General features: G+C 44.9%; 3 protein-coding genes, 1 long non-coding RNA gene and 2 pseudogenes across 4 annotated transcripts in view; all 6 read left to right on the forward strand.

Annotated features, from left to right (window-relative positions):
• LOC137097555 (zinc finger protein 420-like) overlaps nucleotides 1-580 on the forward strand; it is a 19847-nt gene extending 19267 nt beyond the window's left edge. Inside the window, exon 2 of the mRNA XM_067470945.1 lies at nucleotides 1-580. This exon is cut by the window's left edge and continues 1391 nt beyond it. Coding sequence (XP_067327046.1) covers nucleotides 1-486 — 486 coding nt within the window. The 3' untranslated portion in view covers nucleotides 487-580.
• A 13466-nt stretch (nucleotides 581-14046) lies between these two features.
• On the forward strand, nucleotides 14047-25595 carry LOC132782881 (zinc finger protein 850-like; annotated as a pseudogene).
• Nucleotides 25596-38505: 12910 nt separating this feature from the next.
• Nucleotides 38506-40393, forward strand: LOC137097556 (zinc finger protein 420-like). Its single transcript, XM_067470946.1, has one exon. The coding sequence runs from the start codon at nucleotides 38543-38545 to the stop codon at nucleotides 39929-39931; it is 1389 nt and encodes a 462-aa protein (XP_067327047.1). The 5' UTR covers nucleotides 38506-38542; the 3' UTR covers nucleotides 39932-40393.
• A 5107-nt stretch (nucleotides 40394-45500) lies between these two features.
• Nucleotides 45501-52119, forward strand: LOC137097558 (uncharacterized). Its single transcript, XR_010910263.1, has 2 exons — nucleotides 45501-45630; nucleotides 51518-52119. It is a non-coding gene; the product is annotated as an uncharacterized lncRNA (long non-coding RNA).
• LOC132782895 (zinc finger protein 229-like) lies at nucleotides 45629-47361 on the forward strand (annotated as a pseudogene).
• Nucleotides 52120-62791: 10672 nt separating the features above from the next.
• LOC137097554 (zinc finger protein 850-like) lies at nucleotides 62792-66258 on the forward strand. The gene has a single exon (XM_067470944.1). It carries the CDS (start codon nucleotides 64277-64279, stop codon nucleotides 66164-66166), a length of 1890 nt encoding a protein of 629 aa, XP_067327045.1. The 5' UTR covers nucleotides 62792-64276; the 3' UTR covers nucleotides 66167-66258.
• The last annotated feature ends 5831 nt before the right edge of the window (nucleotides 66259-72089 follow it).

Here is a 72089-nt window from a genome sequence, read left to right on the forward strand (position 1 = left end):
AAGAGCTTCACTCACAGTGGTAGTCTACGTTTACATCAAAGGATTCACACTGAGGAGAAACCCTATACATGCCTGGAGTGTGGGCAGAGCTTCTCTACGAGTGGAAAACTACGTTTACATCAAAGGAGTCACACTGGGGAAAAACCTTATACATGCCTGGAGTGTGGGCAGAGCTTTACTAAGAGTGGACATCTACGTTCACATCAAAGGATTCACACTGGAGAGAAACCCTATAAATGCCTGGAGTGTGGAAAGGGCTTTGCTCAGAGTTCAAATCTTGATTCACATCAAAGGACTCACTCTGGAGAGAAACCCTATAAATGCCTGGAGTGTGGAAAGAGCTTCACTCAGAGTTCAAATCTAGATTCACATCAAAGGACTCACACTGGAGAGAAACCTTATACATGTCTGGAGTGTGGAAAGAGCTTTGCTCAGAGTTCAAATCTACGTTCACATCAAAGGACTCACTGGGCAGAAACCCTGTAAACACACAGTGTGTGGGAAAAGCTTTTCTGAGAGTAGAAATCTACATAGACATAGAATCCACACTGGAGAGAACAGTGGTGTTTGACCCCAAAGAGAGTTTCCCAGATAGAGCTTTCCAGAGTTTTCATGTTGGTCAAACACTTTTTAGACATGGATCCTTTTGTGACACAGTAATTTAGTTTAAAAAGTAAACCAGAGTTTAAACAACCTCATATAAGATATCTATATATATAAATTTGTTAGGGGCATCCAACGAGGAAACAAAACTCAAAAACCCCCCAACGAAACTTAACCAAAATTCCCATGCCCATAACACAACCCACAAGGTACAAACATATCTACTCAAAATGAAAAACAACACACTCACAAAACGGCAAAACAACAAAACTCAAAAATCCCCCAACGAAACTTAACTAAAATCCCCGTGCCCATAACACAACCCACAAGGTACAAACATATCTACTCAAAATGAAAAACAACACAGCAACACACTCACAAAACGGCAAAAGAACAAAACTCAAAAAAAACCCAACGAAACTTAACCAAAATTCCCATGCCCATAACACAACCCACAAGGTACAAACATATCTACTCAAAATGAAAAACAACACAGCAACACACTCACAAAACGGCAAAAGAACAAAACTCAAAAAAACCCCAACGAAACTTAACCAAAATTCCCATGCCCATAACACAACCCACAAGGTACAAACATATCTACTCAAAATGAAAAACAACACAACAACACACTCACAAAATGGCAAAACTACTGAGCATGCGCATTGGCGCCCAGCTGCAAGTTCTCTGGCGCGTGCACATGGCCTTCCGGCCAACGTTCCCTCTGCGGAAACCATGCCCACTCCAAGCCCTGCCGCGCCGCTTCCCGCACACACACACCCCCTGCCGCACACACACACGCAACCCCACGCTCCATCACTCCCCCCGCCGCCGCATACACACGCAACCCCACTCCCCCCGCCGCCACACACACACACGCAACCCCACGCTCCATCACTCCCCCCACCGCCGCACACACACGCAACCCCACTCCCCCCGCCGCCGCACACACACACGCAACCCCACTCCCCCCGCTGCCACACACACACACGCAACCCCACGCTCCATCACTCCCCCCGCTGCCGCACACACACACGCAACCCCACGCTCCATCACTCCCCTGCCCCAATCTTACCTCCTTTTACTTCAGGCCACCTCCAAACCCCACCCTGCCCCTTCCCGCCCTGTCCAAATCTAGGAAAGACAGGAAGGAAGGAAAGAAGGAAGAAAGAGAAAGGGAGGTAAAGAAAAAGGGGGAAGGAAGGAAAGTTAGAGGAAGAAGAAAAGGAAAGAAAAGGAAAGATGGAAGGAAAGAAAAGAGAGACAGCAGAAGAGAAAGAAAAAGGGGGAAGGAAGGAAAGAGATAGAGAAAGAAGAGGAGAAGGAAAGATGGGAAGGAAGGAAGGAAGGAAGGAAGGAAGGAAGGAAGGAAGGAAGGAAGGAAGGAGGGGGGGAGGGAGGGAGGGAGGGAAAGAAGGAGAGAAAGAGGGAAGATTGGCCACAGCAACACGTGGCGGGTAAAGGTTGTTATTTCTATTATTATGATGATGATGCTATTCTTCCTCTGAGACCCTTTTAGGGGGAATGGGAGAGGAGTCAGGTCCCAGAGGCAATGCATTGCATTATTGTTATTGTTATGATGGTGGTGAAATAAAAGGAAATAAAAAGAGAAAGAAGGAAGCAAACGGAGGGAAGAAAGGCAAAGGAAGAAAGGGGGAGGGAATGGAGGAAAGAGAGAAGGATGAAACCAAGTAGTGAAAGAAGGACAGAAAGAAAGAGGTTGAGAAGGAAGAAAGGAGAGAAAGGGGGAGGAAAAGGGGGAAGGAATAGGTAGGTACCTCTCTTTCATAATAGTCCAGATATCTACCTCAATTTTGATAAGTTTTACTATAGGCCACAGCAACGCGTGGCAGGGCACAGCTAGTTCAATATAATAATATATTACATAATATTAGCAGTCCAGAGAGCTCTGGCGTGGGCTGGCAATGAGGTCACGAAGAGTCAGAGACGACTGAACGAATGAACAACAACAAATATTAGCTGTACCCAGCCACGTGTTGTTGTGGCCCATTTTGGAGCAATGGGAAAGAGAGAAAAGTGGAAGAGCTGGTTTCTAATCTAGAAGTGGCAAAGTATCAATATAAAATAGGCACATTTTAGTCTAGAGGCCAAAGAGTTATATGGATGTGTGGAAGAGCTCCGGGTTGGCTGAGTCCACACTGCCATATAACCCAGGTCAAAGATATTATATAGGTATTATTGTTGTTGTTATTATAGACATATAGATATTATTATAAGCATATAGATTTTTTTTATTATTATTGATATATAGATATTGTAGATATAGATATTATAGGCATATAGGTAATATTATAGATGTATAGATATTGTTGACAGACAGATATTATAAGTGGAGACATATGGATATTATAGACCTATAGATAGTATTATAGGCATATAGACATTATGATTACAGACATTATTATTATAGACATGTAAATATTGTTATAGACATACAGATTTTTTTTATTTCCTTCACTTTTATACCGCATTTTTCAGCCCTTAACAGGCGACTCAATGCGGTTTACAGTGCAATTAAACATAACAGTGCAACAACAAGATCAACACATCGATCCACAACAATTAACAATTAGACAGGACAAATCAACAAAACAACATATATAACGCCTCAGTTGAATCAGATCCGTTCTCATAGTCCTTGTGCCGTTCCTATGTTCCATTTACCGTCTTCCTTGATTGGTTGCATTGCTTAGCCAAACGCTTGTTCATAAAGCCAGGTCTTAACCATTCTCCGAAACGTCAGCAACGAAGGTGCCTGTCTGATGTCTGCCGGCAAGGCATTCCATAGCCGAGGGGCCACCACTGAGAAGGCCCTGTCTCTCGTCCCCGTCAAACGCGCCTGTGACGCAGGCGGGATCGAGAGCAGGGCCTCCCCAGACGATCTTAGTGTTCTAGTTGGTTCATAGGTGGAGATGCGTTCGGAGAGGTAAGCGGGGCCAGAACCGTTTAGGGCTTTATAGGCTAAAGCCAGCACCTTGAATTGTGCCCGGTAGCGGATTGGCAGCCAGTGGAGCTGGCTCAACAGAGGAGTGGTATGCTCCCTGAGTGCCGCTCCCGTTAGCAACCTGGCTGCCGAGCGCTGGACCATCTGAAGCTTCCGGGCAGTCTTCAAGGGCAACCCCACGTAGATATCATTATGATTGTAGATATATTATAGCCGAGGGTTGCTATAAAATAAAAAAATGGATGGCCATCTTTCGGGAGGGTTTTGATTGTGCCTTCCTGGGCAGCCTTTCCTAACTCACAGAGCGTGCGTTTTTGTTCTTCCTTTGAATACTGGACTTCATTCCCCAGAATTCCTTCCCATAACTCAATATGGATGAGCTTTCTGGGCACACACACATACACAATCCCTCCCGTGTGAGTTCCCAGCAGCCCAGCAGAGGCAACCAAGACCCGAGAGGGAAAGGAAAGGAAAGGAAAGGAAAGGAAAGGAAAGGAAAGGAAAGGAAAGGAAAGGAAAGGAAAGGAAAGGAAAGGAAGGGGGTAGATTTGGAGGAGGGTGTCCTCTCTCTCTCCCTCCTTCCCTCCCTCTCTCTGAATCCTTTGGGAAGAGAGAGGCAGGGGATAGGAAAGAGGGATGTATGGGCCACCTTTCCCTCTCTCTCTCAAGCTGCCTCTCTCTCAGCTCTTGTTTATTTCCCTTGGTGCAGGAGGGAGGGGCGGGGGAGGGTGTTCCTTTAAGGCATGCTTTGTATACTCATTTCATGATCAAGGGTCTGGAGAACAAGCCCTATGAGGAGCGGCTTAGGGAACTGGGCATGTTTAGCCTGAAGAAGAGAAGGCTGAGAGGGGATATGATAGCCATGTATAAATATGTGAGAGGAAGCCACAGGGAGGAGGGAGCAAGCTTGTGTTCTGCTTCCCTGGAGACTAGGACACAATGGAACAATGGCTTCAAACTACAAGAGAGGAGATTCCATCTGAACATTAGGAAGAACTTCCTGACTGTGAGAGCCGTTCAGCAGTGGAACTCTCTGCCCCGGAGTGTGGTGGAGGCTCCTTCTTTGGAAGCTTTTAAGCAGAGGCTGGATGGCCATTTGTCAGGGGTGATTTGAATGCAATATTCCTGCTTCTTGGCAGAATGGGGTTGGACTGGATGGCCCAGGAGGTCTCTTCCAACTCTTGGATTCTATGATTCTATGATTTAGGTTTGTGGGGGTTTCTTTCTTTCCGGTTAATTTTTTGGGTTGTTTTTTAGTGAAGGACATACATTGCTTTAGTTGGTGTCTTGTGTCCAAATTTCATGTCAATTCGTCCAGTGGTTTTTGAGTTCTGTTAATCCCACAAATGAACATTATATTTATATTTTTATATAGTTAATGATAATATAGAGAGAGATTTGACATGAGAGATAGCTTTTCTCCTAGAGCTGTGAGTATACAGAACTCTGTGGTTTTGCATTGATGTTGCATTGGGGGCTGTGTGGGGGTGGTTGGGGTGTGGAGGGACGGGTGTGTTGGTTTTGTGAAGTGTGCTGAGGAAAGCATTGAATTTGGTTTTGCCGTGTACAATGACAATAAAGTTACTCTATAATTCCATTCTGTATCATCTTTACTCTCTAAACCAGGGGTCCTCAAACTAAGTTTGTATTTGTTAAAACTGTTCTTCATTTCAATTGTATTGATTTAAAGTGTTTTTTGCACTACAAATAAGGTAAGTGCAGTGTGCAAAGGAATTAATTCATGCTTTTTTCAAATTATAATCCGGCCCTCCAACACGTTGAAGAACTGTGACCTGGCCCTCTGTTTAAAAAGTTTGAGGAGCCCTGCTCTAAACCAATTATTCGGCATTGCCAAAGGGTTTCATGGCCAGAATCACTGTGAAGCACTGTGAGGTTTTATGGCTGTATGGTCATGTTCTGGTAGCATTCTCTCCTGATGTTTCGCCTCTCCTGACATTTCTTCAGAGGTCTGTTGGAAGTGAGACAAATGGGGTGTGTATATATATCCCTGTGCAATAATGTCCAGGGTGGGGGGGGGGGGGGGGAGAAAGAACTCTTGCCTGTTGGAAGCAAGTGTGTGTGCAGAAGTCATTGATACTGTGTATATGTTTAACTGTTAGAATATATTCGTGTTGGTAACAGTAGCTGAAACTAGAGCTAACTGGTTTGAATGCACAGTGAGGTTGCCAAGGAGACCAGGCAGGAGAGTGAGAAGTGGGCGGAGCCAAGCAAGAAAATGTTTGGTGCGTCTTTGAAAAGAAGCAGTTCAGTTGAGTTTAGAGTTGGAGTGGGAAGTTAACAGTTGAGAGTGGAGAGTGGAGAAGCAGTGTGTGTGAATAGCCGGAGGTTTCTTCAGTCTAGGAAGGCTGAAGGGAGAAACATAAATAGTTTCTTTAGTCAGAGAGGACTAAAGGAAGCTCGTTTAGATCACTAGTCAGGGAAGGACTAGAGATCTGGGATTTGATCAAGAAGAGATCAAATTGGAAGGCTATCCACATTAGGAAACATTGTTTAGTAAAGTGCTCCACCTCAGTAAAAGTCAATCACAAGTTATGTCATCTAGAAGAGTGAACTGTATTGCAAACCAAGTTACATTCAAAGTTCTATAAGTTATTCCAAGTTATTTAACAGCCTTCAACCATACGCTTTGTACATAATAAACTTATTAACTTTTGTTGAAGACCGTGTCATCTCCATTAATCTGCTTCTGGGGAGCCAGATCTCATCGGCAATACCTCACGTTGGTGGCAGTTACCTTAATTTACAAGTAATAATTGGCCTCCCCTATAACAAATTCTTATCAACAATTGAGGCCTGAGATTAATTACATCCGTAATCATCCACACCTGTATAATTGGTGGCAGAATTTAAGAACAGTCTGTGCAATTGGTGACAGCGGGTGGGTTCTTTAAAGTTAAAAACCCTATACCCTGTCTGTTGTTGGAATAGCACCTTCGCAATTGGCACAATTGTACAACTGGTGCGTGCTGACTTCGCAGTGTGAATGTTGCAATTGGCAAGCTTGATGAACATTGAGTGGCCATGAAGCTGCCAAATCAGTCAGTGAGGGCATTTGCATAGAGGTGGCCTGGCTATTGCTGGCTGGGGCATGCTCTCATTGGGAGGTGTTAACTGGCCCTTGACAACTTGTTTTCTGGAGTGCTCCAAAACACATGGAGGGCCCAAGTCTTCCCATGCCTTCGCTATACTAACCACCACCAACTGCTAGGCATGCCACTCATTCATTCATTCATTCAGAGATGTACCACCCTGAGCTGAGGCTGTTCCTCTATCTGATTTTAGGAGAGCTGCCATTATTTCTTCCTATGTGTTGGGGTTCAGCTTGCGTGTGAACCTGAACCGGATTCTCTGATTGCTGAACCTGAACCTGATTCTCTGATTGTATGTCCTGATGTTACTGAACATGTATTTTTCCCTAATGGTAATGAAAGTGTTGATACTGAGGTCAGTGGCTTGGAAAGTGAAACTACACATTCTGATGAGAATGTTGCAGAGCCAGGCGGTGATAGCTCTCCAGAGGAGTTAGCACCTGGCTTCCTTAATGAGGATAGAAAAAGACAGATTTGGAAAAACAGGAGTGAATCGCAGAGTCTGCGAAGGTGAAGCAGATTAAGGCAAAGGGAAACACAGGCTTCAAAGCCTGGAGGCGTGTCACGAAACAGTTTCTTCAGTTTTAAGTGCCTCTCGCCGGGTTGTCTCGTTCGATCAGGCATCGTTTAGACTGAGGCATTACCTTGGCAGATTTCCCGTTTCTCGTGGCCTACATCCCAAGAGGCTTCTAGTACTCCAAGGACGGTTAGTGGATTGCTAACAGTTTCCAGGTTTTTACAGTGTGGCTTTTGGAATTTTGATCAAGTTCATGGATATTCTTGACTGCTGAATTTTACTGTGGCTTTTTGACTTTGCATTTTCTTCTATTTTGTAACCATTTTTCATCAATAAAAAGGGATTGTTTTTCCCACAGTCTAGTGTGGTGGTTTGTTACCTAATGGTCTCGTTCCCTGCTCTGGGTTGCAACACTATGTTTATGTTCCATTATATGTCGTATATTTCTGATTGGATGCCCAGTGTATCTGTCTTTGACAAATCCATATCAGTCAGTTTGTATTAATTTAAGGTAAAGGTAAAGGCTTTCCTCTTTTCCAGTCGTGTCCGCCTCTGGGACTCTGGTGCTCATCTCCATTTCTAAGCTTAAAAGCTGGTGTTGTCCGTAGACACCTCCAATGTCATGTGGCCACTGGCATGACTGCATGGAGCACCGTTACCTTCCCGCCGAAGCGGGATGTACCTGTTAGGCTAGGAAAAGCCTAGAAAAATAGGCCCAGAAAGTTCAGCAGCCATTTTGGAAAGGGTGCCCGAGGGGGGAGGGGCATTTAAGTTACTCATTTCCTGAAGGGGGCGTGTTTAGAAATAACAGCTTTGGAGGGAAATGAGGGACGACTGTAATTGGCTGAGTTAGAGTGGGCGGAGCCTAACTTGACAAAAGTTAAAAAAATGACTTTAAGGGAAGGTTTTGAAAACCCTGTCAGGAGATGGAACCTGGGTGTTGAAGGGAGATGGCGTTAGAGGAGTTTGGAGTGGTGTAGAGGGTAGTGAGAAAGGCTTGAGATTGGTCAGTTGGCTAGCAGAGATAGCTAGTGAGAAGATTACAGCTATTTGGGAAGGAGAGCTGGGGAGTGGAGAGACAGATCCCAAAAGACAAGGACGGTCTGTGTGGAGGAGTTTTGACATTCCTGTCAGAGAAGCAGTTCTGTCAGTATTTCTGTGGAGGGAGAGAGAAGTGTTTCCTGTGTAACTAAGTCTGAACTGCTTAACATAACCACACACTTTTAAGTCAGTTTGTTGAAACCAACTAAGCTTAATACCTAATTTGTTCAAGTTCTCTCAAATAAACCTCATTGTTTTGTTGTTCACAACAACTGCCTCACGTGTGCCTCTGTGGGTGAAGTTTTAAGAGCAGTTTCCTGCAGCAAACGGGAGACTAATGGCGGCAGCGTAGATTTTAAAGAACAATCTTTAATGTTACCTGAGAAACACAACCGATGGCAGAGAGACATCAACTGTGCTGCTAAAAAAAAGATCTACGCCAGGCAAAAGCTGAGGTCCAAAGAAGGACAAGAGAACTCAAGAATATCTGGTGGACAAAGAAGGCTGAAGAAATCCAACACCTGGCAGATACCCATGATGCTCAGGGGGTTTTCAAAGCCACAAAGCTCATCTATGGACCAAGAAACCTTGGCATACAGCCTCTCCGCTCGTCAGATGGAACCAAACTCCTGAAGGACCAAAACTCAATTGCACTACAATGGAAAAAACACTACCAAAGCCTCCTGAACTGCAGCTCCAACATGGCCCTCTCCCTCGTCCCCACCAATTGGAGAACAAGCCCTATGAGGAGCAGCTTAGGGAACTGGGCATGTTTAGCCTGAAGAAGAGAAGGCTGAGAGGAGATATGATAGCCATGTATAAATATGTGAGAGGAAGCCACAGGGAGGAGGGAGCAGATCAGGGGTCTGGAGAACAAGCCCTATGAGGAGCGGCTTAAAGAGCTGGGCATGTTTAGCCTGAAGAAGAGAAGGCTGAGAGGAGATATGATAGCCATGTATAAATATGTGAGAGGAAGCCACAGGGAGGAGGGAGGAAGCTTGTTTTCTGCTTCCCTGGAGAGTAGGACACAATGGAACAATGGCTTCAAACTACAAGAGAGGAGATTCCATCTGAACATGAGGAAGAACTTCCTGACTGTGAGAGCTGTTCAGCAGTGGAACTCTCTGCCCCGGAGGGTGGTGGAGGCTCCTTCTTTGGAAGCTTTTAAGCAGAGGCTGGATGGCCATCTGTCAGGGGTGATTTGAATGCAATATTCCTGCTTCTTCGCAGGGGGTTGGACTGGATGGCCCACGAGGTCTCTTCCAACTCTTTGATTCTATGATTCTATGATTCTAATTGAGCCTACGAATACGTCCAGGAAGCCAAGGGCTTATCAGCGCTTCTAAGTTGGTGGGTGCCAGAGGGCTTTCCAAAAGGGGTTTTCGGCCAGAAGAAAGTTCCAGCTTTCCTTACAGCTTTCGATTTGGGGCTTTTAATCACAGAAGCCTCATTCCAATCTTAGTGGCGTTCTGCTTTTGGGATTATTTTTATTCCCAAATAAAGCCTGCTGTGCCTGCTGTGAAACGTTTTGAAGTCTGTGCCTGAGATTACTCATGAAACCTTTCCAGTGTAACCATCAAGATTTGTGCCTCTTGAGAAGAAACAGTGAAACATGTTATACTCCTGTTAAAATTAACTTGTTACTAGGTTCTTGTGGGTTTTTTCGGGCTATAGAGCCATGTTCTAGAGGCATTTCTCCTGACGTTTCGCCTGCATCTATGGCAAGCATCCTCAGAGGTGTGAGGTCTGTTGGAATTAGGACAATGGGTTTATATATCTGTGGAATGGCTGGGGTGGGGCAAGGAGCTCTTCCCTGCTGCAGTTAGGTGTGAATGTTTAGCTGATCACCTTCATTAGCATTTGAAGGCCTGGCTGAGCCTGGGAAAATCTGTTGCTGAGAAGTGTTAATCTGTGCCTGGTTGTTTCCTCTCTGTTGTTTAGCTGTTATAATTTTAGAATTTTTTAATACTGGTAGCCAGATTGTGTTCATTTTCATCGTCTCTTCCTTTGTGTTGAAATTGTCCACATGCGTCTTGTGGATTTTAATGGCTTCTCTGTGTAGTCTGACATGGTGGTTGTTGGTGTGGTCCAGCCTTTCTGTGTTCTCCAATAATATGCTGTGTCCAGGCTGGTTTATCAGATGCTCTGCTATGGCTGACTTCTGCCATAGCAGAAACAACCAGGCACATCTTAACACCTCTCAACAGGAGATTTTCCCAGGCTCAGGCAGGCCTTCAAATGCTAATGAAGGTGGTCAGCTGAAACCTTCACACCTAGCTCCAGCAGAGAAGAGCTCTTTGCCCCACCCCAGCCATTCCACAGATATATAAACCCATTGTCATAGTTCCAACAGACCTCACAACCTCTGAGGATGCTTGCCATAGATGCAGGCGAAACGTCAGGAGAAATGCCTCTAGAACATGGCTCTATAGCCCGAAAAAACCCACAAGAACCTAGTGATTCCAGCCATGAAAGCCTTCGACAAAACTTGTTACTGTTTTCCTCAAGCCTTGCCTGATCCAGTTTCTTCTAAGCTGAACAGCCTGCAATAGTGAAGTCAGCCAGAGACAGTAAACGCTACGCTATCCACTGAATGAAACCTTCTGTCATTCACAGTCCCTTTCTAAAAGAGTTCCTGATAGGCTGATCTTGATCGTTGCCCGGCTTCCCTCACAGATGAGGTGGCCGTGGGTGTTTTACCACGCGCACCTTCACAATGGGTGGCAGCAGTTTCACCACTCCTTCACATTTGGTGGCATTAAAACGGTCTTCTTTACAAAACCATTAAAAACAATGATCACAATGAAAACAAACGAAGTAATCAATAAACACATCGTATAGAAACTAGTCGCGGGCTCAGCATTCGTATTTCCGGGTTCCAGATTCCATTCCATTAGACATTTCCTAAACGATATGTATGTATGTGTGTGTCTATATATATATATAATTGTGTGTGTGTGTGTGTGTGTGTATATATATATAAAATGAATATATGTATGTATGTGTGTGTATATATATAAAATGAATATATGTATGTATGTGTGTGTCTATATATATATATATATATATATATATATATATATATAATTATGTGTGTATTATTTATTTATTTATTTATTATTTATTTCTTGCATTTGTTAACCGCCGCTCTCAGCCCTAGGGCGACTCGCGGCGGTGTACAGTACAAAAAGACACTTTACAAAAGAATCAAACAACAATTAACATCACTAATACATACATCTAGCTTATACTAAAAATCCGCTCCGTCATATTTATGGAATCATAGTCAATCTCGTCGTCCTAGTTCGATCCGGTTGTCATTACCCGTAGCATAGCATTTAATTGAAAGCCTGCTCGAAGAGCCAAGTCTTCAGGCCCTTACGAAAGGCCATAAGGGAGGGGGCCTGTCTGACATCAGCAGGGAGGGAGTTCCACAGCCGGGGGGCCACCACCGAGAAGGCCCTCTCTCTCGTCCCCGCCAGCCGTGCCTGTGAGGCAGGCGGGACTGAGAGAAGGGCCTCCCCAGATGATCTCAAGGTCCTCGTGGGCTCATAGGCCGAGATGCGGTCCACCAGGTATTTTGGGCCGGAACCGTTTAGGGCTTTGTAGGTTAACACCAGCACCTTAAATTGGGCCCGGTAGCAAATCGGCAGCCAGTGGAGCTGGAACAGCAAGGGCGTTGTATGCTCCCTGCGTCCTGCTCCTGTTAACAACATGGCTGCCGCGCGCTGGACTAGCTGCAGCTTCCGGGCCGTCTTCAAGGGCAGCCCCACGTAGAGAGCGTTGCAGTAGTCAAGACGGGATGTGACCAGAGCATGTACCACCGTGGCCAAGTCAGACTTCCCAAGGTATATATATAAAATGAATATATGTATGTATGGGTGTGTCTATATATATATATATATATATATAATTGTGTGTGTGTGTGTGTGTGTGTGTGTGTGTGTGTATATATATATATAATGAATATATGTATGTATGTGTGTGTCTATATATATATATATTTATGTGTGTGTGTGTATATATATAAAATGAATATATGTATGTATGTGTGTATGTGTGTATATATATATAATTATGTGTGTGTATATATATAAAATGAATATATGTATGTATGTGTGTGTCTATATATAATTATGTGTGTGTATATATATATAAAATGAATATATGTATGTATGTGTGTGTCTATATATATATATATATATATATATATATATATAATGAATATATGTATGTGTGTGTGTGTATATATATATAATTATTTTTTTAAAATTTTTTTTGTCATGTCAGGAGTGACTCCTGGTGTGAGAGAATTGGCCGTCTGCAAGGACGTTGCCCAGGGGACGCCTGGATGATTTGATGTTTATCATCCTTGTGGGAGGCTTCTCTCATGTCCCCGCATGAGGAGCTGGAGCTGATAGAGGGAGCTCATCTGCCTCTCCCCGGATTCGAACCTGCAACCTGTCGGTCTTCAGTCCTGCCGGCACAAGGGTTTTACCCACTGCGCCACCGGGGACATATATAATTATGTGTGTGTGTGTATAAAATGAATAAATGTATGCATGTGTTTGTCTGTTGTTCATTCGTTCAGTCGTCTCCGACTCTTCGTGACCTCATGGACCAGCCCACACCAGAGCTCCCTGTCGGCCGTCACCACCCCCAGCTCCTTCAAGGTCAGTCCAGTCACTTCAAGGATGCCATCCATCCATCCATCTTGCCCTATATATATATAATTATTTGTATGTGTGTGTGTATATATATATATATATAACGAATATATGTATGTGTGTGTCTATATATAATGTGTGTGTATGTATGTATGTATATATATATATATATATATATATATAATGAATATGTGTGTGTGTGTATATGATAATTATGTGTGTGTGTGTATATATATATAATGAATATATGTATATGTGTGTATATATATATATATAATTGTGTGTGTATGTATATATATATATAATGAATATATGTATGTGTGTGTCTATATATATAATTATGTGTGTGTGTATATATATATAACGGATATATGTATGTGTGTGTCTATATATAATATGTATGTGTCTATATATATAAAATGAATATATGTATGTGTGTGTGTATATATATATGATAATTATGTGTGTGCGTATATAATGAATATATGTATGTGTGTGTCTATATATATATATATATATAATTGTGTGTGTATGTATATATATATATAATGAATATATGTATATGTGTGTGTGTATATATATGATAATTATGTGTGTGTGTATATATATAATGAATATATGTATGTGTGTGTCTATATATATATAATTGTGTGTGTATGTATATATATATATAATGAATATATGTATGTTTGTCTCTATATATATGTGTGTGTGTATGTATATATATATAGAATGAATATATGTATGTGTCTATATATATATATATATATAATTATGTGTTTGTGTGTGCGTATATATATATATATATATATGATAATTATGTGTGTGTGTGTGTGTGTGTGTGTGTGTGTGTATACATATATATAAATAAATATATATTAATGCGAATTGGTTTCCGAGCTGTGAAGAAAAAGCAAGGCAAGGGAAGGGAGGCTTGCCTGCGCCTGCGCAGAAAGTGGTGTCCATGGGAGTGAAATGGGGCGCTTCCCCTTTAAATATGTAAATGACCTCCGCGGGAGGGCGGGGCGCTGCTGAGACAGACAGCCGCCTGGGCGGCCAATCGGGAGCGCGGCTGCTCAGGGAGGGAGGGAGGGAGGGAGGGAGGTGGTGACGTCACCGCAGGCTCCGCCTCTTCCGGCACAGCCGCCATTTCCGGAAAGAAGGAAGAGAGGAGAAGCTGAGGTGATTTTTCCTTATTTCGCCACTCTCAATATTTATATATATATTAATATCGTATGTATATATAAAATATATATTAATAGGGGGAAAACTGTAATGATGATTAAAAAGATAAAGATAAATAATAAAAATATAAAAGATAATAAATAAATATATAATATAATAAATATCTAAATATATAAAAGATAAATATAATAAAAATTATATAATAAAATATATAATTAAATAAATATAATATATAATATGAATAATAAAAATATATAATAATAAAAATTATGATTAAAATATTATAAATACAAAAGAATATAGTAATATGGGAAACACTCTAATATTAAATGTAATGTTACACAATTCTTTAATTTATAATATAAATATTATAAATAAAAATATAACATTAACGTTAAAATATTATAAATAAAAATATATGAATATGAGAGACACTCTTTTGATGACTAAAATATAAATAAAAATACAATAATATGGCAGGCACTCTAAAACTAAATATAATATTATTTTTAATATTATGTTTCTCACCTTTGTAATTGTTTTTATAATTATATAAATGAATTTTTATAATTATATAAATTAAAAATAAGTAATAATTATCATATAGATATATATACACACACAATAAATGAAATGTTTATTATATTAAAAATATTAAAAACAAAAATATATTAATATGGCAGACACTAATGATTAAAATATTATAAATACAAATAAAATATATTAATATTGGAGGCACTATTAAATATGATCGTATTTAAAATAATATTTGTAATATATTGGAATGGGAGGCATTCTAAGAATGAATTTAAAAATAAAAATATATTAGTGTGGCAGGTACTCTTTGTATAATTTAAATATAAATTAAAAAACATGAATATGGGTGACACTCTAATATAATATTATTTAAAATATATTTTATTTATAACATTAACATTAAAATATTATTAATAAAAGTATATTAATATGAGAGACACTCTTATGATGACTGAAATATAAATAAAAATATAATAATAAGGCAGACACTCTAAACTTAAATATAATATTATTTTTAATATTATGTTTCCCACCATTGTAATTATTTTTATAATTATATTAAATAATGTTTATAATTATATAAATAAAAATAAGTAATAATTATCATATATATATATACACACACACACACACACAATAAATGAAATGTTTATTATGATGACTAAAATATAAATAAAAATATAATAATATGGCAGACACTATAATATTAAATATAACATTTTAATAATGTTTTATTTATTATATTTAAAATATTAAAAACAAAAATATATTAATATGGCAGGTACTATATAAATATAAATAAATATATTAATATTGGAGGCACTATTAAATATGATCTTATTTAAAATAATATTATATTTGTAATAATATATTGGAATGGGAGGCAATCTAAGAATGAATTAAAAAAATAAATACAGGTACTCTAAAATAATTTAAATATATAGATAAACAACAAAAAAACATGAATATGGGTATTTATTTATTTATCATGTCAGGGGTAACCAGTCCATTATATTACATTCCTAACAGAACAAAACAAACAGACAGACAAAACACAAAATTTGCAAGCTTGGTAGTTGATTAGATGTCCTTTGACCAGTCTCTGGCCCCTTGGAGTGCCTCTGGTGTCACTATGAGAAGGTCCTCCCTTGTGCATCATGTGGCAGGGCTCAGGGTGCATTGCAGCAGGTGGTCAGTGGTTTGCTCTTCTCCACACTCGCATGTTGTTGATTTCACTTTGTGGCCCCATTTCTTAAGGTTGGCTCTGCATCTCGTGGGGCCAGAGCGCAGTCTGTTCAGCGCCTTCCAAGTCGCCCAGTCCTCTGTGTGCCCAGCAGGGAGTATCTCACTTGGTATTCTGGGTTTGAGCCTGCCACTTTTGGACTCTCGCTTGCTGGGGTGTTTCAGCAAGTGTCTCTGTAGATCTTAGAAAACTATTTCCTGATTTAAGTCATTGGCGTGCTGGCTGATACCCAAACAGGGGATGAGCTGGAGATGTCACTGCCTTGGTCCTTTCACCATTGGCTGCTACTTCCCAGCGAATGTCAGGTGGTGCAATACCGGCTAGACCGTGTAATTTCTCCAGTGGTGTAGGGCGCAGACACCCCGTGATAATGCAGCATGTCTCATTAAGAGCCACATCCACTGTTTTAGCGTGGTGAGATGTGTTCCACACTGGGCATGCATACTCAGCAGCAAAGTAGCACAGCGCAAGGGCAGATGTCTTCACTGTGTCTGGTTGTGATCCCCAGGTTGTTCCAGTCAGCATTCGTATGATATTGTTTCTAGCACCCACTTTTTGCTTGATATTCAGGCAGTGCTATGATAGGTTGCATATTCCAGAGGAGGCAAACCAGACATTCTCCACATCAACACTGACAAAGAAACAACAAGAAGTACTGTTTACCCACAAGGAGAAAGACATTACATAGATTAGAAACCAACACCTTCTCATGACTTTATTTTCCAGATCACCAGACTGGGCCACAGCAACGCCTGGCAGGGGACAGCTAGTTATAAATAAAAACAATATGATGGTTAAAAATCTGATAATTAAAACATATATATTTTTTAATCTTTTTATTATAGTTTTTGACAGCAATACATCAATCGGGTGTTAATCGATAGCATACTGGTTATATGTTAAAAACGTAGCTGGGGGGGGTTATGGGTGGGATAGGGAAAGAGGGGTAGGTGGGGTACCTATCTACTAAGGATGGGGAGGGGGGGTGGGAAAAAACCTGGGAGGAGGGGGGGTGCATGTGGTTTGGAGTGTGGGGCGTTGAGTGTATTAGTATTATTAAGCCCTTTGATTACTCATCCCCCCCCCCCCATGATTGGTTAGTACAAGTGATGTCTTTTATGTTTATCTTCCATCTTCTTTTACTCCTTGCACCGTTTACGTCCTTAGTTTTCTTCTAAATATTTTCTGATTGGAGTCCAGTCTGTTTTATTTTCTCTTGCAGTTTGTTTTGTTCTTATATGTTGTGTCAACATATAATGTCCATTAGCTTTAGCCTCCAATCCTCTAGTTTTGGAATTTCCTCGTTTTTCCATTTGCTTGCTAATACTAATCTTGCTGCGGTAGCCATATGAAATAGGAGCCTGTCCTTATTCTTAGCGATTTCAAAGTCCAGGATTCCTAATAGGTAGCATTCTGCTTTCTTTTCTATTTGTAATTCCAATATTTTGGTTGTTATTCGATGTACCTCCGACTAGAACTTTTTGACCTTCTCACACGTCCACCAGAGGTGTAGAAATGTGCCCTTCTTCTTACACTTCCAACACTTCTCATTTACTTTTTTATAGAACTTGGCTAGTTTGTTAGGTGTTAGATACCATTGAAACATCATCTTTAACCAGTTCTCTCTCAGGCTGTAAGAGTTGGTCCATTTTAGTTTTATCGTCCATATTTTTTCCCATTCTGATGTGTTGATAGTGTGACCCAGGATGCCTGACCACTTTGCAGTGTAGCTGTCTATGCTGTTCCGTTCTATTTTCCAGCTTAGTAGAATTTTGTATAGTTTTGTGATTCCTTTTTTCTCCGTTGCCATAATTCTTTCCCATTGTTTCTCTCACTCCCGTTTGTAGTTTAGCAAGGCGCCAACACTCTTGGGCAGAAGAGGCGGAAGGGCTCGCAAAACTACAGCTCCAGGGTTGTTGTTTTTATTATTATTATTCTTACTATTATTACTACTACTCCTATTAATTGCCATGGCTCAATAATAGATCAATGATATTGCAGGTGAAGCAAGGAGGAAGGCAAGAAAGAACAATAAAGAAGGAAAAAAAGGGAAAGAAGGAAGGCATAATTAAGCCTTCAAGTGGTCTCCAAAAGGTCCCAAATGTTTCCTGATTCTGAAAGGCTTCTCTGACCAGCGGCAAAGTTACAATTTTTCACCCTTTAGCAGAACTTTAACTGGCCCCTGGGAGAGAAATATCTCTTAACGAGGCATGTTTTTAATAATGTTTTGTCAAAGGCTTTCATGGCCGGAATCACTGGGTTGCTGTACATTTTTGGCCATGTTCCAGCAGCATTCTTTCCTGAAGTTTTGCCTGCATCTGTGGCTAATGGCACCTTCAGAGCTTCTGTTCGCAATGAAGCAAGTGGAATAGTGTATATATTCCTGTGGAATAATATCCAGGGCGGGAGAAAGAACCCTTGTTTGTTTGAAGCTGTCAGAGAATTTGGGAGTATATGCGCAGCGGAAGAGGTTGCTAGATCAAAAGACCCAGGACTCCAAAAATCAGGACTGCCGTTTTACAGTTACAAAAAACACAAAGTTTACTAAGCACATCTACACACGTCCATTCTTAGCGTGCAATCATCAGGAACTACAAAGCGCAGCATAAACAGTTTCAGAACATGTGCTTATCAGACCTCTGGCTATAACCGGATACTCCTTCTTCTTCCCACAGCCAGAGAACATATTATCTCACTTCTGTCAAGGTTACTTTTCTCTCTGCTTCTCACAGTATTTCTAATACACAATTGAACATAATAGAATCCATCTTGAAACACATCTTAATCCATCTTGAATTACATAGAAACACATTGAAAAACACACATGCATACCTCAATAATCCTGACAGAAACAAGGGTGAACCTTGCAATGAACAAGCTTGAATTAGCATTGGAGTAGCCATGAAGTCTGCAGAGTCAATCAGTGAGGATATCTGCACAGAGGCGGCCTGGCCTCTGTTGCCTGGAGGAACCCTCTGTTTGGGTGGTGTTAGCTGGCACCTGATTGCTTGCTGTCTGGAGTTCTCCTGTTTCTGAGTGCTGGACACAGAATCTTATTTGAAAACGCAGAAATGTTGGGCCATTCACACCTGCTTCAAGCAGACAAGGGTTCTTCCTCCCACCCTGGACATTATTCCACAGGGATAGAGACACTCCACTTGCTTCATTGTCCAACAGAACCTCTGAAGACCCTGATGTTTGCATTTCTGGGTGTTTCCATTTTCAACATGACCCATAAAGGGAAAAGTTTCTTGCCTTCATCCTTGATCTTTTGCTTCTTTCTTAACCAGGGAAATGAGGATTCTATGGAGCCACCCCTTGGATGCAGCAATGAAATCAATAGTATAGGAAGAAGAACTTCTCTCTAGGTGATGGACTTGCTGAAATCTTGACCTCACATACAGATAAGGAAAGAAAAAAGGAGACTGAAACATCTGTATTGCAATTAAACACCTGTATCATGGCTGACATGAAGGAGAAAGCATTCATATGCCTGGAATGTGGGAAGAGTTTCACTCAGAGGGGTGATCTGAAGCGACATCAAAGGAGTCACACTGGGGAGAAACCCTATACATGCCCGGAGTGTGGGCAGAGCTTCACTCAGAGTGGAAATCTACGTTCACATCAAAGGAGTCACACTGGGGAAAAACCCTATACGTGCCTGGAGTGTGGGCAGAGCTTTACTAAGAGTGAAAATCTACATAAACACCAAAAGATTCACACTGGGGAGAAACCCTATACATGTCTGGAGTGTGGGCAGAGCTTCATTGAGAGTGGAACTCTACGTTCACATCAAAGGATTCACACTGGGGAGAAACCCTATAAATGCCTGGAGTGTGGAAAGAGCTTCACTGAGAGTGGAACTCTACGTTCACATCAAAGGATTCACACTGGGGAGAAACCCTATACATGCCTGGAGTGTGGAAAGAGCTTCACGGAGAGTGGAAAGCTACGTAGACATCGAAGGATTCATACTGGGGAGAAACCCTATACGTGCCTGGAGTGTGGGCAGAGCTTTACTACGAGTGAAAATCTACACGAACACCAAAAGATTCACACTGGGGAGAAACCCTATACATGTCTGGAGTGTGGGCAGAGCTTCACTCAAAGTGGACATCTACATAGACACAAAAGGATTCACACTGGGGACAAACCCTATACATGCCTGGAGTGTAGAAAGAGCTTTGTTCGGAGTTCAGATCTACATTCACATCAAAGGATTCACACTGGGGAGAAACCCTATACATGCCTGGAGTGTGGAAAGAGCTTTGCTCACAGTTCAGTTCTACATAAACACCAAAGGATTCACACTGGGGAGAAACCCTATACATGCCTGGAGTGTGGGCAGAGCTTCACTCAGAGTGGAAGTCTACGCTCACATCAAAGGATTCACACTGGATAGAAACCTTATACATGCCTGGAGCGTGGAAAGATCTTTGCTCAGAGTTCAAATCTATGTTCCCATCAAAGGATTCACACTGGGGAGAAACCCTATAAACACATAGTGTGTGGAAAAGTGTCTCTGAGAGTAGAAATCTACATAGACATAGAATCCACACTGGAGAGAACAGTGGTGTTTGACCCCCAAAGAGAGTTTCCCAGATAGAGCTTTCCAGACTTTTCGTGTTAGTGAAACACTTTCTAGACATGCATCCTTTTGTGACACAGTAATTTAGTTTAACAAACAAACCAGAGGTTAAACAACCTCATATAAGATATTCAATATAATACTATATTACATAATATTAGCTGTACCCAGCCATGTGTTGCTATGGCCCATTTTGGAGAAATGGGAAAGAGAGAAAAGTGGAAGAGCTGGCTTCTAAGCTATCAATACACAACTGAAGTGGCAAAGTGTCAACGTAACATAGGCGCATTTTAGTCTCGAGGCCAGAGAGTGATATGGATGTATGGAAGGGCTCCGAGTTTCCTGAGTCCACACTGCCATATAATCCAGTTCAAAGATATATATATAGGTATTGTTGTTGTTATTATAGACATATAGATATTATTATAGGCATATAGATTTTTTATTATTATTGATATATAGATATTATTATAGACATAGGCATATAGGTATTATTATTATAGATGTGTAGATATTATTGACAGATATTATAGTAATAGACATGGTGATTTGAATGCAATATTCCTGCTTCTTGGCAGAATGGGGTTGGACTGGATGGCCCATGAGGTCTCTTCCAACTCTTTGATTCTATGATTCTATGATATTATTACAGACATACAGATATTATTATAGACATGTAGATATTATTGTTATGGACTTATAGATATCATAGACACACACACACACACACATATAATAGACTTATAGATAGTATTATGATAGATATATAGATATTATTGTAGATATAGCTGAGTGTTGCTATAAAATAAAAATGGATGGCCATCTTTTGAGAATGTTTTGATTGTGCCTTCCTGGACAGCCTTTCCTAACTCACAGAGCATGTGTTTTTGTCCTTCCTTTGAATACTGGACTTCATTCCCCAGAATTCCTTCCCATAACTCAATATGGATGAGCTTTCTGGGCACACACACACACACAGAATCCCTCCCGTGTGAGTTCCCAGCAGCCCACCAGAGGCAACCAAGACCCGAGAGGGAAAGGAAAGGAAAGGAAAGGAAAGGAAAGGAAAGGAAAGGAAAGGAAAGGAGGGGAAGGGGAAGGGGAAGGGGAAGGGGAAGGGGGTGGATTTGGAGGTGGGTGTCCTCTCTCTCTCCTTCCCTCCCTCTCTCTGAATCCTTTGGGAAGAGAGAGGCAGGGGATAGGAAAGAGGGATATATGGGCCACCTTTCCCTCCTTCTCTCAATCTGTCTCTCTCTCAGCTCTTGTTTATTTCCCTTGGTGCAGGAGGGAGGGGCGGGGGAGGGTGTTCCTTTAACGCATGCTTTGTATAGTCACTTAGGTTTGTGGGGGTTTAAGTTCTTTCTCGTTAATTTTTTTGTTTTTTTGAGTGAAGAACATACATTGCTTTAGTTGGTGTCTTGTGCCCAAATTTGGTGTCAATTCATCCAGTGGTTTTGGAGTTCTGTTAATCCCACAAATGAACATTACATTTATATTTGTATATAGTTAATAATATAGAGAGACATTTGACTTGAGATATAGGTTTTCTGCTAGAGCTGTAAGTATACAGAACTCTGTGGTTTTGCATTGATGTTGCATTGGGGGCTGTGTGGTGATGGTTGGGGTGTGGAGGGACAGGTGTGTTGGTTTTGTGATGTGTGCTGAGGAAAGCATTGAATTTGGTTTTGCCATGTACAATGACAATAAAGTTACTCTATAATTCCATTCTGTATCATCTTTACCCTCTAAACCAGGGGTCCTCAAACTAAGAACAAAAATGTATGTATGTATATCTTATAAGACTCTCAAGAAAGTAATATACGGTAAATCAGGATTTTATGCTCTCTATTGGAATAAATTGTCTGAGACTTTATAGCATTTAACAAGAATGTTGTCAGCACATTATAAATAAATGTAGGTTATTATGTCAACATGAAGAAATAAACAACAGCCTAAAGATAATAGAGTCCATCCTTTCCTGGAGTCAGATTTCAGTGAAGGAATTCAAAAGTCTCTATCTTTATCTTCAAAAGAATTCTTCTTTTGGCAACACAGTCTCAAGGAATTCTTCTTAGGCAACAAAGTCTTTCTTAGGCAACAAAATCTCAACAAGGTCTCCCGGTATGTTATCCTTGTTTCGAATAATTATCTTCTTCAGGGTGTAGTCTGTTATCATATTATACTTAGTGCACTAAATAAGGAGTAGAAATAACATACACAATAGATACATGAAACTCCCAAAATAACATTGCTAGAGAAACATTTTATAATGACAGTAAAGAAACACGCTACTCTACTTACATACTCTTCAGTAGTACAGGCTCTGTTCCAGTAGGGGTTCTATAACGAGCAATGAGTCATAACTTGGCTGCCTCTTAAATAGAACTACATCTCACAAGAAACAAGTGTATTCAATTTTGTCATTTAGTCCTTGAGGAACCAATGTTCGTAGTTTAAAGATCCAAAAAGATTCCCTTTGCAGCAGGAGTTTTTTTACATCTGTATTTGGTCTGGGTAATATTTTTTCCAAAGGGCAAAATTTAAAGCTATGGTGTGTATGTGCTTTTTCATTAAAATGTACATATAGTGAAGAGTCAGTGGACCCATTCCTTATGCATGAACGATGTTCATTTATCCTAGTTTTAAGAGGTCTAGTGGTTATTCCAACATATAGTAGTTTACAGGGGCATTCTAATAGGTAAACTACATTATCAGTGGAACATGTTGTCAAATGTTGTAATGTGACATTAATGTTGAGTGTTGGATGAGAGTATATTTTACTCTTAAGTGATTGCTGATAACAAAGTATATATTCCTGTGGAACAATATCCAGGGCGAGAGAAAGAACCCTTGTATATTTGAAGCAAGGGTGAATGTTGCAATGAGCAAGCTTGAATTGGCATTGGAGTAGCCATGAAGTCTGCAGAGTCAATCAGTGAGGATATCTGCAGAGAGGTGGCCTGGCCTCTGTTGCCTGGAGGCACCCTCTGTTTGGGAGGTGTTAACTGGCACCTGATTGCTTGCTGTCTGGAGTTCTCCTGTTTCTGAGTGCTGGGCACAGAATCTTACTTGGAAACGCAGAAATGCTGGGCCATTCACACCTGCTTCAGGCAGACAAGGGTTCTTTCTCCCACCCTGGACATTATTCCACAGGGATAGAGACACTCCACTTGCTTCATTGTCCAACAGAACCTCTGAAGACCCTGATGTTTGTGTTTCTGGGTGTTTCCATTTTCAACATGACCCATAAAGGGAAAGGGGGAAATCGTGGAGGTAAAGGAAGTTTCTCGCCTTCATCCTTGATCTTTTGCTTCTTCCTTAACCAGGGAAATGAGGATTCTATGGAGCCACCCCTTGGATGCAGCAATGAAATCAATAATATAGGAAGAAGAACTTCTCTCTAGGTGATGGACTTGCTGAAATCTTGACCTCACGTACAGACAAGGAAGGAAAAAAGAAGACTGAAGCATCTGTATTGCAATCAAACAGCCATATCATGGCTGACATGAAGGAGAAAGCATTTATATGCCTGGAATGTGGGAAGAGTTTCACTTGGAGGAGTCATCTGAAACAACATCAAAGGACTCACACTGGGGAGAAACCCTATACATGCCTGGAGTGTGGAAAGAGCTTCTCTGAGAGTTCAGATCTATATAAACATCAAAGGATCCACACGGGGAAGAAACCCTACACATGCCTGGAGTGTGGAAAGAGCTTCTCTGAGAATTCATATCTACATAGACATCAAAGGATTCACACTGGGGAAAAACCCTATATATGCCTGGAGTGTGGAAAGAGCTTCCCTCAGAGTGGAAGTTTACGTTCACATCAAAGGATTCACACTGGAGAGAAACCCTATATATGCCTGGACTGTGGGCAGAGCTTCACTGAGAGTGGAAGTTTACGTTCACATCAAAGGATTCACACTGGCGAGAAACCCTATAAATGCCTGGAGTGTGGGCAGAGCTTCACTTATAGTTCAGATCTACGTTCACATCAAAGGATTCACACTGGGGAGAAACCCTATACATGCCTGGAGTGCGGAAAGAGCTTCACTATGAGTGGACATCTACGATCACATCAAAGGATTCACACTGGGGAGAAACCCTACAAATGCCAGGAGTGTCGAAAGAGCTTCACTGAGAGTTCAAGTCTACGATTACATCAAAGGATTCACACTGGGGAGAAACCCTATACATGCCTGGACTGTGGGCAGAGCTTTACTACGAGTGGAAGTCTACATACACATCAAAGGATTCACACTGGGGAGAAGCCCTATACATGCCTGGAGTGTGGGCAGAGCTTCACTGAGAGGGGAAGTCTACGTTCACATCAAAGGATTCACACTGGGGAGAAACCCTATACATGCCTGGAGTGTGGAAAGAGCTTTGCTCGTAATTCAGATCTACATAAACATCAAAGGACTCACACTGGAGAGAAACCCTGTAAATGCCTGGAGTGTGGAAAGAGCTTCACTCAGAGTGGAAGTCTACGTTCACATCAAAGGATTCACACTGGGGAGAAACCCTATACATGCCGGGAGTGTGGGCAGAGCTTCATCCATAGTTCAGGTCTACGTTCACATCAAAGGACTCACACTGGGGAGAAACCCTATTCATGCCTGGAGTGTGGGAAGAGCTTTGCTCAGAGTGGAAGTCTACGTTCACATCAAAGGACTCACACTGGGGGGAAATCCTATAAATGCCATGAGTGATGATAGAGCTTCACCCCTTGTTCAAGTTTACATTCACATCAAAGGACTTACTCTGGGGAGAAACCCTCTGAACGCATGTTGTGTGGGAAAAGCTTCTCTGAGAGTTGAAATCTTCATAGACACAGAATTCACATTGGAGAGAACAGCGGTGTTTGACTCCAAAGAGAATTTCCCAGATGGAGCTTTCTCGATTTTTATGTTGTTGAAACACTTTTTAGAAATGCATCCTTTTGAGACAAAGTAATTCAGTTTAACTCGCAAACCAGAGATTAGAACAACACCATATAAGACTTTCCATATATATAATATAATAATAGATAGATAGACATTTCACTAGAGAGATAACAGACTGAGAGATAGCTTCTATTCCAGAGCTGTAAGTATACAGAACTCAGTGGTTTTGCATTGATGTTGCATTGGGGGCTGTGGGGGGGGGGGTGGTTGGGGTGTGGGGGGGGGGGAGGCGTGTGTTGGTTTTGTGATGTGTGCTAAGGAAAGCATAGTGATAGTGAAAGGAATGTACTAATTGGCAAGCCGAGGAAAGACCAGACACTCTTTGATAGGAAAAGTCAAATCAATTAACATTTCCACCTGGAAGGGGGGAGAAGATGGTCTGAAAGATGAAGAGAAAAAAGGGGTCAGGGAGAGGTTTCCCAAGGGAAACAGAATGCTTTTGCTATGGTTTTCTAAATAAATATAGGGCCTGTCAATCTATACTCTTCAATGAGTTCAACGTTTGGTTTTCATGTGTAACCACGCCTTTTGTTTCCTGCCTGGTATCCATGCCTTCTTGTTCATGCTAAGATTCCTGTTTACTTCTGACCGGGATTCATGTTCATGCTGAGATTCTTGTATGTGGCTGGTCCGGGTTTCAAGCTCCTGCATTGGGATTTAATGGTTCAAGTTTGGTGATGTTTCTTCAAGGGACTTTGGTCTTTGCAACCTTTTGGAACTGAAAGACTCTAATTCCTGTGGACTTGTTGATTGGATTTTTGCAACCCTCCTGGTTCCTGACTGATAATTGACTGCCTTATTTTGCTTTGCTCAACTGACTGTTTGTGGACATTTCTTTATTACTTGTTTGAATGTTTTTTGCCTTTTTTGGCTGTTGCTATATTAATCCTCAATAAACTGCTTTGCTATAAAGAACATTGGTGTGAGTTGCCTCTGGCTGAGAAAGGCGGTATACAAATGCGGTAAATAAATAATTAAACAATTAAATACGGGTTCCAAGGTGCCAACCCCAGCCTTGGTGTGCAACTGTGGCTGTGGAGCCCTATTCTTGAACCGCATGTCCTCCCGCTTGACGCTGCTCCTTCCTCCTCTACGTCACAAATTCAAATGATGTGGAGTTTTTGACAACAGACTGCTGGGCATTCTCTTCCATCCATGCCGGGGAAGGAGGAAGATGCGTGTGTGATTTCTCCTGTATAAAGCTATATTTATTATTTTTCTGTAGCTTTTAGAATGTAACTAAATAAAAGTAGCACTTCAAGGATTTGAAGTTGACAAAGGACTGCGCACTTTATTTTCATTGCGTGCTTCATTGCAGTTGCACTGAGGCCGAACTTTATTGACAAGGGTTATGGGCACATAGCATTACCGAAATTCAAAGCATACAATGAAATTAAATAAATACAATACAGGGTACAATATACACATGCACACATTCCAAAGGCCCTTCTTCATAACTGGTTGGTTATTAAAAGTTGAAGTTTGACAAAGGACTACACACTTTGTTTTCATTGCGTGCCTCATCGCAGTTGCACTGAGGCCGAATTTTATTGACAATATATACAACCTTGAGAACAGTTGCATTGACTCACACAATATATTTTTAGAGAGATTCAAATGGTATTTAGGTGTCCACGTGGAGGATCCTCTTCCTGCAGCTCATGAAGCGAGAAATATCTCTCTGTAAGCTCCTGCACAGATAACGCCCAAGTATGTAACTGTTGCCAACACTTCCAGGCTCAGCTAGCTCCTTGGGTGTTGCCCAACCAATCAGATCCGTGCTTTGCATTTCCAGTTAACACAGTCACCAATTGATTTTTTCCATATCCTAACATGTTATAGACAGATCACTCTGACCTTTAGAACCAGGGGGGAGATTACCCCTTCCATACCTTTTGGCAGATTCACCTCCCTGCTAATCACGATCCTATATTACCCATCCCCAAACTGCCAGGCATTCTATAGACCAGGGGTCCCCAAACTACAGCCCGCGGGCCGCATGCGGCCCACCAAGGGCCTTTATCTGGCCCGCACGGCCTGTCCTGGCCTGTCCAAAGCCCCTCGCCGCCGCCAATGGCGTCCGCTCTGCTGCGCGTCTCCCTCCACAGGCTTCTCCTTCCATACGGGATGGAGAAGCCTGTGGAGGGAGAAGCACTCTCTGCTCTCCCACGGAGAACAGAGAGTGAAGCAGAGTGGACGCCATTGCTCTACCACAGAAGATCCCTGGTGGCGAGAATGGTGGAGGCGGCGCTGGGTGGGCGTGGCGAAGTGATGCTGGCTTCCCTGGCCCGGAAGCCTGGCCATGCCCACCCGGTGCCTCCTCCACCATTCTCGCCACCAGGGAATCTTCTGTGGTAGAGCAATGGCGTCCGCTCTGCTTCGCTCTCTTTTCTCCGTGGGAGAGCAGAGAGTGCTTCTCCCTCCACATGCTTCTCCATCCCGCGCTGCTCTGGAAAGGTTTGGCCCAATTCTATTTTTGATGAGGTTCAGAATGCTCTGTGATTGTAGGTGAACTACAAATCCCAGCAACTACAACTCGCAAATGTCAAGATTCTATTTCCCCCATACTCCACCAGTGTTCACATTTGGGCATATGGAATATTCGTGCCAAGTCTGGGCCAGATCTTTCATTGAATCCACAGTGATTTATGGAGGCAGGTGAACTACAACTCCAAAACTCAAGGTCAATGCCCACCAAACCCTTCCAGTATTTTCTGTTGTTCATGGGAGTTCTGTGTACCAAGACTGGTTCAGTTCCATCATTGGTGGAATTTAGAATGCTCTTTGATAGCAGGTGAACTATAAATCCCAGCAAATACAACCCCCAAACACCACCAGTGTTCACATTTGGGCATATTGAGTATCAGTGCCAAGTTTGGTCCAGATCCATCATTGTTTGAGTCTACAGTGATATCTGGATGTAGGTGAACTACAACTCTAAAACCAAAGGACACTGCGCACCAAACCCTTCCAGTATTTTCTGTTGATCAGGGGATTCCTGTGTGTCAATTTTGGTTCAATTCCATTGTTGGTGGGGTTCAGAATGTTCTTTGATTATAGGTAAACTATAAATCCCAGCAACTACAACTCCCAAATGACAAAATCAATTTTTTTTTTAGTGGAGGGTATACATTGGGTTGTTAGGTGTCCAGTGCTATTTGAGTTCTGTTAATCCCACAAACAAACATTACATTTTGAAAATAGATGTATTTCCTATATTGATACCCTGCCCTTCTCCCCCTGAAAGGGGACTCGTGCTTACATCTTCCAAAAACCACTTCCAAAAAGAATGTTTTCCTCATTTTAATTGGAACTATTTTATCTTCAGAAATGCTAAAACCATGCTTTATGTTCAGATTGTAACAATACAAATACATGATTTTTACATTGCATCTTTACATTCCAATTCATAACAGTTGCAAAATAGGACATGTGCAGTGTGCAGAGGAATTTGGTCATCCTTTTTTAAAGAAACTATAGTCCGGCCCTCCAACGGTCTGGGGGACAGAATCTGGCCCCCCGTTTGAAAAGTGTGAGGACCCCTGGTCTAGAGGCATTCTCTCCTGACGTTTCTCCTGCATCTATGGAAAGCATCCTCAGAGGTAGCGAGGTCTGTTGGAACTAGGAAAAAGGGTTTATATATCTGTGGAATGACCAGGGTGAGACAAATGGCACTGTCAGGTCATTATATGCTAATCAAGGTGGTCAGTTGAAACATTCCCACCTAGCTCCAGCACACAAGAGTCCTTTGTCCCACCCTGGTCATTCCACAGATATATAAACCCATTTTCCTAGTTCCATCAGACCTCACTACCTCTGAGGATGCTTGCCATAGATGCAGGCGAAACGTCAGGAGAGAATGCCTCTAGACCATGGCCATATAGCCCGAAAAAAACCTACAACAACCCTCTGTTGTTTTCTTGCTTTGAATTTCTGTTTTCTTTTTTCTGCTTTGGTTGTTTTTCTATTTTGTTCCTTTTTGTGTTGAAATTCATCTATTTTAATTATTGTTAAAATCTTATTTTTTTAAAAAACAAAACCTCAAATAGATGAATTGGTCAGAAACGAAAACGCAGAAGACGGGACACCCAGCGAAAGAGGAGGAGGAATGATTGGGGGGAAAGAGGAGGAAGAGATGCCCCTGAGTCCAAGGGAAGAACGACATTGTGGACCCTCTTTGTTTTGCGGGGAGGAAAGCACACGAGATCCTCTCCTTGGAGACAAAAAGGAAACAGGAAAGAGCACACCTGTGGGCCGTGAATCCATATTGATCGTGGGTCCCATTCATGAGCAAGTGGCTGTCATTGCTACAGCTTTGGAGAAGAAACTGAACTTTGAGGAACGGCTGAGAATATGGAGAAAGTATCGTGAGTTTGCACGTGTGGAGGGAACCATACCTCAAAAACCTGAGTGCTGCCCTCAACTCGCACTCAGTGTGGACGCCAAGGAAGAGAAAGCCTCCATCGGTGCTGCGAATGACGGGAAGAAGAAACCAAACTGGGCTCAGAAGATGAGCAACTGGTGGAAGAGCCTGAAGACCACAAGAACAACTGGCACTTCACCTTTCCAGTTTGACTTCCAAATTTTAGTTTGATTTAGTTTATAATTACAACTAGATTCCTAGAACATTAAATATAACATTAAAACTCTTGAGGAGTGTGGGTGTCCTTTGGTGATGGTATTTATCTGAAATGTATTGACTTGTATTAATTGCACTCAGGATGGATTCATTGGCTTTCATCATCATCATCATCATCATCATCATATTTAATTACTTATTAATCGCCCTCCATCCGAGAATGCTCTAGGCAATTTACAGCTAAATTGTAAAAGATAAAATACATACATACAGAAATTAAAAATGAACAGAGATGGAATGCTCTAGTCAAAAGCCAGGTCTGAAGTGGGAGAGTAAAAGGTCCTCAGTCACTCATGGCTCTCATGTCGGGCGGCAAGGAATGGAACATTTCCTCGGGCATCCGGACAACGTGGCTGGTCCAGCGGAGTTGATGGCGGAGGACCATTGCTTCAGTGCCGGTGGTCTTTGCTTCTTCCAGAACGCTGATGTTTGTCTGCCTGTCTTCCCAAGAGATTTACTGGATTTTCCGGAGGCAGCGCTGGTGGAATCCTTCCAGGAGTTGCATGTGACGCCTGTAGACAGTCCACGTTTCACAGGCATAGAGCAGGGTTGGGAGGACAACAGATTTATAAACAAGCCCCTTGGTCTCCCTACGAATGTCCCGGTCCTCAAACACTCTCTGCTTCATTTGGAAAAATGCTGCGCTCACAGAGTTCAGGCGGTTTTGTATTTCGGTGTCGATGTTGACTTTGGTGGAAAGGTGGCTGCCAAGGCAGCGGAAATGATCAACCTGTTCTAATGTTTCACCATTAAGCTGTATCTCTGGCATTGGGGAGGGGGTGGCTGGTGTCTGCTGGAAGAGCACTTGGGTTTTCTCGATGTTCAATGACAGGCCGAGCTCCTCGTATGCTTCTGCGAAGGTGTTTAGAGTGGCTTGTAGATCTTCTTCTGAATGCGCAGACAGACATGTCATCAGCATACTAGAGTTCTATAACAGATGTTGTTGTAACCTTGGTTTTGGCTTTCAGTCTGTTGAGGTTTAATAGCTTGCCATCTGTCCGAGAGATGATTTCCACTCCGGTGGGAAGCTTCCCATCAACAAGATGAAGTATCATAGCGATGAAGATGGAGAATAAAGTTGGGGCAATAACACATCATCCCTGTTTGACACCTGATTCCACCTTAAATGGGTCACTTTGGGAGCCATTGCTGTCCAGGACTGTTGCCATCATGTCATCATGGAGGAACCTCAGGATGAGCTGGTCCTAGGTCTGGGGGTTGTGGGCACGAACTCTAAGATCTTCTGGGGAGGCCCGCCTCTCAGTCCCACTTCCGTCACAAGCATGGTTGGTGAGGACAAGAGAGAGGGCTTTCTCGGTGGTGGCCCCCCACCGGCCTTCCAAGGGAAATAAGACAGGCCCCATCTCTCCCCTCCTTTCGTAAGAGCTTGAAGACCTGGTGGTTTCCAGAAGCCTTTGAGAATGACCAGTTCTAACTCAGTCTTACACATTCTCGAATATGGCCTTCTTCTTCCTACCAATGACCCAGATCACTTCCTCTTATCGGTCCCGGAATGAACAGCCACAGACCTGTTCCTCATCTTGTTCTTGCCTGCCGTAGCATTGCACTCCATTCCTGGGCCCCCTCGAAGTTTGGGGCTGGCACCAAGCTTGGCCCAGCCTTGAAAATTTTTCAATTGCCTTGAACAGGCAGGATGACTTTGAATGTATGTGTGTGAAGGCGACCATTTTTATGCTTCTATTGTTTCTTAATGTTATGGTGATGTTGTTTTTGACTTTGTATGTTTTGTGATGTTACCTGGGAACCGCTCTGAGTCCCCTCGTGGAAATAGAGCGGTATATAAATAAAGTATTATGATTATTATGAAAAGAGTGTGTTGTGTTTCAAGGACTTGAGACAGGTGAGTGTTGGCCTGGGAGGGATGGAACGGAGGAGGCCCTGAGAGAGGCCACCTGTGCCAGCTTGGAGGTCACATGCCATGGAGCAATCCAGGGGAGAAAAGGACATCCCACCTCAACATTAGCAAGAACTGGGTCGTTGTAGGTTTTCTCGGGCTATAGGGCCATGTTGTAGAGGCATTTCTCCTGACGTTTCGCCTGCATCTATGGCAAGTATCCTCAGAGGTAGGGAGGTCTGTTGGAACTAGGAAGAGGCGTTTATATATCTGTGGAATAATGACTAGGGTGGGACAAAGGACTCTTGTCTGCTGGAGCTAGGTGGGAATGTTTCAACTGACCACCTTGATTAGCATTTGATGGCCTGGCAGTGCCTGGAGCAAGCTTTTCCTGAGAGGTGATGAGATGTCCTTGTTTGTTTCCTCTCTGTTGTTGTGTTGTTGTAATTTCAGAGTTTTTGAATACTGGCAGCCAGATTGGGCTCATGTTCCTCCTTTCTGTTGGGATTGTCCCCCTGCTCCTGGTGTCTTTCCGTGGCTTCTCTGTGTCGCCTGACATGGTGGTGGTGGTGGTGGTGAGAGTGGCCCAGCCTGCCTGTCTCCTCAGATCCAATGCCGTGCCCAGGAGACTTCTTGTCCACAGCTGCCTCCTGGTCCAGGGGAGGAGACTCCTCCTGCAGAAGAAGAAGGGAGAGGAGGAGCCCTCTTGTCCTCGGCTGAACCTTAGCATGGGCTGGATGTCCTTGGTGGGAAGCCTGGAGAGAGTGTGTCTGTGGTGTCTCCTCAGCTTCTTCTCCTTCTTTTTCTTCTTCTCTCTGCTGTGGCGCTCAGGGCTTCCCTTCAGGTCTGGCAAGGACACTCTCCCTCTGGGTGGGGGGGGGGGGGGGGAGTGGGGAGACAATAGGATCATCATCATCATGATTCCCATTCCTAAAGATTCCTATTGATGGTTATATATTTATGATGAGGAGAACCCCGGAATCGAACCCTTGGGAGGCCTAGTTCAACAAGGGCCCAAACCAGACAGTGCTGGGTCCATGCTAAACTACACCTCCCAGGATCCCACTATGCAGGCAGGTCATATTATTATTATTATTCCCATTCCTAAAGATTCCTATTTACGGTTATGTCTCATTATTATGTCTGTCTGTCTGTCTGTCTGATGGGGAGAGCCCCCCCCCCCTCCTCCTCCTCCTGCTTCTTCTCCCAGTGAGGACAACCCTGGGTCTGTGGCGGAAGGAGAGAGAGAGGCCGGAAGTGGGCGGGGCATCCCTCCTGGCCCCGCCCTCCCTCCCTCCCTGGGGCGCCCTCTTCTGGCGGAGAAGGGAAGGCGCCCTCGCTCGCCTGGAGACGCCCCTCCCTCCTCCTTCCTGCCCTTTGCTGCCCCCCAGTGGCCAGGCCGGGAAGCGCACCCTCGGAGCGGCCGCTAAGGAAGGGAACAGGCCCAGGAGGAGGGAAGGCGGCCTGACTGCGCCTGCGCGGAACGGAGTCCCCGAGGGAGGGGAGAGGCCGACAGGGGGCGCCCCCTTCCGAGATGCAAATGAGCCCAGACAGAGGGCGGCCAATCGGGAGCGCGGGGGAGGGCGACGTCAATGCAGGCCCCGCCCCTTCCAGCCCGGCCGCCATTTTCCCGGAAGAGGTCTCCTTTCCCGCCCAGGGAAGAAGCCTTCTCTCTCTCTCTCTCTCTCTCTCTCTCCCCTTGGCTCCTTTGGATGGCGTCTCTCTTGAGAAGGTCTGTATGTGTCTCTAGATGTCTGTCTCTCTCTAATGTCTCTCTGGGCTTCTCTCCTGGCTGGGAGCCTGAGGAGGGCCTGGTGTGCGGAGGGGGTCTCCCTGAGGAGGAAGGAGCCTCTCTCTCTCTCTCTGGAGGAGGGAGAAGCCTGCCTTGGCGGAGGGAGGAAGGAAGGAAGGAGGCTTCGCCCAGGAGGAAAGGCAGGGCCAGGCGGGAGGGCGGACTACAACTCCCAGGAGCAAGCCAGGGCCAGGCCTCCCCCCCACGCCAGGCCTGGAGGCACAGCTGGTCAGGGTGGGCCATTCTCCAGGAGGAAGCCTCCTTTCTCGCCCAGGGAAGCCTCTCTTCTCCTTTGGTGTCTCTCCTGAGAAGGTCTGTCTGTCTCTATGTATATCTTATTTATTTATTTATTTATTTATTTGGTACACTTGTATACCGCTAATATCTCAGCCTATGCGGCGACTCATTGCGGTTTACAACATGTTAAAATATACAATTCACTTTAAGCATATAAGATTAAAATTAAGAATACATACAAAAACATACATAGTATTGGGCCACCAATACAAATCGGGACATCTCATAGTTAAAGTCGTAGTCCAATTCGTTATCCTTGATTGCTAGTCCATGGTCAAACAACATCACATCAAAAATCAATTGAAGACTTGCTCGAACATCCAGGTTTTTAGTTTTTTCCGAAATGCCATTAGCGAGGTGGCTGATCTTAGTTCAGTAGGGAGGGCATTCCAAAGCCGGGGGGCCACCACAGAAAAGGCCCTATCTCTCGTTCCCACAAGCCGCACTTGTGAAGCAGGCGGGATGGAGAGAAGGGCTTCTCCTGAAGATCTTAGGGTCCTGGTGGGCTGATAGGCCGAGATACGTTCGGATAGGTATGTAGGGCCAGAACCGTTTAGGGCTTTAAAGGTCAAAACCAGCACTTTGAATTGGGCTCGGTAGCTAATCGGTAGCCAATGGAGCTGGTACAGCAGAGGAGTTGTGTGCTCCCTGCGCCCAGCCCCTGTTAATACCATGGCTGCCGCCCGTTGGACTAATTGGAGCTTCCGGGCCGTCTTCAAAGGCAACCCCACGTAGGGGTTGCCTGAGGAGGGCCTGGTGTGCCTCTTTGTGGGCGGAGGGGGTCCCCCTGAGGGGTCTCTGAGGAGGGAGGAGCCTCTCTCTCTCTCTCTCTCTCTCTCTCTCTCTCTCTCTGGAGGAGGGAGAAGCCTGCCTTGGGGGAGGGAGGAAGGCTTCGCCCAGGAGGGAAGGCAGGGCCAGGCGGGCGGACTACAACTCCCAGGAGCCAGGGCCAGGCCTCCCCCCCACGCCAGGCCTGGAGGCACAGCTGGACAGGGTGGGAGGAAGGAGCAAGCTTGTTTTCTGCTTCCCTGGAGATGTAGAGTGGCACATGGGAGCTCTGTGTGCCAAGTTTAGTCTAGATTGGTCATTAGATGAGGGTTACAGCAGTCTTGGGAAGGGAGTGGAGGTACTTGAAGTCCCATCATCCATGGCCTGTCCTCCTCGAAAGTGCACCAGGATGTAGAGTGGGTCATGGGGACTCTGTGTGCCAACTTTGGTCTTGATCAATCATTGGCGAGGGTCTCGGTGGTCTCAGGAAGTGAGTGAAGTGACTGCAAGTCCCATCATCCATGGCCTGTCCTCCTCGAAAGTGCACCATGATGTAGAGTGGGTCATGGGGACTCTGTGTGCCAACTTTGGTCTTGATCAATCATTGGCGAGGGTCTCAGTGGTCTCAGGAAGTGAGTGAAGTGACTGCAAGTCCCATCATCCATTGACAAATTTTTCCAAACCGCACCAGGATGTAGAGTGGGTCATGCTGGGTCTCTGTGTAAATTGTGGTCCTGACCCATCATTGTTGGCAGTTGTAATGGTCGTAGGAAGGGAGTCCCATCGTCCATGGTGCATCCTCCTCCAATCTGCACCAAGATGTAGAGTGCATCATGGAGACTCAGTGTGCCAAGTTTGGTCTTTATCGCTAATTGGATGAGGGTTGCAGTGGTCTCAAGAATTGAGCAAAGGTACTGCAAGTCCCATAATCCATGGTCCATCCCCGGCCAAACCACACCAGGGCGTAAAGTGGGTCATGAGAGGTCTATGTGCCAAGTTTGGTCCTTAACAGTCATTGGATGAGGTTAACAGCGGTCTCAGAATGTGAGTGATGGTTCTGCAAGTCCCATCATCCATGGTTCATCCTCCTCCAAACTGCAGTAGGATGTAGAGTGGGTTTTGTGTGCTCTGTGTGCCAAGTGTGGTCTGTATTGGTAATTTTCTGACGCAGCCCCCTCTGGCCTTTCCTTTCCTCTCTTTGTCATCTCGGAATCTTGGAATTGAGGCTGGCCAATCAGAGACCATATGCAAATTTCCTTCTCATGTCCCCGTTTCTATCATGAACTCTTTTCTCCACCAGGGGCTCCTATTGAAGCTGCCCAATCAGAGACCCTATGCAAATAGCACCACAGCGGCAGCCAATCAGAACGCTGGCACATACTCCTCCCGCCACACTTTTGTCCTCCGCATACAAACTTTGACTTTTATTATATACATAGATAGATAGATAGATAGATAGATAGATATAGATTAGATACAAAGTCACGGCTTGGGGAAAGTAATAGAGGCTGAATGCAGTCCTAGTTTGAGCTGTCTGTTGGGGCACATTTCATCAGTTTATCCCAATGGTGGCTTCCAGGAACTGCGGAACTCTCTGCTGCAGTTCAACCCAACTTGGGGGCGGGGGCCCTCGATGTCAATTCTGCTTAATATTATTATTATTAGAATCCTAGAGTAGGGAGACCTCCAAGGGCCATCCAGTCCGACCTCCCTCTGCCATAAGGGAAAATTATTATTATTGAGTGGAGAACATAAATTGGACTGTTAGGTGTCTTGTGTCCAAATTTGGTGCCAATTGCCCCAGTGGTTTTTGAGTTCTGTGAATAGCACAAAACGAACATTACATTTTTATTTATATAGATTACATTATAATATTATAGATAGGATATGTATATACAGTATATTATATGACCTTATATTATAGTATTAGCAGAGCAGAGGAGACGAGGTGGGACTGTCCCCTGGCGCCCTCTCTCTTCAATCTGGGGGTGTGCGGGGGGGGGGGGGGCAACTGATGACCTAGGCAGGAGACAAGGAGGAGCGGACTTCCCTGGATCTAGACCAGTGGTTCTCAACCTGGGGTCCCCAGATGTTTTGCGCCTACAACTCCCAGAAATCCCAGTTAGTTTGTAATCTTTGATTACAGACAATTTGGTGGCTTCAGTTGAAGTGAGGATTCGTGAGAACAGGCGCTTCACAATAACAGGTCTCTCAAACGAATTTCCTGACATGTCTAGATCAGTGCTTTACAACATTGTTTCTGAACACCAACATTGTTTTTAGGAAACTGTGCTCCCGTTGGGTCCCGAAATTCCTAACAGAGGACCACAGAAACCAAAGATTTGAGTGTGCGATCAAATCAAATCATCTGTAATCAAAGAAGGGCGACCGGAGCGGTCCTCATCATGGACGTTGTCACGGCCATCTTTGAATTGTCGTACCCACTTACGCACTTTGCTTTCACTCATAACAGTATCACCGTACACTTCACAAATCTGTCGATGAATTTCTGAAGCAGGCAGGTTTCTTGCTGACCAAAAGCGTATCACTGAGCGAACCTCACATGCGGCGGGTGAGTTGATAGTGAGTTGATGTGGCGGGTGAGTTGAGTTTAAAGCACAGAACAGGACCGTACAGGTGAGCTACAGAGCGGAAACTGAGCACAGTTGTTCCCGAGGCATGCCGGTACACGACGCACGCGCTCGTTGCGGTATGCGCGCGAACTACTAGTGTCTACAACAAAACGGACCTTACTTAAAAAATACCCCTCGTATTTCCCCCTCCCAAAGGAAGAAGGCAAGAAAGAACAATAAAGAAGGGGGAAAAGGAAAGAAGGAAGGCAGGATGAAACCTCCAAGTGGTCTCCAAAAGGTCCCAAACGTTTCCTGCTTCGGAAAGGCTTCCCTGACCAGGGGCAAAGTTACAATTTTTCACCCTTTAGCAGACCTTTAACTGGCAGCTGGGGGAGAAATATCTCTGGACGAGGCATGTTTTTAATAATGTTTTGTCGGAGGCTTTCTTGGCCGGAATCACTGGGTTGCTGTACATTTTTTGGCCTGTCTGGCCTTCTGCCGGCAGCATTCTCTCCTGAAGTTTCCCCTGCATCTGTGACTAATGGCACCTTCAGGGGTTCTCTTGGCAGTATATATTTCTGTGGAATAATATCCAGGGCGAGAGAAAGAACCCTTGTCTATTTGAAGGAAGGGTGAATGTTGCAATGAGCAAGCTTGCATTAGCATTGGAGTAGCCATGAAGTCTGCAGAGTCAATCAGTGAGGATATCTGCAGAGAAGCAGCCTGGCCTCTGTTGCCTGGAGGAACCCTCTGTTTGGGAGGTGTTAATTGGCACCTGATTGCTTGCTGTCTGGAGTTCTCCTGTTTCTGAGTGCTGGCCACAGAATCTTATTTGAAAATGCAGGAATGCTGGGCCATTCACACCTGCTTCAAGCAGACAAGGGTTCTTTCTCCCACCCTGGACATTATTCCACAGGGATAGAGACACTCCACTTGCTTCATTGTCCAACAGAACCTCTGAAGACCCTGATGTTTGCATTTCTGGGTGTTTCCATTTTCAACATGACCCATGAAGGGAAAGGGGGAAATCGTGGAAGTAAAGCAAGATTCTTGTCTTCATTTTTAATCTTTTGTTTCTTTCTTAACCAGGGAAATGAGGATTCAATGGAGCTACCCCTTGGATGTAGCAAGGTGATGGACATGCTGAAATCTGGACCTCACATACAGATAAGGAACGAAAAAAGAAGACGGTATTGCAATCAAACACCGAGATCATGGCTGACATGAAGGAGAAAGCATTTATGTGCCTGGAATGTGGGAAGAGTTTCACTTGGAGGGATGATCTGAAGCGACATCAAAGGATTCACACTGGGGAGAAACCATATACATGCCTGGAGTGTGGAAAGAGTTTCACTGAGAGTACAAATCTACGTACACATCAAAGGACTCACACCGGGGAGAAACCCTATACATGCCTGGAGTGTGGGCAGAGCTTCACTCAAAGAGGAAATCTACGTACACATCAAAGGATTCACACTGGGGAGAAACCCTATAAATGCCTGGACTGTGGGCAGAGCTTCACTACGAATGGAAATCTACGTTCACATCAAATGACTCACACTGGGGAGAAACCCTATACATGCCTGGAGTGTGGGCAGAGCTTCACTGATAGTTCAAGACTACGTTCACATGAAAGGATTCACACTGGGGAGAAACCCTATACATGCCTGGAGTGTGGGCGGAGCTTCACTCAGAGTGGAAATCTACGTACACATCAAAAGATTCACACTGGGGAGAAACCCTATACATGCCTGGAGTGTGGGCAGAGCTTCACTCAGAGTGGAAATCTACGTTCACATCAAAGGATTCACACTGGGAAGAAACCCTATACATTCCTGGAGTGTGGGCAGAGCTTCACTCAGAGTGGAAATCTACGTTCACATCAAAGGACTCACACTGGGGAGAAACCCTATACATGCCTGGAGTGTGGGCAGAGCTTTGCTCATAGTTCATATCTACATAAACATCAAAGGATTCACACTGGGGAGAAGCCCTATACATGCCTGGAGTGTGGGAAGAGCTTCGGTCAGAGTGGAAGTCTACGTTCACATCAAAGGATTCACACTGGGGAAAAACCCTATACATGCCTGGAGTGTGGGAAGAGCTTCGGTCAGAGTGGAAGTCTACGTTCACATCAAAGGATTCACAATGGGGAGAAACCCTATAGATGCCTGGAGTGTGGGCAGAGCTTCACTATAAGTAGAAATCTACGTTCACATCAAAGGATTCATACTGGGGAGAAACCCTATAACTGCCTGGAGTGTGGAAAGCGTTTCACTGAGAGTGGAAGTCTATGTAGACATCGAAGGATTCACACTGGGGAGAAACCCTATACATGCCTGGAGTGTGGGCAGAGCTTCACTCAGAGTTCAGCTCTACATAAACATCGAAGGATTCACACTGGGGAGAAACCCTATACATGCCTGGAGTGTGGGCAGAGCTTCAGTAGGAGTGGATCTCTACGTTCTCATCAAAGGACTCACACTGGGGAGAAACCCTATAAATGCCTGGAGTGTGAGAAGAGCTTCACTCAGAGTGGAAATCTACGTTCACACCAAATCACTCACACTGGGAAGAAACCCTATAAATGCCTGGAGTGTTGAAAGAGCTTCGCTCAGAGTGGAAATCTATGTTCAAACCAAAGCACTCATAGAATTCACATTGGAGAGAACAGCAGTGTTTGACTCCAAAGAGAGTTTCCCAGATAGAGATTTCCAGACTTTTCATGTTGGTCAAACACTTTCTAGACATGCATCCTTTTGTGACACAGTAATTTAGTTTAACTAGCAAACCAGAGGTTAAACAACCTCATATAAGATATTCAATATAATACTATATCATATAATACTAGCTGTACTCAGCCAGGTGTTGCTGTGGCCCATTTTGTTGAAATGGGGAAAAAAGAAAAGAGGAAGATCTGGTTTCTAAACTATCAATACACAACTGAAGGGGCAAAGTGTCAACGTTATATAGGTGCATTGCAGTCTCCTCAAGGCCAACAGGTTATATGGATGTGTGGAAGGGCTCCATATAACCTAGTTCAAAGATATTATATAGGTATTATTATTGTTCTGGAACAGCTGTTCCAGGAGCTCCAGATGTATTTGCTGTGTTTAAATATTTGTGTGCAATCCCATGCTTGGGATTTTGCAGCAGGGGGTTTCCTGTTATAATTTGCATTTATAGGGTAAGCCACCTGCCAGTTATAGTTAGGTTCCCTGATCCCGCCCCTTGTTGAGTTTTGGAGGGAAAAAAGCCATTTTGAGTTAGTACTCACAGAGAAGCCTTTCACACAGGACATAGAACGAAGTGGCTCCTGTAGAAAAGCTTCGTCTTTTACAGCTTGGCCGGGGTTATACAGCCCTACGGCTTGGCCAGGAGACATACAGCCACAGCTTGGCTGAGGGACTCCAGCCGGCCATCACAGCAACCTGAACTCCTTCTTTTTCCCTGGAGGTCTACAAAGCTCTGTTGGGGCAAGGGTCGCTCGCGGAAGCCAGACGCAGTTGGTACCGGGTGCAGGGGCTCCACGTCAACAGAGGCAAGTACAGACTGCCCAGATTAGAAGCTAGGATTTCCCCTTTAGTTAATTATAGTTAAGAAGACAGTGCCTGTTCCCTGCGGACAAGTTTGAGAGAACTGATACTTTAAAGCTCTACAATACCTGTTTGTTCCTTAATAAAAGAACTTTGTTGGACTTACTTTAAGCATTCTAAAGACTCTGTTTGGGGGAATCTAAGGGCCTTTATTCTGAGGCAGCCCCGGCGTCCCGTTGGGCACACAGAATTTATGTCCTGTGTACGGTCTAATGTACAGGCCCAGCGTGCGACAGCACAATTATTGTTATTATTATAGACATATAGATATTATTATAGGCATGTAGATTTTTTATTATTGATATATAGATATTATAGATATAGATATAGGCAGATAGGTAATATTATTATAGATGTGTAGATATTATTGACAGATAAATATTATAGTAATAGACATGGTGATCTGAATACAATATTCCTGCTTCTTGGCAGAATGGGGTTGGACTGGATGGCCCATGAGGTCTCTTCCAACTCTTTGATTCTAGGATTCTATGAAATTATTACAGTCATACAGATATTATTATAGACATGTAAATATTATTGTTATGGACTTATAGATATCATAGACATACACACACATATATAATAGACTTATAGATAGTATTATGATAGATATATAGATAATATTGTAGATATATTATAGCCCAGGGTTGCTATAAAGTAAACATGGATGGCCATCTTTTGGGAGGGTTTTGATTGTGCCTTCCTGGACAGTCTTTCCTAACTCACAGAGCGTGCGTTTTTGTCCTTTCTTTGAATGTGGATTTAATTCCCCGGAATTCCTTCCCATAACTCAATATGGATGAGCTTTCTGGGCACACACAGACACACAGAATCCCTCCCGTGTGAGTTCCCAGCAGCCCAGCAGAGGCACCTCCATGCTGCCGACAGCCAAGACCCGAGAGGGAAAGGAAAGGAAAGGAAAGGAAAGGAAAGGAAAGGAAAGGAAAGGAAAGGAAAGGAAAGGAAAGGAAAGGAAGGGGGTGTATTTGGAGAAGGGTGTCCTCTCTCCCTCCCTCCTTCCCTCCCTCTCTCTGAATCCTTTGGGAAGAGAGAGGCAGGGGGTAGCAAGAGAGATATATGGGCCACCTTTCCCTCCCTCTCTCAATCTGCCTCTCTCTCCGCTGTTGTTTATCTCCCTTGGTGCAGGAGGGAGGGATCGGGGAGGGTGTTCCTTTAACGCATGCTTTGTATAGTCGTTTCGGTTTGTGGGGGTTTAAGTTCTTCCTCGTCATTTTTTTTGGTTTTTTTTTTGAGTGAAGGACATACATTGGTTTAGTTGGTGTCTTGTGTCCAAATTTGGTCTCAATTCGTCCAGTGGTTTTTGAGTTCTGTTAAACCCACAAATGAACATTACATTTATATTTTTATATATTTAATGATAATATAGAGAGACATTTGACATGATATGTAACTTTTCTCCTAGAGCTGTAAGTATATAGAACTCCGTGGTTTTGCATTGATGTTGCATTGGGGGCTGTGTGGTGGTGGTTGGGGTGTGGAGGGACGGGTGTGTTGGTTTTGTGATGTGTGCTGAGGAAAGCATTGAATTTGGTTTTGCCGTGTACACTGACAATAAAGTTACTCTATAATTCCATTCTATATCATCTTTACTCTCTAAACCAGGGGTCCTCAAACTAAGGCCCGCGGGCCGGATACGGCCCTCCAAGGTCATTTACCCGGCCCTTGCTCAGGGTCAAGCTAAGTCTGAAATGACTTGAAAACACACAACAACAACAACAACAACAACAACAACAATCCTACCTCATCAGCCAAAGGCAGGCCCACACTTCCCACTGAAATACTAATAAGTTTATATTGGTTAAAACTGTTCTTCATTTTAATTGTTGTATTGATTTGAAGTGTTTTTTGCACTACAAATAAGATAAGTGCAGTGTGTTGCGCAGAATCAGTTTGTTGCGCAGTAGCAATGTCCAACATGTCCAAAAATAAACCCAATGCCAAAGACACAGACCAGTCAGAAGAAATAAACCAGTAGAACTTTACTCTTGGATGCAGAGGTGAAAAGAAAACAGTTTGGCACACTCACAAAGTCACTGTAAGTAATACAGAATAAATCTTCTGTGTTATAAATCATAGAGCGTAACAAAATAAAACATGGTCACTTCACCATGGCATAAGTTTCTTGCATCTGCTCTCCAGCAAATCCAACTGCCAACTGCTAACCGTCTGCAAAAGCCTCAAAAAACTGTTACATTCCAAAGGCGTGGCCTAGCCTTGCTGAGCTGAGCGAGCATTCTGCAGCTGCAGTTAAATCATTAACATTTCACAAGGCTTTTCTGTTAGGCTTTCTTTAAGACACACACACACACACACTGGGCTTAAAGCAATATACCGTAATACAGTGTACTTTTTTCAAATTATAATCCTGCCCTCCAACAGGTGACCTGGCCCTCTGTTTAAAAAGTTTGAGGACCCCTGCTCTAAACCAATTATTCGGCATTGCTGAAGGCTTTCATGGCCAGAATCACTGGGTCGCTTGAGGTTTTTGGGCTGTATGGTCATGTTCCGGTAGCATTCTCTCCTGATGTCTTGCCTCTCCTGACATGTCTTCAGTGGTCTGTTGGAAGTGAGACAAGTGGGGTGTGTGTATATATCCCTGTGGAATAATGTCCAGGGCGGGAGAAAGAACTCTTGCCTGTTGGAAGCAAGTGTGAATGTTGCAATTAGCAAGCCTGATGAGCATTGAGTGGCCATGAAGCTGCCAAATCAGTCAGTGAGGGCATTTGCATCGAGGTGGCCTGGCTGTTGCTGCCTGAGGCATCCTCTCTTTGCGAGGTGTTACCTGGCCCTTGATTGCTTGTTGTCTGGAGTGCTCCAAAACACCCGGAGGGCCCAAGTCTTCCCATGCATGCTCTTAAGTAACCACCACCAGTTTCTCAAGTTGCTCCTGACACAACAAAACACAAACAAACAAAAAAACTAACCTCCACCAACTGCTAGGCATGCCACTCATGCATTCATCCAGAGACACACCATCCTGAGCTGAGGTTGTTTCTGTAGATCGGATTTTAGGAGAGCTTCCGTTATTTCTTCCTTTGTTTATGTTCCATTATATGTCGTATATTTCCGATGGGATGCCCAGTGTATCTGTCTTTGACAAATCCATATCAGTCTGTTTGTATTAATTGAAGGTAAAGGTTTTCCCCTTTTCCACTCGTGTCCGCCTCTGGGACTCTGGTGCTTATCTCCATTTCTAACCAAAGAGCTGGCGTTGTCCGTAGACACCTCCAAGGTCATGTTGTTGCGGCATATACGTTACCCAGAAGTTCATTCGAGTGCTTTAGAAGAAGGAAAATGATGGAGACCGCATGTCCGATTTCCAGGCCTTATTACTGTCTCTGCAGAGTATAGGGTGGACAGCAAGCAACGGGCTGTTGATGTCAGGCACCCCCCCCCCTCATAATTAAGGGATAAGGACTTATAGTTCTGCAAAGGTCAAGGGCACCATACTACACAACAAGGGTTAAGTCTTGGCCACATTGCCAAGGCACAGACAACAACAAGGACCCCACGAGGCTTTTTGGGAAATGGCTGGATCTTGGGACTTCTGCCTTTTTGTGAGAGTTATAGTTCCCCAAGGGCTGAGCGATGGATTCTGTTATTGATCAACTCAGCGCCCATCTGCTGGCTTCTGCCTGAAACCATGACTCTCTGCTGCGTGGACTGGACTGTTTGCCACAACCCTGGCCATGAACTTTCTATCAATGCTTGATTTGAACTGCTAGCAACCTCCGTTTCCGCACGCCCTTCCTAAGAGCTTGGGATTTCCAGTTTGGGTTATAATAAAGATCGAATATTGAAATAAACTTTATGGGGTGGGATGGGGTTCCCCTTATGAACTATGTATGGAATGTATCGTATGAAATGTAATGTGTTCCCTCCCCACCTTTCCTTTGACCTTCGCCCTACAAAAAGTGACCAGAAATTGTTGTGATGCCCGGGGGAAATCCTCTGCTTCCCCCAAAACTCTTCCCTGATTGACTTATCAGCATGGAACAATAACTGTTGATTCCCTCATCCCGCTTTCTGAGCCTGTCTAGTGGGAAGAGGAATTCAACAGAAACCTGGAAAAAAGGATTGATTAAATTCACAGTGGACAGCGTAGAACCCCTTTGAGGTCCACTGTCCAGCCCAGACCTTTCTCCCCCCAAAGCCATTTCAAACAGGAAGACTTTTGTTTACAGCGGTCACACCTTGCCAGCCAAGACAAAGCCTCACATTCCATTCTGGCTGGCAATCTGTAATCCCATCATTTCCCCATGGCCTGCGGTTGTCCTGCCTGGCCTGCTTCTGATTCGTAAGGAAAGCCTGCTGATTGGCTCTCCAGGGGCAGAGGGCGGGCAGGACATTTGAAATGCTTTCCTTTGTATTTGGTCTATAAATATGCTTGTAACTGCCCTAGCTGTTATGCTTGTGGTGGAATGATTCCTGCAATGCATCCGATATCAGCTGAATCGCAAATAAACGCCTCGGTCGCTTTTTAAAAACCTTCTTCCACTTGGGTGAGGTTTTATTATTTTTAATAATAAGGGAAACGGGGAAATTGTGGAGGTAAAGGAAGGTTCTCGCCTTCATCCTTGATCTTTTGCTTCTTTCTTAACCAGGGAAATGAGGATTCTATGGAGCCACCCCTTGGATGCAGCAATGAAATCAATAATATAGGAAGAAGAACTTCTCTCTAGGTGAGGGTCCTGCTGAAATCTTTACCTCACATACAGATAAGGAAGGAGAAAAGAAGACTGAAGCATCTGTATTGCAATTAAACACCCACATCATGGCTGACATGAAGGAGAAAGCATTTATATGCCTGGAATGCGGGAAGAGTTTCACTTGGAGGAGTCATCTGAAACAACATCAAAGGACTCACACGGGGGAGAAACCCTATTCATGCCTGGAGTGTGGGCAGAGCTTCTCTGAGAGTTCAGATCTACATAAACATCAAAGGATTCACACGGGGGAGAAACCCTATACATGCCTGGAGTGTGGAAAGAACTTTTCTGAGAGTTCACATCTACATAAACATCAAAGGATTCACACTGGGGAAAAACCCTATACATGCCTGGAGTGTGGGCAGAGCTTCACTAAGAGTGGAAGTTTACGTTCACATCAAAGGATTCACACTGGAGAGAAACCCTATACATGCCTGGATTGTGGGCAGAGCTTCACTGAGAGTGGAAGTTTACGTTCACATCAAAGGATTCACACTGGCGAGAAACCCTATAAATGCCTGGAGTGTGGGCAGAGCTTCACTTATAGTTCAGGTCTACGTTCACATCAAAGGATTCACACTGGGGAGAAACCCTATACATGCCTGGAATGCGGAAAGAGCTTCACTATGAGTGGACATCTACGATCACATCAAAGGATTCACACTGGGGAGAAACCCTACAAATGCCAGGACTGTCGAAAGAGCTTCACTGATAGTTCAAGTCTACGATTACATCAAAGGATTCACACTGGGGAGAAACCCTATACATGCCTGGACTGTGGGCAGAGCTTTACTACGAGTGGAAGTCTACATACACATCAAAGGATTCACACTGGGGAGAAACCCTATACATGCCTGGAGTGTGGAAAGAGCTTCACTCATACTACAGGTCTACGTTTGCATCTAAGGATTCACACTGCGGAGAAACCCTATACATGCCTGGAGTGTGGAAAGAGCTTTGCTCGTAATTCAGATCTACATAAACATCAAAGGACTCACACTGGAGAGAAACCCTGTAAATGCCTGGAGTGTGGAAAGAGCTTCACTCAGAGTGGAAGTCTACGTTCACATCAAAGGATTCACACTGGGGAGAAACCCTATACATGCCGGGAGTGTGGGCAGAGCTTCATCCATAGTTCAGGTCTACGTTCACATCAAAGGACTCACACTGGAGAGAAACCCTATTCATGCCTGGAGTGTGGGAAGAGCTTTGCTCAGAGTGGAAGTCTACGTTCACATGAAAGGACTCACACTGGGGGGAAATCCTATAAATGCCATGAGTGATGATAGAGCTTCACCCCTTGTTCAAGTTTACATTCACATCAAAGGACTTACACTGGGGAGAAACCCTCTGAACGCATGGTGTGTAGAAAAAGCTTCTCTGAGAATTGAAATCTTCATAGACACAGAATTCACATTGGGGAGAACAGCAGTGTTTGACCCCAAAGAGAGTTTCCCAGATAGAGCTTTCTCGATTTTTCATGTTGGTGAAACACTTTTTAGAAATGCATCCTTTTGAGACAAAGTAATTCAGTTTAACTAGCAAACCAGAGATTAGAACAACACCATATAAGACTTTCAATATATATAATATAATAATAGATAGAAAGACATTTCAGTAGAGAGATAGCAGACTGAGAGATAGCTTCTATTCCAGAGCTGTAAGTATACAGAACTCAGTGGTTTTGCATTGATGTTGCATTGGGGGCTGTGGGGGGGGGGTGGTTGGGGGGTGGGGGGGCGAGTGTGTTGGTTTTGTGATGTGTGCTAAGGAAAGCATAGTGATAGTGAAAGGAATGTACTAATTGGCAAGCTGAGGAAAGATCAGACACTCTTTGATAGGAAAAGTCAAATCAATCAATATTTCTACCTGGAAGTGGGGAGAAGATGGTTTGAAAGATTAAGAGAAAAAAGGGGTCAGGGAGAGGTTTCCCAAGGGAAACAGAATGCTTTTGCTATGATTTTCTAAATAAATATAGGGCCTGTGAATCTATACTCTTCAATGAGTTCAGCATTTGGTTTTCATGTGTAACCACGCCTTTTGTTTCATGCCTGGTATCCATGCCTTCTTGTTCATGCTAAGATTCCTGTTCACTTCTGCATGGGATTCATGTTCATGCTGAGATTCTTGTATATGGCTGGTCCGGGTTTCAAGCTCCTGCATTGGGATTTAATGGTTCAAGTTTGCTGCTGTTTCTTCAAGGGACTTTGGTCTTTGCAACCTTTTGGAACTGAAATACTCTTAACTCCTGTGAACTTGTTGATTGGATTTTAGCAACCCTCCTGGTTCCTGACTGATAATTGACTGCCTTATTTTGCTTTGCTCAACCGACTGTTTGTGGACATTTCTTTATTACTTGTTTGAATGTTTTTTGCCTTTTTTGGCTGTTGCTATATTAATCCTCAATAAACTGCTTTGCTATAAAGAACATTGGTGTGAGTTGCCTCTGGCTGAGAAAGGCGGTATACAAATGCGGTAAATAAATAATTAAACAATTAAATACGGGTTCCAAGGTGCCAACCCCAGCCTTGGTGTGCAACTGTGGCTGTGGAGCCCTATTCTTGAACCGCATGTCCTCCCGCTTGAGGCTGCTCCTTCCTCCTCTACGTCACAAATTCAAATGATGTGGAGTTTTTGACAACAGACTGCTGGGCATTCTCTTCCAGCCATGCCGGGGAAGGAGGAAGATGCGTGTGTGATTTCTCCTGTATAAAGCTATATTTATTATTTTTCTGTATCTTTTGCAATGTAACTAAATAAAAGTACCACTTCAAGGATTTGAAGTTGACAAAGGACTGCGCACTTTATTTTCATTGCGTGCTTCATTGCAGTTGCACTGAGGCCGAACTTTATTGACAAGGGTTATGGGCACATAGCATTACCGAAATTCAAAGCATACAATGAAATTAAATAAATACAATACAGGGTACAATATACACATGCACACATTCCAAAGGCCCTTCTTCATAACTGGTTGGTTATTAAAAGTTGAAGTTTGACAAAGGACTACACACTTTGTTTTCATTGCGTGCCTCATCGCAGTTGCACTGAGGCCGAATTTTATTGACAATATATACAACCTTGAGAACAGTTGCGTTGACTTACACAATATATTTTTAGAGAGGTTCAAATGGTATTTAGGTGTCCACATGGAGGATCCTCTTCCTGCAGCTCATGAAGCGAGAAATATCTCTCTCTGTAAGCTCCTACACAGATAACGCCCAAGTATGTAACTGTTGCCAACACTTCCAGGCTCAGCTAGCTCCTTAGGTGTTGCCCAACCAATCAGATCCGTGCTTTGCATTTCCAGTTAACACAGTCACCAATTGATTTCTTCCATGTCCTAACCTGTTATAGATGGATCACTCTGACCTTTAGAACCAGGGGGGAGATTACCCCTTCCATACCTTTTGGCAGCATCACCTCCCTGCTAATCACGATCCTATATTACCCATCCCCAAACTGCCAGGCATTTTATAGACCAGGGGTCCCCAAACTACGGCCCGCGGGCCGCATGCGACCCGCCAAGGGACTTTATCCAGCCCGCACTGCCTGTCCAAAGCCCCTCGCCGCGCGGCCCGTCCAAAGCCCCTCGCCACCGCCAATGGCGTCTGCTCTGCTGCGCTTCTCCCTCCACAGGCTTCTCCTTCCATACGGGATGGAGAAGCCTGTGGAGGGAGAAGCGCTCTCTGCTCTCCCACGGAGAACAGAGAGCGAAGCAGAGCGGACGCCATTGCTCTACCACAGAAGATCCCTGGTGGCGAGAATGGTGGAGGCGGCGCCAGGTGGGCGTGGCCAAGCGATGCTGACTTCCCTGGCCTGGAAGCCTGGCCATGCCCACCCGGCGCCGCCTCCACCATTTGCGCACGCCTTCCTTGCCACCAGGGATCGTCTGTTACAGGGGAATGGCGTCCGTTCTGCTTCACTCTCTGTTCTCTGCGGGAGAGCAGAGAGCGCTTCTCCCTCCACATGCTTCTCCATGCCGCGCTGCTCTGGAAAGGTTTGGCCCAATTCTATTTTTGATGAGGTTCAGAATGCTCTGTGATTGTAGGTGAACTACAAATCCCAGCAACTACAACTCGCAAATGTCAAGATTCTATTTCCCCCATACTCCACCAGTGTTCACATTTGGGCATATGGAATATTCGTGCCAAGTCTCGGCCAGATCTTTCATTGAATCCACAGTGATTTATGGAGGCAGGTGAACTACAACTCCAAAACTCAAGGTCAATGCCCACCAAACCCTTCCAGTATTTTCTGTTGTTCATGGGAGTTCTGTGTACCAAGACTGGTTCAATTCCATCACTGGTGGAGTTTAGAATGCTCTTTGATTACAGGTGAACTATAAATCCCAGCAAATACAACCCCTAAACGCCACCAGTGTTCACATTTGGGCATATTGAGTATCAGTGCAAAGTTTGGTCCAGATCCATCCTTGTTTGAGTCCACAGTGATCTCTGGATGTAGGTGAACTACAACTCCAAAACTCAAGGTCATTGCCCACCAGTATTTTCTCTTGTTCATGGGAGTTCTGTGTACCAAGACTGGTTCAGTTCCATCATTGGTGGAGTTTAGAATGCTCTTTGATAGCAGGTGAACTATAAATCCCAACAAATACAACCCCCAAACGCCACCAGTGTTCACATTTGGGCATATTGAGTATCAGTGCCAAGTTTGGTCCAGATCCATCATTGTTTGAGTCCACAGTGATATCTGGATGTAGGTGAACTACAACTCTAAAACCAAAGGACACTGCGCACCAAACCCTTCCAGTATTTTCTGTTGGTCATGGGAGAAATGTGTGCCAAGTTTGGTTCAATTCCATCGTGGGTGGGGTTCAGAATCCTCTGTGAGTGTAGGTGAACTATAAATCCCAGCAACTACAACTCCCAAATGACAAAATCAATTTTTTTTTTTGAGTGGAGGGTATACATTGGGTTGTTAGGTGTCCAGTGCTATTTGAGTTCTGTTAATCCCACAAACAAGCATTACATTTTTAATAGAGATGTATTTCCTATATTGATACCCTGCCCTTCTCCCCCTGAAAGGGGACTCGTGCTTAGATATTCCAAAAACCACTTCCAAAAAGACAGAAAATAGAATGTTTTCCTCATTTTAATTGGAACTATTTTATCTCCAGAAATGCTAAAACCATGCTTTATGTTCAGATTGTAACAACAAAAATACATGATTTTTACATTGCATCTTTACATTCCAATTCATAACAGTCGCAAAATAGGACATGTGCAGTGTGCATAGGAATTTGGTCATCCTTTTTTGAAAAAACGATAGTCCGGCCCTCCAACGGTCTGGGGGACAGGAATCCGGCCCCCCGTTTGAAAAGTTTGAGGACCCCTGGTCTAGAGGCATTCTCTCCTGACGTTTCTCCTGCATCTATGGAAAGTATCCTCAGAGGTAGCGAGGTCTGTTGGAACTAGGGAAAGGGGTTTATATATCTGTGGAATGACCAGGGTGAGACAAATGGCACTGTCAGGTCATTATATGCTAATCAAGGTGGTCAGTTGAAACATTCCCACATAGCTCCAGCACACAAGAGTCCTTTGTCCCACCCTGGTCATTCCACAGATATATAAACCCATTTTCCTACTTCCATCAGACCTCACTACCTCTGAGGATGCTTGCCATAGATGCAGGCGAAACGTCAGGAGAGAATGCCTCTAGACCATGGCCATATAGCCCGGAAAAACCTACAACAACCCTCTGTTGTTTTCTTGCTTTGAATTTCTGTTTTCTTTTTTCTGCTTTGGTTGTTTTTCTATTTTGTTCCTTTTTGTGTTTAAATTCATCTATTTTAATTATTGTTAAAATCTTATTTTTTTTCAAACAAAACCTCAAATAGATGAATTGGTCAGAAACGCAAACGCAGAAGACGGGACACCCAGCGAAAGAGGAGGAGGAATGATGGGGGGAAAAGAGGAGGAAGAGATGCCCCTGAGTCCAAGGGAAGAACGACATTGTGGACCCTCTTTGTTTTGCGGGGAGGAAAGCACACGAGATCATCTCCTTGGAGACAAAGAGGAAACAGGAAAGAGTACACCTGTGGGCCGTGAATCCATATTGATCGTGGGTCCCATTCATGAGCAAGTGGCTGTCATTGCTACAGCTTTGGAGAAGAAACTGAACTTTGAGGAACGGCTGAGAATATGGAGAAAGTATCGTGAGTTTGCACGTGTGGAGGGAACCATACCTCAAAAACCTGAGTGCTGCCCTCAACTCGCACTCAGTGTGGATGCCAAGGAAGAGAAAGCCTCCATCAGTGCTGCGAATGACGGGAAGAAGAAACCAAACTGTGCTCAGAAGATGAGCAACTGGTGGAAGAGCCTGAAGACCACAAGAACAACCGGCACTTCACCTTTCCAGTTTGACTTCCAAATTTTAGTTTGATTTAGTTTATAATTACAACTAGATTCATAGAACATTAAATATAACATTAAAACTCTTGAGGAGTGTGGGTGTCCTTTGGTGATGATATTTATCTGAAATGTATTGACTTGTATTAATTGCACTCAGGATGGATTCATTGGCTTTCATCATCATCATCATCATCATCATCATCATATTTAATTACTTATTAATCGCCCTCCATCCGAGAATGCTCTAGGCAATTTACAGCTAAATTGTAAAAGATAAAATACATACATACAGAAATTAAAAATCAACAGAGATCGAATGCTCTCGTCAAAAGCCAGGTCTGAAGTGCGAGAGTAAAGGGCCCTCAGTCACGCATGGCTCTCATGTCGGGCGGCAAGGAATGGAACATTTCGTCGGGCATCCGGACAACGTGGCTGGTCCAGCGGAGTTGATGGCGGAGGACCATTGCTTCAGTGCTGGTGGTCTTTGCTTCTTCCAGAACGCTGATGTTTGTCTGCCTGTCTTCCCAAGAGATTTACTGGATTTTCCAGAGGCAGCGCTGGTGGAATCCTTCCAGGAGTTGCATGTGACGCCTGTAGACAGTCCACCTTTCACAGGCATAGAGCAGGGTTGGGAGGACAATCGATTTATAAACAAGCCCCTTGGTCTCCCTACGAATGTCCCGGTCCTCAAACACTCTCTGCTTCATTTGGAAAAATGCTGCGCTCACAGAGCTCAGGCGGTTTTGTATTTCAGTGTCGATGTTGACTTTGGTGGAAAGGTGGCTGCCAAGGCAGCGGAAATGATCAACATGTTCTAATGTTTCACCATTAAGCTGTATCTCTGGCATTGGGGAGGGGGTGGCTGGTGTCTGCTGGAAGAGCACTTGGGTTTTCTCGATGTTCAATGACAGGCCGAGCTCCTCGTATGCTTCTGCGAAGGTGTTTAGAGTGGCTTGTAGATCTTCTTCTGAATGCGCAGACAGACATGTCATCAGCATACTAGAGTTCTATAACAGATGTTGTTGTAACCTTGGTTTTGGCTTTCAGTCTGTTGAGGTTTAATAGCTTGCCATCTGTCCGATAGATGATTTCCACTCCGGTGGGAAGCTTCCCATCAACAAGATGAAGTATCATAGCGATGAAGATGGAGAATAAAGTTGGGGCAATAACACATCATCCCTGTTTGACACCTGATTCCACCTTAAATGGGTCACTTTGGGAGCCATTGCTGTCCAGGACTGTTGCCATCATGTCATCATGGAGGAACCTCAGGATGAGCTGGTCCTAGGTCTGGGGGTTGTGGGCACGAACTCTAAGATCTTCTGGGGAGGCCCGCCTCTCAGTCCCACTTCTGTCACAAGCATGGTTGGTGAGGACAAGAGAGAGGGCTTTCTCGGTGGTGGCCCCCTGCCTCTGGAACGCCCTTCCAAGGGAAATAAGACAGGCCCCATCTCTCCCCTCCTTTCGTAAGAGCTTGAAGACCTGGTGGTTTCCAGAAGCCTTTGCGAATGACCAGTTCTAACTCAGCCCTACACATTCTCGAATACGGCCTTCTTCTTCCTACCAATGACCCAGATCACTTCCTCTCATCGGTCCCGGAATGAACAGTCACAGACACGTTCCTCATCTTGTTCTTGCCTGCCGTAGCATTGCACTCCATTCCTGGGCCCCCTCGAAGTTTGGGGCTGGCACCAAGCTTGGCCCGGCCTTGAAAATTTTTCAATTGCCTTGAACAGGCAGGATGACTTTGAATGTATGTGTGTGATGGCGACCATTTTTATGCTTCTATTGTTTCTTAATGTTATGGTGATGTTGTTTTTGACTTTGTATGTTTTGTGATGTTACCTGGGAACTGCTCTGAGTCCCCTCGTGGAAATAGAGCGGTATATAAATAAAGGATTATGATTATTCTTATGATTATTATGATTATGAAAAGAGTGTGTTGTGTTTCAAGGACTTGAGACCGGTGAGTGTTGGCCTGGGAGGGAAGGAACGGAGGAGGCCCTGAGAGAGGCCACCTGTGCCAGCTTGGAGGTCACATGCCATGGAGCAATCCAGGGGAGAAAAGGAGATCCCACCTCAACATTAGCAAGAACTGGGTCGTTGATGGTTTTCTCGGGCTATAGGGCCATGTTGTAGAGGCATTTCTCCTGACGTTTTGCCTGCATCTATGGCAAGTATCCTCAGAGGTAGGGAGGTCTGTTGGAACTAGGAAAAAGGGTTTATATATCTGTGGAATAATGACTAGGGCGGGACAAAGGACTCTTGTCTGCTGGAGCTAGGTGGGAATGTTTCAACTGGCCACCTTGATTAGCATATAATGTCCTGGCAGTGCCTGGAGCAAGCTTTTCCTGAGAGGTGATGATGAGATGTCCTTGTTTGTTTCCACTCTGTTGTTGTGCTGTTGTAATTTCAGAGTTTTTGAATACAGACCTAGGACCAGCTCATCCTGAGGCTCCTCCATGATGACATGATGGCAACGGTTTTGGACAACAATGGCTCCCAAAGTGACCCAAAGTGAATACTGGCAGCCAGATTGGGCTCATGTTCCTCCTTTCTGTTGGGATTGTCCCCCTGCTCCTTGTGTCTTTCCGTGGCTTCTCTGTGTGGCCTGACATGGTGGTGGTGGTGGTGGTGGTGAGCGTGGCCCAGCCTGCCTGTCTGCTCAGCTCCAATGCCGTGCCCAGGAGACTTCTTGTCCACAGCTGCCTCCTGGTCCAGGGGAGGAGACTCCTCCTGCAGAAGAAGAAGGGAGAGGAGGACCCCTCTTGTCCTTGGGCTGGATGTCCTTGGTGGGAAGCCTGGAGAGAGTGTGTCTGTGGTGTTTCCTCCTCCGCTTCTCCTTCTTCTTCTTCCCTCTGCTGTGGCACTCAGGGCTTCCCTTCAGGTCTGGCAAGGACACTCTCCCTCTGGGTGGGGAGACAATAGGATCATCATCATTATTATTCCCATTCCTAAAGATTCCTATTGATGGTTATATATTTATGAGGAGAACCCCGGAATCGAACCCTTGGGAGGCCTAGTTCAACAAGGGCCCAAACCAGACAGTGCTGGGTCCATGCTCAACTACACCTCCCAGGATCCCACAATGCAGGCAGGCCATATTATCATTATTATTACCATTCCTAAAGATTCCTATTGATGGTTATGTCTCATTATGTGTGTATGTCTGTCTGTCTGATGTTGAGCTCCCCTCCTCCTCCTCCTCCTGCTTCTCCCAGTGATGACTGACAACCCTGGGTCTGTGGCGGAAGGAGAGAGGCCGGAAGTGGGCGGGGCATCCCTCCTGGCCCCTCCCTCCCTGGGGCGCCCTCTTCTGGCGGAGAAGGGAAGGCGCCCTCGCTCGCCTGGAGGCGCCCCTCCCTCCTCCTTCCTGCCCTTTGCTGCCCCCCAGTGGCCAGGCCGGGAAGCGCACCCTCGGAGCGGCCGCTAAGGAAGGCAACAGGCCCAGGAGGAGGGAAGGCGGCCTGACTGCGCCTGCGCGGAACGGAGTCCCCGAGGGAGGGAGGGAGGGAGGGGAGAGGCCGGCAGGGGGCGCCCCCTTCCGAGATGCAAATGAGTCCCGGCAGAGCGCGGCCAATCAGGAGCGCGGCTGGGGAGGGCGACGTCACTGCAGGCCCCGCCCCTTCCAGCCCGGCCGCCATTTTCCAGGAAGAAGCCTCCTTCCTCGCCCAGGGAAGAAGCCTCTCTCTCTTCGCCTTGGGTGTCTCTCCTCAGAAGGTCTGTATCTGTGTCTATCTCTGGATGTCTCTCTCTCTCTCTCTCTCTCTCTCTCTCTGGCCTTCCTCTCTCCTGGCTGGGGAGCCTGAGGCGGGCCTCTTTGTTGACTAAGAGGGGGTCCCCCTGAGGAGGGGTCCCTGAGGAGGAAGGAAGGAAGGAGCCTCTCTCTCTCTCTCTCTCTGGAGGAGGGAGAAGCCTGCCTTGGCGGAAGAAGAAAGGAAGGCTTCGCCCAGGAGGGAAGGCAGGGCCAGGCGGGGGGACTACAACTCCCAGGAGCCAGGGCCAGGCCTCCCCCCCACGCCAGGCCTGGAGGCACAGCTGGTCAGGGTGGGAGGAGGGGGCAAGCTTGTGCCGTGGCGCCTGGGGCTATAGAGGAAGAGACATGGACGTGACTGCTTTCCCCAGGGGATTGCTTCTTGCCCTCCTTTAGGGAAACTGGAACTCCCAAGGACCAGAACACAACAGTTAACTCGAAAAGATGTTTATTAACAGTTAGCTTTCTTTCTTAGGTACAAACTTTATGTTTCAAGGGGGAAAACCACTTTATAAACTCTAAGTCCAGGGTCCTAGGAGTAATAAGCTGAGAAGCTTTTCCTGTTCCCTCACTCTGAATGGCTATGAATGCCGGAGCAAACCACCACCCCAGTTCAGTGGCCTAAATTGAAGGACAAGACCTTCCTATGGTGCCACAGAACTGGAACGAAGGCGCCTGAGGTCTTCACAATTCTATTCAGGGTGGTCTGAACGTAAAGAATAAGACTCAGGGGTAATAAACCTAAGAACTGGTAGTAAAAAATGCCTTGACCAGGGGCTTTTGGGCCAAGCTTTTGGACACGTCCATCCAATGAGTCTTTGACTGAGGTAAAAAAAGGTGAGGGAGAAACCTTCCCTTTCTCCCTTGGAAGGGACGGAGCCTAAACAACTGAACTGGGGAAACAAACCAATTGGTGCACAACAACAATAAATTGACAGCTATAGTAACCAATGAAATTTAACTATACATGCACAAGGTAGACAGAAATAAAATGGCAGTTTAAAATCCTGCAACTAACAGTTCTAAATATATGAGGCGCCACACGCGCCGTCACAAAGCTTGTTTTTCTGCTTCCCTGGAGATGTAGAGTGGCACATGGGAGCTCTGTGTCCCAAGTTTAGTCTAGATTGGTCATTAGATGAGGGTTGCAGAAATCTTGGGAAGGGAGTGGAGGTACTTGAAGTCCCATCATCCATGGTCTGTCCTCCTCGAAAGTACACCACGATGTAGAGTGGGTCATGGGGACTCTGTGTGCCAAGTTTGGTCTTCATCAGTCATTGGCGAGGGTCTCGGTGGTCTCAGGAAGTGAGTGAAGTGACTGCAAGTCCCATCATCCATTGACAAATTCTTCCAAACCACACCAGGATGTAGAATGGGTCATGCAGGCGCTCTGTGTAAATTGTGGTCCTGACCCATCATTGTTGGCAGTTGTAATGGTCGTAGGAAGGGAGTGCAGGTATTGCAAGTCCCATCATCCATGGTGCATCCTCCTCCAATCTGCACCAGGATGTAGAGTGCATCATGGAGACTCAGTGTGCCAAGTTTGGTCTTTATTGCTAATTGGATGAGGGTTGCAGTGATCTCAAGAATTGAGCAAAGGTACTGCAAGTCCCATAATCCATGGTCCATCCCCGGCCAAACCACACCAGGACGTAAAGTGGGTCATGAGAGGTCTATGTGCCAAGTTTGGTCCTGATCAGTCATGGGATGAGGTTAACAGCGGCCTCAGAATGTGAGTGATGGTACTGCAAGTCCCATCATCCATGGTTCATCCTCCTCCAAACTGCAGTAGGATGTAGAGTGGGTCTTGTGTGCTCTGTGTACCAAGTTTGGTCTGTATTGGTAATTGTCTGACTCAGCCCCCTCTGGCCTTTCCTTTCCTCTCTTTGTCATCTCGGAATCTTGGAATTGAGGCTGGCCAATCAGACACCATATGCAAATTTCCTTCTCATGTCCCCGTTTCTATCATGAACTCTTTTCTCCACCAGGGGCTCCTACTGAAGCTGGCCAATAAGAGACCATATGCAAATAGCACCACAGTGGCAGCCAATCAGAACGCTGGCACATACTCCTCCCGCCACACTTTTGTCCTCCGCATACAAACTTTGACTTTTATTATATACATAGATAGATAGATAGATAGATAGATATAGATTAGATACAAAGTCAGGGCTTGGGGAAAGTAATAGAGGCTGAATGCAGTCCTAGTTTGAGCTGTCTGTTGGGGCACATTTCATCAGTTTATCCCAATGGTGGCTTCCAGGAACTGTGGAACTCTCTGCTGCAGTTCAACCCAACTTGGGGGCGGGGGCCCTCGATGTCAACTCTGCTTAATATTATTATTATTAGAATCCCAGAGTAGGGAGACCTCCAAGGGCCATCCAGTCCGACCTCCCTCTGCCATAAGGGAAAAGCACAGCAAAACACTCCTGATAGATGGCCATTTAGACTCTCCGTAATAATAATAATAATAATAATAATAATAATAATAATAATAATAATTCTTTTCTTCCTCCCTTCCTTCCTCTCTCCTTTCTCTTCCTTCCTTTCCTCTCCCATCCCTGCCTCCTTTCCCTTCCTTCCTCTTTCTTTCCTTCTACCTTTCCTTCCATTCCTATCCTTCTCTTCACCAGTCCTTTTCTTCCTGTCTTCTCTCCTTTCTTTCCCTCCCTCTCTTCCTCCCTTCCTTCCTTCTGTGGCAGTTTGTAAGGGGTTGGCATCCTCCCTTCACCCGAGGGTCCTGAGTGGCAGCCAGGCTTTCCTTTCAAACCTCTGCCGGGACTTGCCCTCCGCCTCTCCTTTCTTCCTTCCCTCTTTCCTTTCCTCAATCTCTCCCCTCCCGAAAAGAAAGAGGAGTCTGCCTTCCTGCTTGAAAGGGACTCCATGGCGAGGCGAGGCAGCCCCTTTCCCTCTCCACGGTTGGTGTCTCAGGCTTCTAGCCCGCGTGCTGGGGAGAGGGACTTTGGAGAATGCTCGGTTAAGTACTTTTGGGGGGGGGGGGGGATATTAAAGTTATTTCCCCTTCATTTTTAAACATTTTTTTCCTTTGGAAGACACAGATCAGATAAGAATGTGTTTTGCTGCCAAATTTGGTGCCAATTGGTCCAGGGGTTTTTGAGTTCTGTGAATAGCACAAAACGAACGTTCCATTTTTATTTATATAGATTAGCATAGTACAATACCAATATTATATATTACTATATTGTACTATGCCATTGTATTTTAATATTATTAGTAACATTACATTTAATATAAAATATATAATTATTTATATGTTTATTTATTTATTTATTTGTCGTGTCAGAACAACCAGTCTAACAGAACAAAGCAAACAAACAGAAAAATACACAACTTGTGGGTTTGGTAACTGGTTAAATGTCCTTTGACCAGTATCTGGCCACTTGGAGTGCTTCCGGTGTTGCTGCAAGAAGGTCCTCCATTGTGCATGTGGCAGGGCTCAGGTTGCATTGCAGCAGGTGGTCAGTGGTTTGCTCTTCTCCACACTCGCATGTCGAGGATTCCACTTTGTGGCCCCATTTCTGAAGGTTGGCTCTGCATCTCGTGGTGCCAGAGCGCAGTCTGTTCAATGCCTTCCAAGTCGCCCCTTCTTCTGTGTGCCCAGGAGGGAGTCTCTCATTTGGTATCAGCCATTGGTTGAGGTGCTGGGTTTGAGCCTGCCACTTTTGGACTCTCGTTTGCTGGGGTGTTCCAGCGAGTGTCTCTGTAGATCTTAGAAAACTATGTCTAGATTTAAGTCGTTGGCGTGCTGGCTGATACCCAAACAGGGGATGAGCTGGAGATGTCTCTGCCTTGGTCCTTTCACTATTGGCTGCTACTTCCCGGCGGATGTCAGGTGGTGCAATACTGGCTAAGCAGTGTAATTTCTCCAGTGGTGTAGGGCACAGGCACCCCGTGATAATGCGGCATGTCTCATTCAGAGACACATCCACTGTTTTAACGTGGTGAGATGTGTTCCACACTGGGCATACATACTCAGCAGCAGAGTAGCACAGCGCAAGGGCAGATGTCTTCACTGTATCTGGTTGTGATCCCCATGGGGGACATGAGAGAAGCCTCCTCGCAGGATTGCAAGACATCCGGGCGTCCCCTGGGCAACGTCTTCGTAGACGGCAGATTCTCTCGCCACAGAAGCGACCAGCATATATAATTATAATATATTATTAGTAGTATTATATTGTACTAGTTGTACCCAGCCATGCGTTGCTGTGGCTCATTGTGAAGAAAAGGGAAAGAAAGAAAAGAGGAAGAGCTGGTTTCTAAGCTATCAATACTCAACGGAAGTGGCAAAGTGTCAACCTAAGAGAGGCCCATTTCAGTCTCCTGGAGGCCAATGGGTTATATGGAAGTGTGGAAGGGCCCTGCCTTACCTGAGTCCACACTGCCATATAACCCAGTTCAAAGATATTATATAGGAATTATTACTGTTGTTGTCTTTATAGACATATAGATATTATTGTATCGGTCTTCTCACAAAAAGAAGGTCACCTTCAACCTCAGCAAGATGGAGTGGATGGGGGATTAGAGGACATCCAACCCCACATTGGGGGAAAAGTCGTCCAGGAATACCTGGCCGCCCTAAATGAGTTCAAGTCCCCTTCCAGGGCCAGATCAACTCCACCCAAGAGTATTGAAGGAACTAGCGGAAGTCATTTCGGAACCATTGGCAACCATCTTTGAGAGTTCTTGGAGAACGGGAGAAGTTCCAGCAGATTGGAGGAGGGCCAGTGTGGTCCCAATCTTCAAGAAGGGAAAAAAGGATGACCCAAACAATGACCAATGTCCAGTCAGCCTCACCTCGATACCAGGCAAGATTCTGGAAAAGAAAGGAAAGGAAAAAGGAAAGGAGGGAGAACTCTCTCTCTCTATCCCTCCCTCCTTCCTTCCCTCTCTCTCTCTCTCTCTCTCTCTCTCTCTCTCAATCCTTTGGGAAGAGAGGAGGGGTAGCCAGAGGGATAGATCGGCCACCTTTCCCTCTCTTGTGCCGCCTCTCTCTCTCTCTCTCTCTCTCTCTCTCTCTCTCTCTCAATCCTTTGGGAAGAGAGGAGGGGTAGCCAGAGGGATAGATCGGCCACCTTTCCCTCTCTTGTGCCGCCTCTCTCTCTCTCTCTCTCTCTCTCTCTCTCAATCCTTTGGGAAGAGAGGAGGGGTAGCCAGAGGGATAGATCGGCCACCTTTCCCTCTCTTGTGCCGCCCCTCTCTCTCTCTCTCTCTCTCTCTCTCTCTCTCTCTCAATCCTTTGGGAAGAGAGGAGGGGTAGCCAGAGGGATAGATCGGCCACCTTTCCCTCTCTTGTGCCGCCTCTCTCTCTCTCTCTCTCTCTCTCTCTCTCTCTCAATCCTTTGGGAAGAGAGGAGGGGTAGCCAGAGGGATAGATCGGCCACCTTTCCCTCTCTTGTGCCGCCTCTCTCTCTCTCTCTCTCTCTCTCTCTCTCTCTCAATCCTTTGGGCAGAGAGGAGGGGTAGCCAGAGGGATAGATCGGCCACCTTTCCCTCTCTTGTGCCGCCTCTCTCTCTCTCTCTCTCTCTCTCTCTCTCTCAATCCTTTGGGAAGAGAGGAGGGGTAGCCAGAGGGATAGATCGGCCACCTTTCCCTCTCTTGTGCCGCCTCTCTCTCTCTCTCTCTCTCTCTCTCTCTCAATCCTTTGGGAAGAGAGGCAGGGGTGGCCAGAGGGATAGATCGGCCACCTTTCCCTCTCTTGTGCCGCCTCTCTCTCTCTCTCTCTCTCTCTCTCTCTCAATCCTTTGGGAAGAGAGGAGGGGTAGCCAGAGGGATAGATCGGCCACCTTTCCCTCTCTTGTGCCGCCTCTCTCTCTCTCTCTCTCTCTCTCTCTCTCTCTCAATCCTTTGGGCAGAGAGGAGGGGTAGCCAGAGGGATAGATCGGCCACCTTTCCCTCTCTTGTGCCGCCTCTCTCTCTCTCTCTCTCTCTCTCTCTCTCTCAATCCTTTGGGAAGAGAGGAGGGGTAGCCAGAGGGATAGATCGGCCACCTTTCCCTCTCTTGTGCCGCCTCTCTCTCTCTCTCTCTCTCTCTCTCTCAATCCTTTGGGAAGAGAGGCAGGGGTGGCCAGAGGGATAGATCGGCCACCTTTCCCTCTCTTGTGCCCCCCCTCTCTCTCTCTCTCTCTCTCTCTCTCTCTCAATCCTTTGGGAAGAGAGGAGGGGTAGCCAGAGGGATAGATCGGCCACCTTTCCCTCTCTTGTGCCGCCTCTCTCTCTCTCTCTCTCTCTCTCTCTCAATCCTTTGGGAAGAGAGGCAGGGGTGGCCAGAGGGATAGATCGGCCACCTTTCCCTCTCTTGTGCCGCCTCTCTCTCTCTCTCTCTGGGTTTTTTCCCCTCGTGCAGGAGCGGGGGAGGGGGTTCTTTGAACACAGGCTCTATCTAGGCATTTAACCTTGTGGGGGGGGGGGTAAGTTCTTTCCAGCTCATTATTATTATTATTATTATTATTATTATTATTATTGAGTGGAGAACATAAATTGGTGTCTTGTGTCCAAATTTGGTGCCAATTGCCCCAGTGGTTTTTGAGTTCTGTGAATAGCACAAAACGAACATTACATTTTTATTTATATAGATTACATTATAATATTATAGATAGGATATGTATATACAGTATATTATATGACCTTATATTATAGTATTAGCAGAGCAGAGGAGACGAGGTGGGACTGTCCCCTGGCGCCCTCTCTCTTCAATCTGGGGGTGTGCGGGGGGGGGGGGGGGGGCAACTGATGACCTAGGCAGGAGACAAGGAGGAGCGGACTTCCCTGGATCTAGACCAGTGGTTCTCAACCTGGGGTCCCCAGATGTTTTGCGCCTACAACTCCCAGAAATCCCAGTTAGTTTGTAACCTTTGATTACAGACGATTTGGTGGCTTCAGTTGAAGTGAGGATTCGTGAGAACAGGCGCTTCACAATAACAGGTCTCTCAAACGAATTTCCTGACATGTCTAGATCAGTGCTTTACAACATTGTTTTTAGGAAACTGTGCTCCCGTTGGGTCCCGAAATTCCTAACAGAGGACCACAAAAACCAAAGATTTGAGTGTGCGATCAAATCAAATCATCTGTAATCAAAGAAGGGCGACCGGAGCGGTCCTCATCATGGACGTTGTCACGGCCATCTTTGAATTGTCGTACCCACTTACGCACTTTGCTTTCACTCATAACAGTATCACCGTACACTTCACAAATCTGTCGATGAACTTCTGCAGCAGGCAGGTTTCTTGCTGACCAAAAGCGTATCACTGAGCGAACCTCACATGCGGCGGGTGAGTTGATAGTGAGTTGATGTGGCGGGTGAGTTGAGTTTAAAGCACAGAACAGGACCGTACAGGTGAGCTACAGAGCGGAAACTGAGCACAGTTGTTCCCGAGGCATGCCGGTACACGACGCACGCGCTCGTTGCGGTATGCGCGCGAACTACTAGTGTCTACAACAAAACGGACCTTACTTAAAAAATACCCCTCGTATTTCCCCCTCCCAAAGGAAGAAGGCAAGAAAGAACAATAAAGAAGGGGGAAAAGGAAAGAAGGAAGGCAGGATGAAACCTCCAAGTGGTCTCCAAAAGGTCCCAAACGTTTCCTGCTTCGGAAAGGCTTCCCTGACCAGGGGCAAAGTTACAATTTTTCACCCTTTAGCAGACCTTTAACTGGCAGCTGGGGGAGAAATATCTCTGGACGAGGCATGTTTTTAATAATGTTTTGTCGGAGGCTTTCTTGGCCGGAATCACTGGGTTGCTGTACATTTTTTGGCCTGTCTGGCCTTCTGCCAGCAGCATTCTCTCCTGAAGTTTCCCCTGCATCTGTGACTAATGGCACCTTCAGGGGTTCTCTTGGCAGTATATATTCCTGTGGAATAATATCCAGGGCGGGAGAAAGAACCCTTGTCTATTTGAAGGAAGGGTGAATGTTGCAATGAGCAAGCTTGCATTAGCATTGGAGTAGCCATGAAGTCTGCAGAGTCAATCAGTGAGGATATCTGCAGAGGCGCAGCCTGGCCTCTGTTGCCTGGAGGCACCCTCTGTTTGGGAGGTGTTAACTGGCACCTGATTGCTTGCTGTCTAGAGTTCTCCTGTTTCTGAGTGCTGGACACAGAATCTTATTTCAAAACGCGGGAATGCTGGGCCATTCACACCTGCTTCAAGCAGACAAGGGTTCTTTCTCCCACCCTGGACATTATTCCACAGGGATAGAGACACTCCACTAGCTTCATTGTCCAACAGAACCTCTGAAGACCCTGATGTTTGGATTTCTGGGTGTTGACCCATGAAGGGAAAGGGGGAAATCGTGGAGGTCAAGAAAGATTCTTGTCTTCATTTTTAATCTTTTGTTTCTTTCTTAACCAGGAAAATGAAGATTCAATGGAGCTACCACTTGGATGTAGCAAGGTGATGGACTTGCTGAAATCTTGACCTCACATACTGATAAGGAGGGGAAAAAGAAGACAGTGTTGCAATAAAACACCCAGATCATGGCTGACATGAAGGAGAAACCCTATACATGCCTGGAGTGTGGAAAGAGCTTCACTCACAGTGGTAGTCTACGTTTACATCAAAGGACTCACACTGGGGAGAAACCATATACATGCCTGGAGTGTGGAAAGAGCTTTGCTGATAGTTCAACTCTACATAAACATGAAAGGACTCACACCGGGGAGAAACCCTATAACTGCCTGGCGTGTGGAAAGAGTTTCACTGAGAGTGGAAGTCTACGTAGACATCAAAGGATTCACACTGGGGAGAAACCCTATACATGCTTGGAGTGTGGGCAGAGCTTCACTGATAGTTCAAGACTACGTTCACATCAAAGGACTCATACTGGGGAGAAACCCTATACATGCCTGGAGTGTGGAAAGAGTTTCACTGAGAGTGGAAATCTACGTACACATCAAAGGATTCACACTGGGGAGAAACCCTATTCATGCCTGGAGTGTGGGCAGAGCTTCACTGATAGTTCAAGTCTACGTTCACACCAAAGCACTCACAGTGGGAACAAACAGTATACATGCCTGGACTGTGGAAAGAGCTTTGCTCATAGTTCAAGTCTACATTCACACCAAAGCACTCACAGTGGGAACAAACCTTATGCATGCTTGGAGTGTGGGCAGAGCTTCACTCAGAGTGGACATCTACGTTCACATCAAAGGATTCACACTCGGGAAAAACCCTATACATGCCTGGAGTGTGGGCAGAGCTTCACTGAGAGTGGAAGTCTACGTTCACATCAAAGGATTCACACTGGGGAGAAACCCTATACCTGCCTGGAGTGTGGGCAGAGCTTCACTACAAGTGGAAGTCTACGTAAACATCAAAGGATTCACACTGGGGAAAAACCCTATACATGCCTGGAGTGTGGGCAGAGCTTCACTACAAGTGGAAGTCTACGTAAACATCAAAGGATTCACACTGGGGAAAAACCCTATACATGCCTGGAGTGTGGAAAGGGCTTCACTCAGAGTGGAAGTTTACGTTCACATCAAAGGATTCACACTGGGGAGAAACCCTATACATGCCTGGAGTGTGGGCAGAACTTCACTAAGAGTGGAAGTTTACGTTCACATCAAAGGATTCACACTGGGGAGAAACCCTATACATGCCTGGAGTGTGGGCAGAACTTCACTAAGAGTGGAAGTCTACGTTCACATCAAAGGATTCACACTGGGGAGAAACCCTATAAATGCCTGGAGTGTGGGCAGAGCTTCACTCATAGTTCAGGTCTACGTTCACATCAAAGGATTCACACTGGGGAGAAACCCTATAAATGCCTGGAGTGTGGGCAGAGCTTCACTCATAGTTCAGGTCTACGTTCACATCAAAGGATTCACACTGGGGAGAAACCCTATACATGCCTGGACTGTGGGCAGAGCTTCACTACAAGTGGAAGTCTACGTAAACATCAAAGGATTCACACTGGGGAAAAACCCTATACATGCCTGGAGTGTGGGCAGAGCTTCATTCAGAGAGGAAATCTACGTTCACATCAAAGGATTCATACTGGGGAGAAACCCTATAAATGCCTGGAGTGTGGGCAGAGCTTCACTCAGAGTGGAAGTCTATGTTGCCATCAAAGGATTCATACTGGGGAGAAACCCTCTACATGCCTGGAGTGTGGGCAGAGCTTCACTCATAGTTCAGGTCTACGTTCACATCAAAGGATTCACACTGGGGAGAAACCCTATACATGCCTGGAGTGTGGGCAGAGCTTCACTACGAGTGGACATCTACATAAACATCAAAGGATTCACACTGGGGAGAAACCCTATACCTGCCTGGAGTGTGGAAAGAGCTTCACTCAGAGTGGAAATCTACATACACATGAAAGGACTCACACTGTGGGGAAATCCTATAAATGCCATGAGTGATGACAGAGCTTCACCCATTCTTCAAGTTTACATTCACATCAAAGGACTTACACTGGGGAGAAACCTTATAAATGCATGTTGTTGTGGGAAAAGCTTCTTTGATAGTTGAAATCTTCATAGACACAGAATTCACATTGGGGAGAACAGCAGTGTTTGACTCCAAAGAGAATTTCCCAGATAGAGCTTTCTCGATTTTTCATGTTGGTGAAACACTTTTTAGAAATGCATCCTTTTGAGACAAAGTAATTCAGTTTAACTAGTAAACCAGAGATTGAAACAATACCATATAAGACTTTCAATATATATAATATAATAATATATAGAAAGACATTTCAAAAGAGAGATAGCAGACTGAGAGATAGCTTCTATTCCAGATCTGTAAGTATTTAGAACTCAGTGGTTTTGCATTGATGTTGCATTGGGGGCTGTGTGGGGGTGATTGGGGTGTGGGGGTGAGGCGTGTGTTGGTTTTGTGATGTGTGCTAAGGAAAGCATAGTGATAGTGAAAGGAATGTACTAATTGGCAAGGCAAGGAAAGACCAGACATTCTTTGGTAGGAAAAGTCAAATCAATCAACATTTCCACCTGGAAGTGGGAAGAAGATGGTCTGAAAGATGAAGAGAAAAAAGGGGTCAGGGAGAGGTTTCCCAAGAGAAACAGAATGCTTTTGCTATGACTGTTTACTTCTAAGATTCCTGTTTACTTCTGCCCGAGATTCATGTTCATTCTGAGATTCTTGTATGTGGTTGGTCCTGTTTTCAAGCTCCTGCATTGGGATTTAATGGTTCAAGTTTCCTACTATTTCTTCAAGGGACTTTGGTCTTTGAAAGACTCCAGCTCCTGTGGACTTGTTGATTGGATTTTTGCAACCCTCCTGGTTCCTGACTGATAATTGACTGTCTTATTTTGCTTTGCTCAACTGACTGTTTTGTGGACATTTCTTTATTACTTGTTTGAATGCTTTTTGCCTTTTTGGCTGTTGCTATATTAATCCTCAATCAACTGCTTTGCTCTAAAGAACATTGGTGTGAGTCGCCTCTGGCTGAGAAAGGCGGTATACAAATGCGGTAAATAAATAATTAAACAATTAAATACGGGTTCAAAGGTGCCAACCCCAGCCTTGGTGTGCAACAGTGGCTGTAGAGCCCTATTCTTGAACCGCATGTCCTCCCGCTTGACGCTGCTCCTTCCTCCTCTACGTCACACATTCCAATGATGTGGATTTTTTGATAACAGACTGCTGGGCGTTCTCTTCCATCCATGCCGGGGAAGGAGCAAGACGCGTATGTGATTTCTCCTGTACAAAGTTAATTTATTATTTTTCTGTATCTTTTGCAATGTAACTAAATAAAAGTACCACTTCAAGGATTTGAAGTTGACAAAGGACTGCGCACTTTGTTTTCATTGTGTGCCTCATTGCAGTTTCACTGAGGCCGAACTTTATTGACAAGGGTTATGGGCACATAGCATCACGGAAATTCAAAGCATACAATGCAATTAAATAAATACCGAGTACAATATACACATGCACAAATTCCAAAGGCCCTTCTTCATAACTGGTCGGTTATTAAAAGTTGAAGTTTGATAAAGGACTGCAGACTTTGTTTTCATTGCGTGCCTCATCGTAGTTGCACTGAGGCCGAATTTTCTTGACAATATATACAATCTTGAGAACAGTTGCATTGACTCACACAATATATATTTTGAGAGAGATTCAAATGGTATTTAGGTGTCTATGTGGAGGATCCTCTTCCTGCAGCTCATCAAGCGAGAAATATCTCTCTCTGGAAGCTCCTGCACAGGTGAAGTCCAAGTATGTAACTCTTGCCAAAACTCCCAGGCTCAGCTAGCTTCTTGGGTGTTGTCCAACCAATCAGATCAATGTTTGGCATTTCCAATTAACACACTTGCCAATTAATTTTTTTTCCATGTCCTAACATCTTATGGACGGATCACTCTGACCTTTAGAACCAGGGGGGAGATTACCCCTTCCATACCTTTTGGCAGCATCACCTCCCTGCTAATCATGATTTATTTATTTATAATTTGGACTTCTAAGCGGCCACTCCCCTGGGGCTCAGAGCGGCTTACAAGAATGGCTAAAATCTAACAAATTTAAAAGCAATCTAAAACAATTTAAAAACAGCAATATCAAACATTAAAAGCCTGTTGAAACAGGTATGTCTTTGATGCCCTGCGGAAAGCTGGTAAGTCCCGCAAGGCACGGACTTCAGGTGGCAGAGTATTCCAGAGCGATGGTGCCACTGCTGTGAAGGCTCTGCGTCTGGTTGCTGTTAGGCGCAAGGTCTTGACACAGGGGATCCTATATTACCCATCCGCAAACTGCCAGGCATTCTATAGACTAACCACCACCAACTCCTAGGCATGTGTAATGAATCCCTTATCTTGGTTGGCTGCCTTAGATAGTTTTAGATAGTTTGGAGGTACCAGTTTTGCTGGGAAATGATGTGGCAGATCGTTGTGACCATGTGAACATCGTTACTAGGGGCCGGAGTGAATTGGAGGGAAAATCTGAGGAAAATGTTGCCAGTGAGCTGCCTTTATACCTCGCAGGCAGAAGGAAATGGCACAGAGATTCCCTTTTCTTTAGATCAGAGTCGTGCTAAACCATTTGAGGCAGCCCAGCAACAGGATGAGGCTTTAAAAGCCCTGTGGGATGACGTGGTCCCAGAAAACAACAAACCCACTGAAGAAAAAAACAATTATTTTCAAAACTGGGGGGAATAAGTTGTACAGGGTTGTGAGAGAACACAGCTTGTGGTCCTGCAGAAGGATAGGGCCAGGATACTTAATTTGGCCCATGACATTCCTTTCAGTGGACACTTGGGTATGAAGAAAACAAAGGAACGTATACAGGCCTGATTCTTTTGGCCAAATATGGGACGTGATGTGACCACGTACTGCAGGACATGTGAAACATGTCAATTTGTTGGGAAAGCCCAAGATAAAACCAAAGGGCTTTTGCAGTCAATCCCTGTCCTCACTATCCCCTTTGACAAGGTGGGGTCGACATTATTGGCCCCACGTCCAATAAAACACAAGATGGACATCAATGTATTTTGACTGCTGTTGATTTTGCTACCAGATACCCGGAAAAAAATTCCCTTGAAGGAAACAGACTCGAAAACAGTGGCAAATGCGTTGCTTAACCTGTTTGCGCGCATGAGGTTCCCTAGATCAATTGTCACCGATCTATCTAGGAACTACCTTCATGTCCCAGATGATGCAAGAGATATTCCGAACCTGTGGGAGAAAGCATCTAACGTCCACTCCGTATCATCCGCAGACCAACGGCTTGACAGAAAGGTTCAACGGCACCTAATCATATGCTGAAGACCTTGTTGTTGTTGTTCATTCGTTCAGTCGTCTCCGACTCTTCGTGACCTCATGGACCAGCCCACGCCAGAGCCCCCTGTCAGCCGTCACCACCCCCAGCTCCTTCAAGGTCAGTCCAGTCACTTCAAGGATGCCATCCATTCATCTTGCCCTTGGTCGGCCCCTCTTCCTTTTGCCTTCCACTTTCCCCAGCATCATTGTCTTCTCCAGGCTTTGCTGTCTCCTCATGATGTGGCCAAAGGACTTCCGCTTTGTCTCTAGTCTCCTTCCCTCCAGTGAGCAGCCGGGCTTTATTTCCTGGAGGATGGACTGGTTGGCTCTTCTCGCAGTCCAAGGCACTCTCAGAACTTTCCTCCAACACCATAGCTCAAAAGCATCGATCTTCCTTGGCTCAGCCTTCCCGAAGGTCCATCTCTCACATCCGTAGGTGACTACAGGGAATGCCATGGCTTGGACTAGGCAATGGATCTTTGTTGCCAGTCTGATGTCTCTACTCTTGACTATTTGATCGAGACTGGACATTGCTCTCCTCCCAAGAAGGAAGCGTCTTCTGATTTCCTGGCCACAGTCTGCATCTGCACTCATCTTTGCGCCTAGAAATACAAAGTCTGTCACGGCCTCCACGGTTTCTCCCTCTATTTTCCAGCTGTCAATCCTACGTCCATAAAAATCCCAATGTCTGGGACAGAAAACGGCAGCACTTTTTATTTCCTGATAGGGAAGTGCCCCAAGAAAGCACAAAGTTTAGTCCCTTCGAGTTGCTGTATGGGAGAACAAGTGCAATATTCTCATGTCCACCAGAGGGCAGCAAAGGGAATGGCCATGAGGGCTAAACCTGGAATATCATTGACCTATCATTGAGCCGTGGCAATGAATAATAATACTAATATCCTGGGAGTTGTAGTTTCATATATTATACACTATAGATCAACTATGAAATGTCAAGGTCTATTTTCCCCAAATTCCACCAGTGTTCACATTTGAGCATATCAAGTATTCGTGCCAAGTTTGGTCCAGATCCATCATTATTGTTATGGTCGGGGGTCATCACAACATGAGGAACTAGATTCATAATGGGTTGTGCCATTAGGAAGGCTGAGAAAGACTGGTCTCCATGGGGGCAGCACAGGGGCGCCTCTAGGGCTCAAGGGCGTTTGGCCACTAGGTGGCAGCAAAGGGCTGCAGATCAGAATCTCAAGGCAAGTGCAATATTCCCATGTCCACCAGAGGGCAGCAAAGGGAATGGCCATGAGGGCTAAACCTGGAATATCCTTGACCTATCATTGAGCCGTGGCAATGGATAATAATACTAATATCCTGGGAGTTGTAGTTTCATATATTATACACTATAGATCAACTATGAAATGTCAAGGTCTATTTCCCCCAATTTCAACCAGTGTTCACATTTGAGCATATCAAGTATTCGTGCCAAGTTTGGTCCAGATCCATCATTATTGTTATGGTCGGGGGTCATCACAACATGAGGAACTAGATTCATAATGGGTTGTGCCATTAGGAAGGCTGAGAAAGACTGGTCTCCATGGGGGCAGCACAGGGGCGCCTCTAGGGCTCAAGGGCGTTTGGCCACTAGGTGGCAGCAAAGGGCTGCAGATCAGAATCTCAAGGCAAGTGCAATATTCCCATGTCCACCAGAGGGCAGCAAAGGGAATGGCCATGAGGGCTAAACCTGGAATATCCTTGACCTATCATTGAGCCGTGGCAATGAATAATAATACTAATATCCTGGGAGTTGTAGTTTCATATTATTATTATTATTATTATTATTATTATTATTTATTTATCGTGTCATCAGCAACCATTGTATTACAATTCTAACAGAGCAAAACAAACACACAGATCAAAAAGAAAAAGGAAAAAAACCACACAGATTTTGCAAATTTGGTATTTGGTTAAATACCAAATTTGCAAGTTATTATTATAACTTTATTTGTACCCCGCTAGCATCTCCCAAGGGATTCGATGCGGCTTACACAGGCCGAAGCCCAAAAACACAATACAACAATACAAAGCAAAGCAAATTAAAACAGTTAAGCAGGAAAACAATAACAGTAACAATACAACAAGACACTATTAAAACTAGGCCGGCCGAAGTAGGGGTACAGGGTTAAAAGTGCTGATGTGGCAGGAGGGATATGGGGTTAAATATAAGTGCAGTGTGCAGTGATCTTGCTTCTGCGAAGGTGCTTCTGGTATTTGGTGCTGGAGGTTCCTAATCTGAAAAGGCACATCGGAACAGCCAGGTTTTCAATTCCTTCCTGAAGACTGCCAATGTAGGGGCTTGTCTGAGATCTTTCGGGAGGGCGTTCCAGAGTCGGGGAGCCACCACAGAAAAGGCCCTGACTCGCGTCCCCACCAAGCGCGCTTGCGACACGGGCGAGATCACGAGCGGGGCCTCTCCAGATGACCGGAGTGAGCGTGTGGGTTCGTAGACAGCGATACGGTCACGCAGGTAAGGTGGTCCCAAACCATATATATATATTATACACTATAGATCAACTATGAAATGTCAAGGTCTATTTCCCCCAATTTCAACCAGTGTTCACAT

The sequence above is a fragment of the Anolis sagrei genome, chromosome 8 (genome assembly GCF_037176765.1).
Source record: "Anolis sagrei isolate rAnoSag1 chromosome 8, rAnoSag1.mat, whole genome shotgun sequence".
Classification (NCBI taxonomy): domain Eukaryota; kingdom Metazoa; phylum Chordata; class Lepidosauria; order Squamata; family Dactyloidae; genus Anolis; species Anolis sagrei.

Excerpts from the sequence above, each read along its gene's own strand:
- LOC137097556 (XM_067470946.1), top strand. The coding sequence starts at position 38,543 with ATGGCTGACATGAAGGAGAAAGCATTTATGTGCCTGGAATGTGGGAAG.
- LOC137097554 (XM_067470944.1), top strand. The coding sequence starts at position 64,277 with ATGGCTGACATGAAGGAGAAACCCTATACATGCCTGGAGTGTGGAAAG.